General features: G+C 38.7%; 1 protein-coding gene and 1 pseudogene across 1 annotated transcript; one reads left to right on the top strand and one right to left on the bottom strand.

Moving 5' to 3' along the window:
- The first annotated feature begins 15,912 nt into the window (after window positions 1-15,912).
- LOC149220640 (uncharacterized) lies at window positions 15,913-38,593 on the top strand (annotated as a pseudogene).
- A 1,633-nt stretch (window positions 38,594-40,226) lies between these two features.
- Window positions 40,227-41,397, bottom strand: LOC149220639 (uncharacterized). Its single transcript, XM_089384845.1, has 2 exons — window positions 41,157-41,397; window positions 40,227-41,068 (listed from the first exon to the last, which is right to left on the bottom strand). The coding sequence occupies exon 2, from the start codon at window positions 41,050-41,052 to the stop codon at window positions 40,441-40,443; it is 612 nt and encodes a 203-aa protein (XP_089240971.1). The 5' UTR covers window positions 41,053-41,068; window positions 41,157-41,397; the 3' UTR covers window positions 40,227-40,440.
- Window positions 41,398-72,089: the final 30,692 nt, after the last annotated feature.

Below are 72,089 nucleotides of genomic sequence, written 5' to 3'. Positions count from 1 at the left end.
ACTTCTTACAGAATTCTTCAAATTCCTTATTGCAAAACTCCCCACCGTTATCTATCCTCAGCACCTTTATCTTCTTCTCTATCTGGTTTTCCACCGAAGCCTTAAATTCTTTAAACCTGTCAAAGACTTCAGATTTCTTCTTAAGGAAATATATCCATGTATTCCTTGAGAAGTCATCTATAAATGATACATAGTACACAGACTTACCCAGTGATGGAACCTTCACAGGTCCAAACACATCACTGTGCACAAGCTCTAATATATGTTTCTCCCTCTTACCACTAGAGGGGAAACTCACCTGATTCTGCTTCCCGTATACACAATTTTCAAAAAAATCAAATTCCCGAGAGCTATTACTCATACCTTCTACCATACCTTTACCATGAAGTATTCGAAGTCCCTTCTCTCTAATATGTCCAAGCCTTTGATGCCACAGCATGGTCTTCTCTCCATAGACCACTGATTTTCTGCTCCACTTTCAGGAACCACAGAACTGTTGCACCCATCAATAACAGTGCTACCTTGCAGCTTGTACAAAGTTCCAATCCGAACTCCTCGCATCAATACCAATGCTTCCTGAACCATTTTGTAGGTATCCTTCTCAAACTCTGTTTTTACACCTGCATCATCCAGCTTGCTTACAGAAATCAAATTTCTGGCTAATGCAGGAATATGCAGAATATCCGGAAGTGTTCTAACCCTTCCACCTTGCAACTTCAACTTTACTTTTCCGCGACCAATGATTCTAGCCTTCCTGTCATCCCCCAAGAAGACAACACCACCATCATATTTCTCATACTCGCAGAACCACTCTTTATGGGGAATGAAGTGAAAGGATGCACCTGAGTCAATCAACCATGCCTGATGATCTACATGTGTACTTGAAGAAGCCAAGTACACATCTGCACCTTCATCTGAGGTATTTTTCACCTCTGTAGAAGAAGCATCATCAGATCCCTTTCCTTTATCAGGAGCTTTAGATTTACAGTCCCTTTTGTAGTGCCCTTCCTTTCCGCATTTCCAGCACACCACCTTTACAGGTTTTCCTGGAGACTTAGATCTCCCTCTAGATTTAGATCTCCCACTCGATGACTTATTTTTGTTTTTGTTCTGGGACCGTCCTCGTACAGACAAGGCATCACCATTTTGGCTCTCCATATTTTTCCATCTCACCTCCTCCATCAGCAAGGATGAGACTATTTCATCAAACTGCAAGGCAGTTGCATTGCTACCTATTGGAATAACCAGACTATCCTACGAATCTGTTAGAGAACACAACAAACTGATGCACTCATCTTCATCTAAAATTTTAATATCAACAAATTCTAACTGACTTACCACAGTATTAAATGCGTTCAGATGCTCTATCACCGAATCTTCATCTTTCATCCTCAGGTTATACAGCTTTTTCCGCAGGAACAGTTTATTCACCAGAGACTTAGATTGGTACAAAGTCCCTAACTTGTTGGTGAGCCCCAGTATTGTAGCAATAATGCTACAACTCCTGGAACTCCCTTCTTTAATTTTATCAACCCGGTAGTTCGTAACAAACTTGGAAGCGACGGTGCTGTATGCACAAGTACTAGCTCTTGCCGCAGCTGTCACTTGGTCAGCTGGCACCAGTCCACTAGGAGCTTAAGCCAACTTCTATGAGCTCTTAGAAGAATCTTTTTAATTGATGGATGAAAGCTAACTTGAAGGAAGCTAATCTAATTGCAAAAAGAAACTGAAAGCCAAAAAGAAACGCAAACCCTAGCAAACCCTAATTCTACCAGCTAGTCCTACTGACGCAAAGGAGAGCATGCAAACTACTGGAAGAGATGCCATTACTTCTATGAAGGTAAAATACATGTGTCTAGACTACCTATATCTGAAGAAAACATCTTTTTGTATTTTTGTTTAAGTTGTTGGAATTATCATGCATGTGCTTCTAACTATTTTTGACTGTGCAAAGGTGGATCAGGGAGGAGAAATGCTTGGGAAAGGTTGGGAAGGTTCAGAGGGGGTCTAAGGGGTCCCTAACACCCTTCCAGAGAGTCTCACAAAATTTGGCTGCCAAGAAACCGTGTTTATGAGCTTCTGCAGGGGTTCTACAGGATGTTCAGGATTTCTACAGGATGTTCTGTAATTCTTCTACAAGATGTTTCGAAATGGGATTTTGGAGCATGGATGGAGGGAAAAAGATGGAGGAATGAGTATGGAGGTGAAATAGGGGTGTGAAGAGGTCTAGGACTTGGTGGATGAGGCTAAGGAGCGATTGGATTTGTTCAAGGATGGAGGACGCGATGATGCACAAGAATGTAGGAATTAGGGCGAGGTGGGGAAAGTATGGCAAATGAAGGGTACAAATCATGGACTAAGGGGTGGAGCAGATTATCTGATGGATTATGGGTAGATAGAGAAGGATAATAGGTGCTCTTCAAGTTATGTTTCCAACTGAACCAACAAAGACATGCAAGAAAAAAAGATCTAGTTATGCTACCCTAATATGATCTAGCTAACAGTAACAAGAATGGACAACAGCTTTATTTGCAAGGAAACCATGTATATTAACTGTACAATGAAGCATTCAAAGATCTGAACATGTAACCAAGTTTTGCAAATGAAAACCAAACACTAATGATTGCATGGCAAAGCAAATTCAGTGCTTTTGTGGGCAGCAAAGTCATCCTAGTCACAGCTCCTGATCCCACTAAGGGAGAGGTGAAACCACAGATGTTTGTTGGCCCTTTTCTTGAAGCTTTTTCTGTTAACAACCTATCAACTAAATCTGAGCATGAAAAGCTATTTTACACATAAAAAACAAACTAAATAACAAAACAAGAGTTAGATCTAAATAGCAGATTTTATTCTAAGAATGCAGCAAAAACACATAAAGATAATCAAAGGAGGTATTGGGCGCTTGAGATGGGCCCAACCCCAAGAGCTACAGCCTCCTAAGAGAGATTTAGAGTTGGTGCAAAGATGGATTCATCTTTATTGATCAAGAAATGAAGAGTTACATCAAAATTGTCCACAAGGAGAACTTGAAAATGAGGTGACAGCAAAACTAATCTATTGCCTAGAAATCAAACTACAAAATGACTACAACAAGACTATGAAATGACTAACTACCAACTACAAAATGACTAACCACTAGCTAACCAAAATGACTAACTGAAATGAGGCCCTAAGCCCTCTTATTTATACAAATTGAGGACCCCAACAGTCCTCCTAAACTTTAGGGACTCGGCTCCCCAAGACTTGTAGTTAACAGCAGTCCTACTTGACTTGCTTGGCTACCCTTGTGCTGATTGATTTGGTGGCCTTTGAACTCCGAGCTGATGGTGGAGAATTCGAGGTAAGGGCCCATAAATGAAGGGGACACCTTCCTACAAATCCTCTCCCTTGTCTTCCCACGAATTTGGCTGCCAAGTGCTCATTAAGACCTTCAATTTTGTCTCCAAATTGACCAAAAAGGCTACACAAAGCACCCATTAGACTTGTTGGCATAATGACTAACCAAATTCACTCTATTAGCATAAATATAATCAAAAACATGCAATAAACTAATGAGAATGGTGGATTAAGTCAAATTAGGAGGTTGAATGAGCCCAAATAATTGTCCATTTTTGGGGCTCATCATCACCCCCCTACTGAAAGTGTTGCTCATCCTCTGAGCAACCAATCTCTCTCCTCATCTTTGATGGCCCTGGTGGCCTCCTTGTCATGCCAAACTTCTGAAGTGATGTCCTCTTCTCTGTCATGAAACCATGCTCCTTTGCTTTGGTTCTTCCCACTGCCTGCTGCTTTTCCTGTTTTATGAGTTGTCCCATATCTATGTTTGAAAGAATAATCTTTGTCATCTATTGAAGTATATGATACAAAATCTTTGCGTCATCTGACCCTTTTGGAAAATATATTCCTGCTTTATTCATGGGTTATTTCTCGTAAAAGTATAATTACTAGAAAAACTCAGCAGAAATTAATTACTTTCTTCCTCGTCATCTAGCAAAACCTTGACAACAAAATTGGCAGTCAATTGTTTCATTTGTGGCTCTGCATGTGTTTCAAGGAAAATAAGAACTTTATGTCAACAATTTTAGTTATAGACACTGCTGAATTCATTTCTGTTATCAACATTGTACTGCTCTGTTTTGAATTCATGATCATATTGCAGAGATGGCATCTTTCCTCAACAATTAATTCTCCCCATGTTCGACATTGGTCTAGGATAAATTCAAATTATTTTGAAGAAAATATCATACAACTCCTAAGAGATGAAAGAACCTACCAAAGGTATTCTTACTCTTTGATTTCCATATCGTTCAATGAAGCAGGGGGCTTTCTCCAAGAAGGATAAACTTTCATCAATATCCTTCAATGCAAGCCTATCTATAACTAAGAACTTCACTGGTCATTTTTCCCTCTACTGTTTTGGATAACTTTGAATGGTATGTATCAACTGAATCACTTCAAAATATACAGTTCTGTCCCATAATCAATTCCCTGGTGAAGACTCACCAATGAAGAAGCAGAACATTTCAAGTCAGAAAATAATGTTCTATCTGGAAAAACTTCGTAATCTCGAGCTCTTTTCCTTGCTTTCATTCAAGTGCTTCTTGTGCTCAAGACTTCGCGCTCTATCCCTGTTTAGTCTGTCCAAACTCTGCCGCGGAGAAGCAATCCATTTGTTCCTGGGCTGTAGTTGTTTTGCAACAACCTTGACTTCAACTAAACAATAGGCTTTCTTCAAGCTTCAAACTGGATGAAGAAAAACTTGGGCTTCTCTGCTCTGGAAGACTCTGCTGTACTTTCCTGTAAAACGTCTTCCTGTAGAATGCTAGCCGGATTCTATAGGATGTCTCTGCGCCTCTGCACGATCTCGGTATGTGGGAGAATTTGAACAGGCCAAAAAAAATCAGCGAAGGATGATAGGTTAACCGATTGTGGGAGAAGAGGATGCATCTTCAGTTGAACAGGTTGCAAGTGCAAGTTGAATAACAGTCTATGAATTTCAGCTGAGCGCTCATTAATGTCTGCGTGATTTTTGGTGGAGTGAGGTGGCAAAGACGTGTGCTGGCCCATGCAAACTGTTGTGCTATCATGAACTGCAGTGGTTAACTATTTGTTCTCTGCTTGTATTCACTTCCATTAGTTGCACTGGAGTTTAGAATATCCATAACTATCTGTGTTTTTTAAATTTCACGTGAATGACTGATCCATGCATGTTGCGTGATTTTTGCCTTGATGAGTGCAATCGAATCTGGCTAGCTTCCTGGATGAATCCACCCATCTCATTCATTCATGCAGTGCTTAGATTAGATTCATGCAATAGAGGAACAAGGTTTAGTCACATACCTGAAGTCAAATGGCTGCTGTGAAGCTTTTTGCTGCTGCATGCTCGTATTCTGCTGCTGCATGCTTGGATCCTTTGGTTGCATGAGGGCTTGGCTGATGATCTTTGATTGTTTTTCCTTGTGCAGGTGTCCTCTGGCCAGATCTAAGCTCCAGGCAATTGTTTCCACGTCCAAATCTGCACGTTCAAGCTGTTGCTGCTGCATTGTCACAGAACCAGAACTTGTTTTCGCCATTGCTCCCAAACGGTGAACCGGATTGATCTGAAACTTGCTAAGCATGTTTCTATCATCATGATGCACCTCCCATAGCAAAATCGTGATCAATGGATGCACGGATTTTGAGAAAAATGGAAAATGGCTGAAGATTTCAGAGATCGATTTCTCGGAAACCGTGCATCGGAATCGGCTGAAACTGCTTGGGTAGGTTACTATCACCCATGTGCATCTCCCCATGAAACAGGTTTTAAAATGGATGCACGGATATGGAGAAAACGCAAAAATGGCTGATGGTGATGGAGGCTGATTTCTTGGGAACCGTGCACCGGAATTGGCTGAAACTGCTCAAGCGTGTTGCCATCACCCTTGTACAATTCCCCATAAACTGGTTTTTCAAATGGATGCATGGTTTTCATGTTATGGCAAAAACAAATTTTGTTCTATGTATTTTTTCTTTAAGGCATTTTGCAAGTTTTTGCATGGTGAAAAAGAATGAGCTTGGGTTGTGATGCAGGCATGGAGATGATGGAGGAGGAGTTTTAAAAGTGCAGGAGGCTTCTGAACCCTTGAGGAAGCTACCATGTTTGCCAAACCGCCTTTTTGAAATCCATGTCTAGTTTCCCATAATTTCTACAGGAACTTCCTGTAGAAGCACAATGAGAAGCACAATGAGGTGGACAAATGATCGAGAAAGGCAAGGGATGGACACACAAGTGCTTGTAGGCCTAATCAACAGATTCCCACCATCAGATTCCACTTTAAACTTGAATTTGGTTCGTCCAAAGGTTCTACAGGATGTTTCCTGTAGAAATACAGGACTTCCTGTAGAAGGCACAAAACTCCCTTGGACTTGGTTGTGAGTGATCCTCCTGACCTGCAATGTCATTGCTGCAACATGAAATTATTCAATGGAAATTAGATTTATTTTTCTTTTTCTTTTTCTCTTTTTTTGAAAAACAACTAGGGCGCCTCATGGAGGTTTTCACCCTAATTGCCTGCCCTGGGCGCCTCCAAGGGAGGTTTTCACCCAGAGATTTTATTCTCTTTTCTCTTTTTTTTCCAACCCATTGACCGCCTCATGGAGGTTTTCAATCAATGAGCCAATCTAAGGCGCCTCCGAGGAGGTTTTCACCTTAGATTTCTATTTTCCTCTTTTTTCATTTTTTCTTTTTCTTTTTTTCTTTTTTTCTACCCTACCCTACTTGAAAAACAAAATCATTTTCAAGTATAAGAATACTTCCAATGGATCCATGTGCACATCGAGATTAGAGACAAGATGATGTGAAGGCTCGGAATGCATGCTTTGACAACTATCCAAATTTCAGAGACAAAATGATCTGACTTTGAAAGTACAAAACATAGCTGAGGAGGAGAGTACTGCTGCAACTTAGTGACTGTCTGGAACCATGTCTCAATATAGCTTTGATATCCTTGGTCCTTTTGCTGATCTGGATCATTCTTCATGTCACCTTCTATCATGACTTTCTCATCTTCCTCCTTTTGCTGATCTGGATCATTCTTCATGTCACTTTCTATCATGACTTTCTCATCTTCCTCCTTTTGCTGATCTTTCTCTTGAATACATGGAAGATTTGATGGTAACCATGAGGAAACTCTCTCGATCTTTGATTCTGATCTATTCTCTTCATCAAGTGCAACCCATGGTTCTTTGATCTCCTCTTTTGAATCTTCTTTTGATGGATGTGATCCTTCAATGCTTTCAAGATGATTTCTTTTTTGCAACACTCTTCCTGAGCTTTGGTGAACATCATTGAGCTCAAAAGGAGTCATTTGCACATGTTGTGCCTCAGCTTTGCAATTGGGTTGAGCTACTCCATTGTATGGCTTTGGAAATGGTACGGGTAGTTGAGTGGAGGTGTGAAATTGAGATGGAGATGGATGGCATTGTGGTTGGGTAGGCATTTGGGGTTGCCTTGGTGGAGGAGGAGGTGATGGTTGTGGATGAGCAAGTGGTGGAGGAAAAGAAGTGGGAGGAGTGTTGTACTGGGGCCTCCACTCTTGATAAGGTGCATTCCACTGAGGCTGTGGCTGAGCATAAGAGTGAAATGAATGAGCAACTGGTTGGGCATAATATGGATCTGTGAAGGAACAAGGAGGAGGTGTGAACCAGGAAGGATGAGCAGGGGGGCCCAAGAAGGCATGAAAGTGGCTTGGTAGGGGTCATAATAGGTCTTAGGTGTCCCTTGCAGTTCCTGCTGGTAAGATTTAGGTCCAGGCGGCTTCCTTTGGTTCATATGATAGAGCGGTTCAGTGGCTCCTTTAACTCTTTGATATGCAACTTTAAGTTCAGGCAAGGAAGGGCACTGATTCGTAGGATGGTATTCTTCACAGACAAAACACACTTCTAGGGAGTGCATTGGACATTAGTTCCTAGGATGCTTTCTAGTGCACCTAGGACAAAAGATGACCAAAGCCCTCTTGGCTTCCTCTTGCTTCTTTTGGATCCACAGGGTATCCAATTGCATGGCAAGAAATTGCCTCATATCACTCTTGAAATCTTCTATCTGATCTTCAAATTCGTCTTTGGACAAGGGACTGCTCCCAACATTTCTGCTTGTAGCCATTTGCTCCAAAGGAATGGTTTCTTCTTCTTCTCCCCTTGAGGTTCTTCAAATATGTCTTGCTGTCCACCTAAGGGTTTTTTAATCACAGCCATCGAAGAAGAGAGAGAAGGTTGGCTGTGTGAAGCAGTGGGGGTGTTGTGCAATCATTTTTCTAACTTATCTCTACTCCTACAAGGCATGAAATGGAAAGACTTTTGATTGCTTTTGTTTTTTTTTCTCTGGTACCTGCAAAACTAAAATAGATTGAACTACAACTAACTATCTTGCTGAAATGAAAATGCGGAATTGAAATGAAAGCAGGAGGGGACTAATCTATTTTGCTCAAATGAAATTGCCGGAATGAAATGCTAGGCTACGCTTGCGAAATTGAAATGCTAATCTACGCTTGCAGAAATGAAATTACGGAATTGAAATGCTAATCTATGAAAGCAGGAAAGGCTAATCTACTTTTGCATAAATGAAATTGCATAATGGAAATGAAATAAACTACTTAGCAGAAGATTGTAGTGGAAAATAGAAGAAAAGCAACAATCACCAATACTCTGACGCTTCCCCGGCAACGGCGCCAAAAAGATGGTGAGCCCCAGTATTGTAGCAATAATGCTACAACTCCTGGAACTCCCTTCTTTAATTTTATCAACCTGGTAGTTCGTAACAAACTTGGAAGCGACGGTGCTGTATGCACAAGTACTAGCTCTTGCCGCAGCTGTCACTTGGTCAGCTGGCACAAGTCCACTAGGAGCTTAAGCCAACTTCTATGAGCTCTTAGAAGAAGCTTTTTAATTGATGGATGAAAGCTAACTCAAAGGAAGCTAATCTAATTGCAAAAAGAAACTGAAAGCCAAAAAGAAACGCAAACCCTAGCAAACCCTAATTCTACCAGCTAGTCCTACTGACGCAAAGGAGAGCATGCAAACTACTGGAAGAGATGCCATTACTTCTATGAAGGTAAAATACATGTGTCTAGACTACCTATATCTGAAGAAAACATCTTTTTGTATTTTTGTTTAAGTTGTTGGAATTATCATGCATGTGCTTCTAACTATTTTTGACTGTGCAAAGGTGGATCAGGGAGGAGAAATGCTTGGGAAAGGTTGGGAAGGTTCAGAGAGGGTCTAAGGGGTCCCTAACACCCTTCTAGAGAGTCTCACAAAGTTTGGCTTCCAAGAAACCGTGTTTATGAGCTTCTACAGGAAGTCTGCAGGGGTTCTACAGGATGTTCTGTAATTCTTCTACAAGATGTTTCGAAATGGGATTTTGGAGCATGGATGGAGGGAAAAAGATGGAGGAATGAGTATGGAGGTGAAATAGGGGTGTGAAGAGGTCTAGGACTTGGTGGATGAAGCTAAGGTGCGATTGGATTTGTTCAAGGATGGAGGACGCGATGATGCACAAGAATGTAGGAATTAGGGCGAGGTGGGGAAAGTATGGCAAATGAAGGGTACAAACCATGGACTAAGGGGTGGACCAGATTATCTGATGGATTATGGGTAGATAGAGAAGGATAATAGGTGCTCTGCAAGTTATGTTTCCAACTGAACCAACAAAGACATGCAAGAAAACAAAGATCTAGTTATGCTACCCTAATATGATCTAGCTAACAGTAACAAGAATGGACAGCAGCTTTATTTGCAAGGAAACCATGTATATTAACTGTGCAATGAAGCATTCAAAGATCTGAACATGTAACCAACTTCTGCAAATGAAAACCAAACACTAATGATTGCATGGCAAAGCAAAGTCAGTGCTTTTGTGGGCAGCAAAGTCATCCTAGTCACAGCTCCTGATCCCACTAAGGGAGAGGTGAAACCACAGATGTTTGTTGGCCCTTTTCTTGAAGCTTTTTCTGTTAACAACCTATCAACTAAATCTGAGCATGAAAATCTATTTTACACATAAAAAACAAACTAAATAACAAAACAAGAGTTAGATCTAAATAGCAGATTTTATTCTAAGAATGCAGCAAAAACACATAAAGATAATCAAAGGAGGTATTGGGCGCTTGAGATGGGCCCAACCCCAAGAGCTACAGCCTCCTAAGAGAGATTTAGAGCTGATGCAAATCTGGATTCATCTTTATTGATCAAGAAATGAAGAGTTACATCAAAATTGTCCACAAGGAGAACTTGAAAATGAGCTGACAGCAAAACTAATCTATTGCCTAGAAATCGAACTACAAAATGACTACAACAAGACTATGAAATGACTAACTACCAGCTACAAAATGACTAACCACTAGCTAACCAAAATGACTAACTGAAATGAGGCCTTAAGCCCTCTTATTTATACAAATTGAGGACCCCAACAGTCCTCCTAAACTTTAGGGACTCGGCTGCCCAAGACTTGTAGTTAACAGCAGTCCTACTTGACTTGCTTGGCTGCCCTTGTGCTGATTGATTTGGTGGCCTTTGAACTCCGAGCTGATGGTGGAGAATTCGAGGTAAGGGCCCATAAATGAAGGGGACACCTTCCTACAAATCCTCTCCCTTGTCTTCCCACGAATTTGGCTGCCAAGTGCTCATTAAGACCTTCAATTTTGTCTCCAAATTGACCAAAAAGGCTACACAAAGCACCCATTAGACTTGTTGGCATAATGACTAACCAAATTCACTCTATTAGCATAAATATAATCAAAAACATGCAATAAACTAATGAGAATGGTGGATTAAGTCAAATTAGGAGGTTGAATGAGCCCAAATAATTGTCCATTTTTGGGGCTCATCACTTGTCCCACAAAGCCTTCGCCGTAGCTTCCCCTAATATATTGAACAATACTGAATCTGAGACACAAAATCGTATTGTGCTCTTTGCCTTCCGATCCAACTTCTTCCATTCTTCATCGAACACTCCCTTTGGTTTAGTACCCAGATCTACCGCAACCCACTGATCTTTATCCACCAACAGATCCTCCATCTTGAGTTTCCACAACTCAAAACTTTGACCATTAAATTTCTCGATCTCTATCTTTCCACTGCTCGCCATCTTCTTTTACCACTAGAATCGATCTCACAGATCTCCCACTGAATAGGGTCTACCACAGGCCCGAGCGAAACCCTTCAGCAAAAAAGGCATCCCCTTGAAGCCAAAACTGCTTTGATACCAAATGTAGGTTTTAACCCCGTACAAAAATTACCTGCATATGAATTCTAAAACACAGAAAATAAAAAATGCGAGAACATAACACATAAAACACATATACACAAAGATTTCCCCTGGATCCCAAATCTGGGACTACCAGCTTGATTTTTCATTATGTTCCTTTCAATGTTATAATACATATTTATACATGCCGAAGCATCCAATACCATGGACCGAAAACCATCACGTCCAAAAAAAATGTGCAAAAATCATGCACAAAACCATAGGTGGGTCCGCCCAACCTAACATAGGGTCCAAAACCAAAATTTTCCAGGGCGCTGCCCCAAACCCCATAAACTGGGGTTATGGGTACACCTCAAACCCCCTGTGACCCCCCCGCCCCTCTAACCCCCGGTTAACTACGTGGGCTAGTCGTGGAAAAAATATAACACAACCCAACAAAGGAATACAATATATTTGTAGTAGCATGGGTTGTTAAAGAAGTGGAAAAGAATACATAGAAGGCAAAGAACGCAGACGAACCGAAGAAAGCTCTCTCAGTAGAGCAGAATGAAAAGAATCAATATGGTTTTCATTTTTATTTCTCATGTAAACTTAACCATGTTTTTGAATATGCAGGGGTTCAAAATAGCATGGGATCTTAAGTTGAAAACAAATTTATTGATAAGTCTGATGCAGATTTAGAGTTCATTGAAGAATAAATTGAGAAGCCAATTGAAATATTTGATAATAGTCTTAAAGCAGCAGTTGGAATACAAGAATTAAATGATGGTGAACGAGAAAAAGGAGAGTGATTATGATTTTACATGTAAGCCTAATGATGATCTTCAGTGTGCATACTACAGGAAAAAAGCAGCAATACATGATGATGAAAGTAAAGTGAAAGACATGGAAATTTGTGGAGAAGAAGAAGAAAATGTTGAAGAAATCTTTCAATTTTGGAGTTTTGAAGAAATTAAATTTTACTATGAGCTAATGTTATGGCAACAATCGAGTTATCAAGTGTATGATAATGATAAATTGAATTTTGGTTATAATCTTGATGATAGTGAGAATAAATGGTAGTAGTCCACAAGTAAGCAGATTATTGAAGAAGAAAGTGGTTAGAATAGGCTCAAGAAGCCTGAGGTAATTTTCAAAATGTTAACAAGCAAATTCAAGAAGAAATTGCAGCAATAGAAGGTGAACAAGCATGAAGTTTTCAACAAGAAAGAAAAGTTGAAAATAAAGGTGAAGCTGAAACAATTTCAAGGGTATAGAATTTGGAAGAAACGAAAAAGAAAATCCAACATTGTAAAAGTTTTGAGTCATTGTAAGCCTAGCTGAGACTTAGACCAGCAGACATGTTTAAGTGATGATTGAGTCAATTTTTATTGTAAGCCTAGTAGACATAATTGAGTCATGTTTGAGTTATGTTGAGTCATACAGTCATAATTAAGGAGGGGTATTGGAAATAGTAAATTACTTCTATATGCATGTAATGCATGGAGAGATGATTTGAGTTAAGACGAGTCCAATATTAGAAGTTGAGTGTGAATTTTTCAAGGGTGAGTTAGCTAGAGAAAAAGATGATTCAAGTTAGAGTTTGGATGATTTCATATTTAGTAAGTGTGGTCCTTATATATCTGTGATTGGGTCATTGTAATGTGTGTGAAAACCAAGAGGCAAGAAGAGAGATGAGTCGCATCGTGGTAGCCATGTATGTGAGAAAAACATATGAAGTATTCTTTTGTGTTTTATGTGTTTTCCTCCTCTACCTTTCCATCAATGACAACTAAAACTAGCACACAAGGCCAAACGGATTTGTGACTTCAAATTTTGATGGCTAGATTGCAAAGCTCTTGAAAGATATCAACTGCAACTAGGTTGTTAGCAGAAAATAATTCGACTCAGTGACTCATACGAAGGAAGCTATGTGTATCTATGGTTTTACTAATTTCAAACTGCGATTTATGGGTTTTCGAACAACCATGTAGCTGAAAAGATTGCCTGAAATGGAGTGATTTGACTGGGATATTGAATCCAACATGTGTCTCGTGCCGCAAGTGTCATGGATTTTCAATACCTGTTAAACCCCATTGTAATAGGTGGGTGGCCACCGTTGCAATTTTGAATATATCCTACCCAACAAGTGTACAGTACAAGGTCAATATGATTGATTTTCAACACTATTTAAACCTTGTTGGCAATAGACACGCGGCCACATATGCAATTTGGAAATATCTGGTGGCACTGCACTTGACAGATTCCTCTCCTTGTGTATTCAGAATGAAGTTTATCTCAATCTTCAATGGGGAGAGTCATTCAAATGTGAGCATGAAAAGTCTCTATCAGGGAACCCGTGAGTTTGAAATTTCTTCTCATATCAGAAGACAAATTAATATCCTCCCCTTGTCCCAAGATCCAAAGAAATATTTTCCTTCTTTGATTCTAGATATGATTAATCGACACCATATTCCCACGATATTACTAATTCACCATGTTCAATGGAATCCATCTCCCCATCTTTGAGGAAGTACCAAAAAAACCATTCATGATTCGATAGCTTAACTTGAATATCTATAGCTAGTTTACTCCCCAAAATATTTGGTATCAACTTAATTAATAATACAGTTATAATCTATCCTAGCAGACTGGCACTATTATCAATCAATCTTATCAAATGAAGTTACATATCTATAGTTAGCTTACTCCGATAAATATTTGTTATAAACAACTAGCACAGTTACAGGCAGTCATATCAGTTAAAGGGTTGATGAATGTGGATAGCTTAGGATATTGATGCAAGAAAGAGAAGTGTGGAATGATTGATGAATGTTAATAATTTAGAATACTAAAAAATGGGATAATAGGATTGGTAAATATTTAGATATTAAAATTGGAAATGGAATCCAATTATATAATTAAAAAGTACTTTAATAACACAAATTATCATAAATCTTTATTTATAAAATCCAAGTAACTTAATAAATTTAATTATATCTTTTCATTAAACAGTGATGATGATGAAAAATAATTTTTTTATTAATCTTAAATTTGAGGGTTAGAAATCAACTACATAGCTAAAAAGCATTTTAATAACATAAATTATCATAAATCTCCATTTATAAAATTCAATTGACTCAATAAATTCAATCACAACCTCTCTAAACAATGATGATGAAGAATATTATTTTTTATTATTTTATTTTTTTGAAGTCAACTACATAACTTAAAAACATTTTGATAACACAAATTATTATGAATTCTTATTTATAAAATGCAAGTAACTTAATAAATTTAATCACAACCCTTCATTCAAGTGCGATTATGAAGAATATCATTTTTTTATTAAATCTTAAATATACATGTGATATTGGCAAAATAAAAACTCTAAAATATGATACCCTCTTTCCAACATAAATTACTTTTGTAATTAATAGTAATAATAATGCAATAGGTATTGTGTGGACCACCAATTAGTTACGTTAAATATATGAAATTTGTTTTAATTTAACAAAGTTTAACTATATAAATTATTCTTTTATTTTCTACAAAAAATAAAAATAAATAAATAAATAAATTATTAGTATTTATCTGTGGCATATTTTATATCACAATACATCTTTGTAATCATTACTTTTTATTAATGGAATGTACTTATTCTTGTTATATCAATACTTTTTCTAAACTAATAATTATATTGAAAAAAAAAATGAATATTTTAATTTAAATTTTAATAAATAGAAAATTATATATATATATATATATATATATATATATATATATATATATATATATATATATATATATATATATATATATAGGTTAAAATCTAAATTAAAATTTTAATAAAATTAAACATAAGAACCTTTATAAGGAGAAAACGGCGGAAGAAAACGTTGCACCCTTAATTGGGGAAAACCTAGCCAGGCCCCTCGGCTCCTGCGACGATCGCCACTTGCATGCCTAGCCCCGTCTAACTACACCCCTCGCCTCCCTCACCCATGGCAGAGCAAACTCGAGCCATGGCGCTCTCTCCTTTAAGGATACTATAATCAGCCGCCCACCCGACCAAGACTCCTTCTTCTTTAACTTGGCCTCCAGCTCAAGCTTCCGCTCTTCTGGAGAGAAACTCATAAGCAGAGAAATGAGACAGGAGAAAGGGAAAAAGACTGAGATTCACTTAGCAAAGGGCACCACCTTCGTCATCCCCTCATCAACAGGGACAATCACAGTTAAGGATCAGGCGCAACAAGAAAAACCAGAAAAAACAAGGAGCAACTGCAACCCCATAGCCAAGAAAATTCTGAAGTTGGAAATCCAGGACTCAGGAGTAGCGGTTTACATAGAATACATGCAGATATCTGCAAATTCATGGGCATTTGGCCGACAGAGAAAGCCCTGAACTAGTGGATACAAAAAAAATGGAAACCTAGGGGGAAATCAAACTCTAGTTGGGGTCTAAAGAAATCTTCGATCTCTTAGAAGATAGAGACAAGGTTTTTGAAGGAGGTCCTTACTTCTTCAACTCAGCAGGCCTATACATAAGATTTTGGAAGGAAAACTCTACTCCGGAGAAGGAGGACTTCACTAGAGTATCGGTTTGGTTGTGTCTCTGTTCCTTGCCAACGGATTATTGGGCTCCCTCGGTCCTAAAAGGCATAGGAGACCAACTGGGGGAGTACATAAAAATGTCTAAAGGCACCAGAAATGGACACTACGTATCCTATGCCAAAATATGTGTGTATATAGATGTCTCTGGAGCCCTCCCAAAAGCAATAAAATTAATCTTTAGGGATGAAGTTTGGCTACAAAGTATAGATTATGAACACATCCCCTTCAGGTGCAGGAAGTGCCATGAACATGGCCATCTCTTTAGGGACTGTCCTCTAAACAAAACCCCTCAAAATGTTGAACATGAAAGCAAGAAAAAGGACAGTAAGGGCTTCACCAGAGTCAATACTAGGAACAAGAATAGCAGGAAAAATAATCTTAAGAAGGAACAACAAACAACGGTAAATCAGAACCAATTCAATGCCTTAGTCAATCTACAAGAACAGTCAGCTCTGAACTACCCGACAGGTGATGAAGCAGGAGAATATGAGCAGATCAAAGCAAACAGGGAACAAGAGGATAGAGAAGAAGATCATAGCAATAGGGAAAACGAGCACTCACAAGAGGATATTGAAATGGAACAAATAGTGATCGATGAAACCCCAGAGGAGAGTGCTATAGAAGAAGCATTGGAAGGGGTAGACCTGGCATCCATAGCAGAAGAATGGAAGATAAATGGAATAGAAGCAATCCCAGAACATCAACTTCAAAAAATAGAAGGAGCTTACCTCCTCCAAGAGGAACTAAATCATAGTGCAGTCCACTCCTCAGTGGAAAGAAACGCATCTAAAGGCATCATGGCAATCATTTCAACAGGAGGGTACGACCCAAAAGTACCAAGCCAAAAAAGAGGAAGAAAGACCACTACCCAGCTTCTCCAATAATTAGGCGCTAAGCTCATCAACGAAGGAAAGGTAAAATCCCTAGCCCTAACCCCCTCTCCTCACCAATGAATTGCATTTCTTGGAATATAAGAGGACTAAATGGTCCTAGAAAGAAAAGAATCTTGAAGAATAGAATCCTGACTAATAAACCTAATATCCTCATTATTCAAGAAACTAAACTTGAGTCTGCTCACTCTCCTCTCCTTCAAAAAATCTACTTCAAGCAATATAGCTACGTAGCCAACTCGGCCATAGGATCCGCGGGAGGAATCATGACCTTATGGAAAATCTTGAAGTTCGACCTCATCTCCTCTATGGAAACCCATCACTCCATAACATCGATCTTGAGAATTATAGGCTCTAATGACAACATCTGCATTACTAATATCTATGCCCCCCATAAGGTGAGTGATCGAATCAAGATGCTTCAATGTATCTCTAATTTTTTGGATTCCATTCACATGCCTTACAAAATCATTGCTAGGGACTTCAATATGATAACAAATCTGGGGGAAAAAGGGGGAGGAATCTGGAAACTATACAAGGACTCAGAAGCCTTTCTATCCACTATTGAAAGCCTCAATCTCATCGACATCCCTACAAGCAATGGTACTTTCACCTAGAATAACAGAAGAGGAGGTGAACGAAAAATAGCTTCCACGCTAGATCATTTCCTCCTCTCAGAGGAAGCCTACCTTACCTCTTGGGAAACGGAAGCTCGTATTCTTCCTCAAGATGGCTCCTATCAATGGCCAATATCACTTAAGTTTCATTTCTCTCCTGGTCCCAAAAACAAGCCTTTTAGATTCGAGGCCTTCTGGTTGGATCACCCGGATTTCCTGGAAAAAATGAGGCAATGGTGGAATAACTCAACAATTAGATCTAGAAACAAGATGTATACCTTTCAACAAAAACTAAAATACATCAAAGAGGAAACAAAAAAAATGGAACAGAGAAACATTTGGCAATATCATCAAAAAAAAACAATTGGAGCACAAAATGGCGCTCCTATAGCAACACATCATTGAAGAAGGTATCATAGACCATAAAAAATAAGAAGAGAAAAAATTACAACAAAGCTGGGAGGAAAGAGCCACTCAGGAAGAGAAGCTATGGTAGCAAAAATCCAGAATAAACTGGCTAAAATGTAGGGAAAGGAACACTGCCTTTTTCCACAAATCGATGATCCAGCATAGAAGGAATAACATAATTTTGGCTCTAAAGAACCAAGAGGGACACCTCATTCATTCATAAGAGGAAATGGAAGAAGAGCTAACTCAATACTTCAGCTCTCTCCTTAAGGAGCCAAGGAATGATCAGGCAGAGGACATAAAAAAAATTACCAATCACATTCCCAAGATCCTCACCGAGGATCATAACAAAATTCTTCTGAGAAAGGTTTCACTTTAGGAAGTGGAGGAAGTAGTCATGAGTATGCCCAATGGGAAAGCTCCTGGACCGGATGGGTTTACCATCGATTTCTACAAAGTCTGTTGGCCTATCTTAAAAAATGATGTCCATGCCCTAGTGGAAGAATCCAGAATCCAAAAGTCTGTCCTGAAAGTCGTCAATGCCACCTTTCTCACTCTTATTCCCAAGGGAAATTCATCTGACTCCCCGGAAAAGTTTCGTCCCATAGCCCTCTACAATGTCATTTACCAAATCATCTCCAAAGTCTTGGCGAATCATTTGAAAACTATATTGCCTCTTCTCATCTCACATCATCAATCAAGCTATGTGGAAGGTAGGCAAATAATGGATAGTATCATCCTCTCCCATGAACTAATCCACTCTCTCAATATGCAAAAGAAACCTGGTATGATGATCCAATTAGATATGTCCAAGGCCTTCAACAACATAAGTTAGTCCTACATGAGAGAAGTTCCAGCTGCTTACAGGTTCCACAAAGAGAGTAGCAAATGGATAATGGCGATGGTGTCTGGAGTGTTCTTCTTCATCCTCCTAAATGGCTCCCCCTCTCAGCCTTTCCACCCCTCAAGAGGCATCAGGCAGGGGGGCCCGATTTCTCCCTTTCTCTTTGTAATAATGGTTGAAGGGCTCAGCCACTCCATTATTGTTTCCTTATCTTCCAATGATCTATCCAGTCTCAAGCTATATGATTCTGCTCCTCCTTCCACGCACCAACTATTTGTGGATAACACCTACTCATGGGTTTCCCTACTGCTAAAGAAGCTTCCTCCTTCAAGACCATTATGTTTGACTTCTCTGCGGCCTCTGGCACCTCCATCAATCAAGAAAAATCTAAATTGTTCTTCTTCAACACTCCTCTGCCCATTCAAAGAAACATTGCTAGAATCCTTGATTTTCCCATAAGTACTCTCCCCTCCAAATATCTAGGGGTTCCCCTCACAGACAGGCCACTGGCCTGTTCCACTTGGGAAGCATTGATAAATAAACTAGAAAATAGGCTGGCAAACTGGACCTTCCAATCACTAAATCTGGCAAGCCATCTAGTTCTTGTAAAATCAGTATTACAGGCGATCTCACACTACTTATATTCGTCTTTGGCTGCCCCAAAAGCAATCTCCAACGCAATCAGGAATCTGCAAAGGAACTTCTTATGGAGAGGAGCAAAGAAAAAGCAGAAATGGGCTCTAGTAGCATGGGAAAAAATGTGTAGGCCAAAAAATATGGTGGCCTTGGACTCAGGGACACTGAGCTCCTAGGAAAGGCCTTGGGAGCAAAAACTTTGTGGAGATGGATAGCAAATCCCAATTCCCCCTGGGGAATTCTATGGAAGGAAAAATATGCTCCCACCCACTTGCAGGAGCAAATAATAAGGCTCAATGGAAGCATCAAAGGTTCGGTTATTTGGAATCAAGCGTGGGAGAACCAGGCCATCATCCAAAAAAATAGTTTTTGGGAGGTTGGGAATGGAGACAAAGCACTCTTCTGGGAAGATTCCTGGCAGCAAAGGCTAGAACTCGACAAGGATCAATATCAACTAATCAAGTCCGAGATGGAAAATAGGGGTAGGAGCAGGGTCTAACACTATTAGAAACCTAACACAAAGGGGACATGTGGAGAGAATGGATTGATCAGAAAGAGTGGATTCCCCTTATCAACCCTCAGGTTTGGTATGAGCTACCAAATGAACACCAAAAGAGACAAATCCTCCTCGACACCTCTGTGGACAAGATCCGTTGGGGACAAAACCCAGCAGGGAATTTCAATATAAAGGAAGCATACATATACATAGCTCAACATGATCAAATCCAACTAGACCCCAAATGGAAATCAATGTGGAACGAAAGGCACTAGCCAAAAATCTCCATCTTCCTCTGGCTTGTTTTTCACAGGATCCCTCTTCCTCTGGATCCCTCCTCCATCCTTAACAACATCTATAACCGGTGTTCATCCTTCTCCCCCTATCCTCATGTTAACAGGGTTGGAATCTAGTCCCGAGCATTGTTTGTTGGGCGCTCTGGAAGGAACGCAATGCTAGAATCTTTCGAGGAACTTCATCACAGGAGGAACTCACCCTTTATAAGTTCAAGAATTCTATTCGAGGGTTGGTGTCCTCCTCACTTCTTAAGGATTCCAATGGCACTCCCAACAACGAAAACTTGAGAATACTTACCATGTTGGATCTCCATCTAGCTCGTGCCCCTGAGGCCCCCCTATTTCCAAAAACAGAAGACAGAATGAAAATTGGTTGCCCCCGGAGCAAGGAACTATTAAGCTCAATTATGATGGTGCGACCAAAGGTAACCCGAGCTTGGCAGGATTTGGAGGTGTCTTCAGGAACGCTCAAGGGGAAATACTATGGATATACGAGGGAAACATTGGTTCATCAACCAATAATGCAGTAGAATTACATGCATTGGAACATAGAATCACCATCGTGAAAAGCCGCAAGCTAACCCCTTTGATCATTGAAGGGTATTCAACTCTAGCTACACAGGTCAGCAAGAAACTCCAACAAGGGATGGAAGCAGCCAAGGTTTCAGATAATTGGCACCTAAATAAAATCCTGCAGAGAATTAAAAATAACATTGAAAGAATGGAAGGGTTACATTTCCAGGCAATCAGAAGAGAAGGGAACAAGTTGGCAGACAGGTTGGCCAACGAGGGAACAACAGGGAGCCGACGGCTGAGATCCAAGTCATGGCACGATATGGAAGAAGGAAATCTACGTCAGCATTGTGAAGATATCAATGCCAAGAAAAAACATAAAAACGAACAATAACTATTCGAGAATCCCAAGTCACATAAATTATGGCTCAAGGTATTGGGAGGACTGTGGTTCTAATGTTTATTTTCCCATATCCATCCTCTTCTTGACATCCATGCTTGATAACCCACCCACGGTCCCTCTCACCGTCAAGGACGTCACTCGCTTTTCCAATCAGCATAGTGACATACCCTCTCCACCACCTATCTCCCATACCTCCCATGCACCATCTTCACTCCCCTCTCCTCAGCTCCTCGCCCCCCGAGGTCACCCGCCCCTATGAATATCACCCCTCACACTCTTCTTCCCGTCATTCCCTCTGTTCTTGTTCTCTGGTCTTTCCTTATTTCCCCTGCTCTCAATCTATTGTCTTCCCCCCCATCTGCCATGTCCCCTAAGCGCAGCTCCAGACCGGCTCCCAGTCAATGGTGTGGGAGAGGTAGAGCGATTTCTCGATGGAATTCCTTAGGTTCACCTCCCATCACCCACGTTGAGTCCTCTGCGAGAGGAGCTGCTCTAAATTATGTTGTGGCGATGAACCCTAAAACCCAAGAGAGAATTGTTAGCCTAGAGGCTCAAGTCAGAGCTCTTTGCAGAGGCGTTCCCTCAAAGGGAGTGGATGCCAACTTTGCTTGGATACTCGACCCCACTCTCACTAGAGCTATAGAAAATCTCTATGCTCACACCATTAATACCTAGCGGCAGATGAAGACCATTATGGGCATGGCTCTGCAGGAGCAGGTTGAATGCTCCAAGGTGGTTGAGAATAAAATTGACAACCTTACTAAAAAATTTGTGATTTTCATTGAAGTGGTTCACCACTGTCGCTTCATAACCGGAGAATCTCCTCAATACACAGTATTAAAGAAGAAGTCCACGGCCAAGGTTCATTCACCTGTTAACTGTTCTCCAAGTATCAGGAAAGAAATGGAGGGTGCCTCCTCCAACCACCCGTCTGCCACAGCGCCGCAGGAGGGGAGCACTCAGGAACACCTGATTAGTCTAGACGACAACCAAGTCACTCCAAATCCAGAATGACTGTTGCGAGCACCTTTTTGTTCAATATCCCCCGAGGATGCAAGGTCGCAGTAGAAAAGGTGGTTACGAAACCGACGTAGAGAATAAAGGCCCTCAGCACTGTCTGTCTAAGCGCAACTCAGTCCTCTGGTCTCTTTTTGGAGTCTATTGCAAATCGGGTTTTTGTTGGTTTTTCGTGTACTGATCTCTATAATTCTCAATGTAAACAGAACCCAATTTGTAAAGTCGCAATGTATCTTGGTCAAGTTGATGGTTATAACAAATAAAGTAGATGGCTCTTGTGCTGGAGACTGTCTCGCACAATCCTACCATTGTAAATACTTCCTTTTTACAGTAATATATCTTATCTTATTTACAAAAAAAAAAAAAAAAAGCATTTTTATAAACTAAATAATAAATTAGTATTATTATTATTATTATTTTCAAATATAAATTCAAATTTTAAAAATAAAATATATGTACTTTTATAAACTAATAATTATATTAAATGATTTTTTTATTGAATATTTTAGTTATTTTAAGAAATAAAATATATAATTCTTGATTTAGACTTATTTGGACGATTAATGTAGTTCAAATGTAAATGCAAGTAGAACATATTCTGGTTTTTTAAAGCTATGTTTGCCTTGCTCTTTAATTGGACAGATCACAACTTTATGAATCAGTAAAACTCAAATTGATGGAATCCTAAACCTTAACACTAGTTTGAATTTAGTATTTTTACTTTAATTTAGTTATATTTAAACTAAGCCGCAAAACTAGCTATTATGTAGCGCTTGTTAATTATCCAAATAAATATGGTTTATCATTAATTTGTAATACTTTTTAATCTATTTTTTTAATTCAACTATATTTTTTTGTCAAAAATCAAAATAATTAATCATAATATTTTGATATAAACGAGGTTGAATTGGTGAATTTTCCAATCACTAGCTAAGATGTTTTTGACATTTAAAACTAATTTTTCTCTTTATAAACTCAAATCGGGCTCTATTTTCAATATATTTTCGCTTTCCCTCTATCGAGGTGTGAGCTTGACAGCACTCCCACCATGGCAGTTTAATGCAAATGGCCTTGGGGTACAAACCCACCACCCTCCACATGTTTGAGGCGATAACTACAGTGGCTCCATGCATGCAAGTGGTAAATACTCCATAGGAGGTGGCAGCGGCATTGATTCTTGGGCTTGGCATCGTGTTAATAGCTCTGAGAGAGTAGTCGATAAGTGTTTTGTCCATGGTAAAGAAGTGAGAAAGGGTGACGTCGATCGCAGTGGAACGACGTGGATCCGGGCGAGGTGGTCGGCTAATCTTCTCCAGACGAGGGTAAACTGGTATGTGACCTGTCATCTCTTTCTCTCCTCCATGCAAAAGCTTATCTCGTTAAGGGATTTTGGACTGCATGGTGTCGATTTGTCAGGGGTTGTGATAAAGTGAGGTTCCATGAAGCTACGTGAGCATGTCTCCCTGTTGCAACAAGTCCTTTTTCCCCGCATGGTCTCTGTGTCTGTTCGATTCAAAATTCTCCTTTCTAGGATGGGGATATACAGGGTTTATGTTGCTACGGTTGGCCCCTAGGACTTTCCTCTTCTAGCTCGACTTGATAGTACTAGGGTTTGGGGATGGGTTTCCAACAGTGTCGCCTCTAGGTTTTGTTTTACTGTATTTTTCGGGGAAGGGTCGTGGTTTTTTCTTTGTCTGTCCTAGAGGCGTATTGTTTATGTTAAAGCCAATTCCCATGACCTTCACGTCTGTGGAAGTCTTTATGGGTCTAGAACTGTGGTTTTGCGATGGTCTGGGTATGGGGTCAGTACTTATGGTGTAAGCCTCACTATTTTCTTAAATCCTTCTTCTGACTGTAATGTAAACGGGCTCTAGGTTGTGGAAGTTGTTTCTTTGTTTGAGTCGGATGGCAAGGATGGCATGCATTGGAAGAGAAGGGAGGGAGTCCCTTGAATTTTGTACTGGAAATCATCATTTTGTGCTTCTCCCTTGGCAGGTGTGTGGGGCGAGAGGGTCTCCTAGAAGCAAAAAGATTCTAGGCTCGAGCTACCACCTGTGCAAGCAATTCCCCTACCCTTCTCTCCATTGCACACTGTAAGTTCGCGACAATGGCTCGGACAACAACTGCTAGAGGTCGTGGTAGGAAAAATAGGGTGACAGCGAAGGCAGTGTAGCCCAGATCCTCTAGGGGCAAAACTCAGGGTCGTAAACTAGTCGCCAGCATCATAAACGATGCGGCCACAACATACTGTGAAGGAACGAGCGAGGAAATCTGGTAATTAATTGAGGAATGGGAAGTTGTTTTGCACCAGCTAGTTGGTTCGATGGACATTGAGGTGGAGAATTGGTGGGTTATGGTGTCAGACATAGGGCACACCCATGGTTGTGTTACTCAGTTTAAGCAGACCGTGTACCTGTACTGGTCCATGAAGAGTATCTTGGGACATGGTCAGATCTCAGTGAGCATGGCAACAGCGATGCAGGACTTCCCTAACTATAAACAGGACTTCCAGAAGCTCCAATTTCATATGCAAAAATAATATGGCTGCCTTTGTCGAATTGAAGATCACCTCCCTTGCATTCTCTCACAGACAAAGCTTTCAGGTTCCAATGCTAAGGACCCAGCTCTGGTGGAGTTTGCGTCTACCGAGAGAGAAGAGTAGGCTGCTAGCTGGTTTCTAAGTTTTTTGTTTTATTATGTATGCGGGAAGCTTTTAATTTTCAGAGTTTTGCTTCTTATGTTTATAGGAAAATAGTATTTAGGCAAGGCAAAGACATACAAAATTATATGGCTTGGTTAGAAAGACTAATTATTTTTTGCTACTGGATGGCATATCACGATGTTAGATGGCCAACAAACTTGGTTTCCCTTGGGGCAAGTTGAGGCCACCTAACTATTCATATGTGGATGTAACTTGCTTTCATATTAATGAAAATGTAAGGATCTACCAAGCTTAAAAAAAATAAAACTAAAAATATTAATCGCTTTATATCACTAAAGATAAGTGAAACATTCACCTGAAACTTTTTCATCATTTGTTTATGCAATTTCATCTAGAAAATATTTCCAACATCTATAACTATGATTTTTTGAAAAAAAAAAATAGCTTTTAAAAATAAGTTGAATACGCTATTATAGTTGAATAAGCTATTTAAATCTTGATATTTTTAATATAATAAATTATTTAAGTGCAATTATAATTAATTATATTCATTTATGTTTATTTACAATCAAACATGTTTTATCATAATTTATTTTTATTTATTATATTTATTGATGACATATAGAAATCAACCAAATTTAATTAAACATAATTTTTGATATATTAAAAACTATAGTAATTTTTGATATATTAAAAGCTATAGTTGATTTGTAATAAGTTTTGGAGATTTTTCTACATATTTTCTTATCAAATTTACTTAAATTTGATAGAAATTTGTTGGAATCATTAATTTCACAATCTAAGTATATTACTGATTTTTCAAAGCATTGAATTAATTTATGTATTAAAACAAATTTTAAATAATAAAATAATACAATCTTATATAAGGAAAAAAGATTCTCTCAATTCTATCCAAAAATTTGAAAACATATAATAATTCAATAACTATTATGTCATAATATCATATTGTTATATAACAATCTATAATATCATAATGTTATATAACAATCTTTAATTCAAATTTGAAGGACCTATTTTGATTAAGTTTTGCATTTATTAATCCATTTTTTTAAGGAAAAAAACTCAAAATTTTATTGTTTTTATTGACTTTGTCACATATATAATAAAAATAGGAAGGGAGTTTTGTGAAAAAAAAAAATCCCGACAAAGTGTTGAATATAAATAATATATTTATAAATTAAAAATTTGAACTTACAATACATGCATACTTCCAACAACGGATTTCAGTTAATTTGGTACGAAGACTTACAAAACTATTTTATTTGGATGCCAATTTGAAATGTTTTAACTTTTTCTTGTGATAGGGTTGAATTGAAATGTCTTAACTTTTTCTTGTGATAGGGTTTTAATGTTTTAACTTTTTGTATTTTTTTTGTCCCTGTAGACATGCGTGAAGGTGAGGTGGAAAAAAAAAACTAATGGTTGAAGGTTGTGAAAAAGGTGGTAAAGTAAATATTTTTGCAGCCTCGAAGAGCTTGTCATCCAGGTTATAATAAGTCGAGAATCATTATAAATGTGGACATGGGTAATATTATGTTCTTTCAGATAGGCTTTAAATCCATTAGCTCCATTAAGTTAATGGTGAAGGCCCTAGGTCTATTTAAAAGTAAATAAAATGAGTTGTTGTGAAATAAATTATTGCTCTCACCCCCTAGGGGTTCCCTATGCTACTCAATTAAAGAAGTCTCACATATAATTAGTTTCTATGTGTTTCCAGTCGAGAAAGTTGTTACTAATACCTCTCTTGAGTTTAAAGGGCTTCCATTATGGCTGAGTTTTAAGTAACCATTGTTAATGGTAATGGCTCCTTATTTTAAAAATAACCTGATTGTGATCTAGCTAGACCCCCCATTTTATCATGAGAGGAAGTGCTTTAAGCAATTTTTAGTAATGAGAGGTAAACTAATTTGAAAGCCCTTCCTCTATGGTAGCTCCTTCCCAGATATATCTTATTCTTTTGGCGAGATAGACCTTATCACATACTTATTCATAAAAGGGAAGTGACAAAAGAGGTGGAAGATATATTCCAAATCTTGATGACATAGATAACATAGGTTAGGTCATTGGAATGTTCCTATTTGGAGGCTACCACAAGTGGGGACCTTTTTTTATAAGGAGACACATGAATAGGTTCACTTTCATTGGGCATTTTAATTTTCATAACCTTTTCCCTGCCGTAGATTGAGAGGGTATTTGCAAGGGCACTTTTCTAACATATATGTAATTAGTTTAATTCAAAGTGTTATCTTTAGAAAGATTGTGTTCCTAGATCAGTTGATCAGGCTGATCAATAAAGAAATAAAGGAATTAAGAAGGGAGCATGTATATATACCCCAAGCTTTGGCTAGGTTACATTTAATCCATAGCTCTAAGTTGAGTCCCAACATTACAGTTCATGTGGTAGATCCTTGTGTGAAACTCGGCTAAGAGAAAAGAATCCCTCCCTGTTAGAGTTGAAGGATGAGTTGATTAGAAAGGATGTGATTATTTTGGCTTCCTATCCAAGGATCATTTCGCATCACAACTTGAGATCCATCACCAGTTTTCCACCAAAGGTCGTGATCAATGAGGTAAGGATTGCATTATATATTTTCATATGATGGAGCCATTATGATGTGATTTTATTGGATCTTTAATCCATTCCATAATAGATGATAGATTGAGATATTTTGAGTGGTTGACTCATTCCCATAATCCTTCACCTTGAATGAGACACCAAAAGCTTTTGGTAACCAAAGCTTTGTGAAATTTAAAGATATTTTTAGTCCCCATCCACCATGGCATTTTGGAACAAGAAGCCATGCTTCACCAATTATAACTTCCAAAAGATATAAAGAATAGATTAAAAGCTAGTCATGATGCACTTGGCAAAGAGGAACAACAAATATTTTTAGATATAGCTTGCTTTTTCATAGGAAAAAACAAAAATAGTACCATAACAATATGGGATGGATCATGCTGGAAAGATTTGTTAGGATTTAAAAATTTGCAACGCAAATACCTGGTAAAAGTGGACGATATAGATGGTATACATATGCATGATCACTTACAGATTTGGGAAGAGAAATTGTAGAAAATGAATTAGTGCGTCGTCTTTGGCGTGCTAAGGCCGAGAACATTAATCATTGGTTGCTCCAACAATCATCTATAAGTTCTCAGTCGTTCAAACTTTTAAACTAGTTATATTTTTTTCCATAGAAATCTATATACAGTTTTCAACTTCTCCATCATTTTTCATCTTCAAAATAATTTAATTTAGCCATAGAAAGTTGTGTATGTTTTCTTAATTCCCCATCCAAATTGTACATGTCTCTATCTCCCTTCCTCACTCTCTCCCCCTCACTCCCTCACTATCTATATCCCTCTCTCATTCATCACTTTTCTTCTCTATCTCTCTATGCCTCCCCTTATCTCTCTCTATATATCTCTTCCCCCTCTAGCTCCATATTTGTATCTCTCTCTCTCTCTCCCTTCCACCTTGACCCACATACTCTCCCTCTCTCTTTCTATCCTTATCTCTCTCCTTCCCTCTCTCCTCACTCCCTAACTCCCTTACTCTCTTTCTCTATATCTCTCCATGATCATTGTCTTTGTGTCTATACACCCCTCTCTCTCTCTTATTCTCTCAATCCCCCTTTGTCTCCCTCTCCAACTACATTACTCTCTCTCTCTCTCTCTCCCCTCCCCCCCATATCTATTTATCTCTCTCTCTCTCTCCTCCCCCCCATATCTATCTCTCTCTCTCTCTCCCCCCCATATCTATCTATCTCTCTCTCTCCATCATTCTTCCTCCCTCTTCCTCTCACTCTCCATTCTCCATCTCTCCCCCTATCTCTCTCCCTCCTCCCCTCTATCACTCTATCTCTCCCCCCACCAATACTATATTTGTCTCCCTCCCTCCCTAAATACCACGCCCACTCTCCCTTCCACTTCCTCTCTTTCCTTATCCCTCCCTGAGTATCTCGATCCCTCCTTCACAACGAACCCCTTTCAAATTTGTATCGCTCTTTCTCCTACTCTCCCTTTCTCCCTCACACCACCTCCCCTCCCTCTCGCTCTCTCCCCTTCTCTCTCCACTCTCCCTCACTCTATCTCTCTCTTTTACCTTTTCTCCCATAACTCTCTCTCTCTCCACCACTCTCTCTATACATTTGTTATTCCCTCTCTATCTCTCTCTCTCTCTTCTCCCATCTCTCTCTCTCTCTCTCTCTCTCTCTCTCTCTCTCTCTCTCTCTCCCCCCCTTTGTCTCCTTCACTAACTCTATCTCTATCTTCCTCCCTCTCTCTCTCCCCTCCTATGTGTTTGTGTGTGCATATATTCCCCTCTATCTCCCACCTCCATCTTTGTCTCCATCTCCCTTCCTCTCTCCTTCTTTCTCTCCCTCGGTCTCTCTTTCTTCCAGATCACTCTCTCTTATTTTCTTCTTCCCTTTATCTTTCTATCTCTCTCTCTCTCCCTCTCAACCTTTCTCCAATGAGTCTTTTGTAGACTTGTTTAGCAGGCCAAACAAATCTAAAAAAAGTTCTATTGTTTGTATTGCCTTGGTGGTTGATTTTCCCTTGGTTGGAAATTGGACTATATGGCGAGCTAGAAACAGCCAAAAGATAAAATTGGGGTAATATGCTTTTCTACATATGGGAGATGGTTTTATTTTATCTGATTCTCTTTTGAATAGTCTCCATATATCCAGTCTTTACTACTTTGCTGATGCAAAATCTTAAACCCACAAGTTAGCAGCAAGGCGGGCTGGAAATCATTATCTAATCGAGCTTTGGAGGGGCTAAAAGCCAAAGAATGGGATCAATACACAAATTTAATCATTCAAAATTTTATAAGGTTGAAGGAAGAAATCAAGGATGGGATTTATTGGTCAAAGAACCCATCTACGGGTCACTTTACAACTAAATTGGGCTATTCAGTTTTTCTCAAAACCCAATTTTCAAGTGAACCACTTTGGTAGCAGAGCATAATATGGAAACTCAACACTCCTTTAAAAAGTAGGATCATATTACAACTTGTTTTCAATAATAAGCTTCTCACCTAGGACAATTGTTTGAAGCAGGGGTGGACAAGTCAAATCCTTGTACGCTTTGCAAAAATTTAGATGAAAACATTTCTCACTTGTGCCTCTATTATGCTTACACAATATAGGTGATTTGGCTAGTCCTCGAAAATCTCTGTCTACAAGCTCATTAAGTGGACTCGAGTTGGAAGATAGTTTGAATATTTGGTTGGGGGACAGATCAGTTATCTAGTTTGATACCTTTCCCTACATCCTCATATATGGGATCTGTTGGCCTTATATTCCAATCCTTCAATATTCCTCCAAAGACAATATCAAATCAATATAAAATTGTGTAAGGAATATATGGTTCCCTCTAAATGACAGAAAAATAGAATCCTTGTCATGTTCAAGATCAACTATGAGGTCCCTTTGGGACTTTTTTTTATGGAGCCTCGCAAGGGAATCCACCATGATATTGTGGTGTTGGAATCATCCTTCATATTTATCATTCTCATTACTTACAAATTTGGTATGCTCTTGGCTGAGGCACAAACAACAAAGTTGAATTTATAACTCTCTTATCAATAGCACCAGAAAATCACAAGTCTTTGGGGATTCACAATTGGTAATCATCTAAGCCCAAAATAAGATTTCAATTCACAACATTTGTCTCCATCTTTGGTCCTATATATTAAAGAGGCTATGCAATCATTTGATTGGTTATATTTCACACATGCTTAGGGAACTAAACATAATGGCCAACGAACTATCAAAATAAGCTCTGCTACTTCCCTCTGATACTCTTGACATCACATAACTAGTAAATGTAATGAAATAGAAAGCAATGACTTTTCACTTCTAGTTTTCGTATCACAAACTACAATCTGATTGATGATTTTTTATGTTGATTTAGGTAGTGTAAATTTTAATCTTATATAGAGATAAAAATACATTATTTTTAAATAGATTAAACCTTATTTCGAAGGAAATTTTCCTACTTTTAATCATGATATGAAATGAGCAATTTTTTTCCGACTTAATAGAAAAGAAATGAAGATTTGTCCTGGAAAAGGCCTAAAGATCAATTCAGTCCCACTCAAGATAGCATCATATAAAGGGTTTTTTTCCTTGAAAACAAATTATATAAATAATTAAGTAAAAAATCCAAATCTATTTAATGGAATGGAATTATGGAAAAAGTAAAAAAAAAGTTAAGATATCACAAAAAGTATCGAATAAGGTGGAAGGATCTTTAGGGCTTCGAGAAATGGGGAGAGGGAAATTAATTAGAAAATGTGTCCGCCTTAATGTAATGCATTTTGGTTATGGAAAGCTCCTATCCTCTTAATAGTTTGAGGATATGGTTGGCTCATGAGAAGAATAGTGCGTTTGAAGATGGCCTGCATGCTTTAACGGAGTGACATTTTGGTTTTGTAAACCTTTTTAATGCATTTGTCTGCCTTAATGTAATGACATTTTGGTTGTGGAAAGCTCTTATCCTCTTCATAGTTTGAGGATATGGTTGGCTCATGAGAATAGTGCGTTTGAAGATGGGCTGCATGCTTTAAAGCAACAAATATGGTGTCTAGGTTTTATTTTAATGGTATTTGTTATGAGAATCCATCTATTTGTTGTAATATAGATTATATATTTGTTTTAAACTTAAAGCTAATTTGGGGTGTTCTAAAATTTATGTTTGTGGGTGAATTTCTTTTCATGATTAAAGATTTTTTTTAATTTTAATTTGAGATATTTTTATGTTAGTTTAATATTTTAAATTTGCGTTTAATTATATATTTTTTAGTTTAAAATTCTTAATTTTAAAATTATAGTTTAATATTAAAGCAAAGGTGGTGTGATTTTTCACTTTAAAGAATAATACAAGTAGACTTATTTTTGGGGAGTGGGATATGCTTTTAATAATCAAATGGAAAGGCATAAGTAACTTGATTATCATAGAATATTCCATGATCATTTTTCAACATTTCATTACAAGATCTTATTCCAACGATCTCAAACACAAAACAATTCTCAAAAAAATCTATCCTCTAATAAAAAAGGTTTATAATCATTCAATGTTCCATGTTTTGAGATCCAACATAAGAAAGTCAACAAACTAGCCAAACAACACACAAATCCAGCTAATGAAATCTAATAGTAAATGGGATTATTCGTGAATCCCCTATCCCATAGTTTAATGTCTCTTTTTATTTTAGAACACTATCCTCCCTCAAATTTAGTAAGAAGAGAACATGCACCCCAAGCATGTAATAGCATAGTTCAAATGAATATTCTGTGCATGCTCCTCGAGTTCTTCACACATTACATTCTAAGTGAAAGGTTGGTTCAAAAGGTTGGATTTGTGAAAATATAACATCCCCTCGTGTCTACACAATTTGTTTGTACCATCACTCAAGGTGAATCCATCAACATGCTCCCATTCCAACTATTTTGCTATGGAATGACATGATTCTATTCTTTGTGCTTACCCTAATGATGGCAACTTGTTATGACTTTTACAACCTCCCCTCCCCAAAATTCTCAACACTTATGGTATGCTCCCATTCCAACTATTTTGCTATGGAATGACATGATTCTATTCTTTGTGCTTACCCTAATGATGGCAACTTGTTATGACTTTTACAAGCTCCCCTCCCCAAAATTCTCAACACTTATGGTATGCTCCCATTCCAACTATTTTGCTATGGAATGGCATGATTCTATTCTTTGTGCTTACCCTAATGATGGCAACTTGTTATGTCTTTTACAAACTCCCCTCCCCCAAATTCTAAACACTTATAGTATAGTCTAGGTTCACTCTCTAAGAACCCTTAGCACTATATGTGCTTGCATTTGGGTGACTTGAATTCTTTGGTCTCCAAGGTCCCTAACCTATTTTGGGAGGAGCTATTTTGGGAGGAAAAATATTAGATGCTAGTCTAAAGAACATGTTCAACTAAATAATCTTACTAAAAGAACATGTTCAACACAATAACAAAAACATGTTCAACACAATAATGCCAAGTGGGGTATGTTCAACTAATCAAATTATCATATGTATTTTTTTTTAAAATTGACCCAAATCAATATTTTAATACAATAAAAATAATATTTTTTATATTCTTAACCATTTTAATATAATATAAATTCATGTTTTCGATTAGAAAAATATATAATTCAATATTACAAATTTAAGATTTTTTAACTTCCATTAAGATTTTGAATATAAAACCTACAAAGTAAAACATTATATTTTCACATCTATTTATTTATTTTAGTCTATTTTAATATAAATCTTATGGTCACTTAATAACCACGGCTCATATCATAAGCATTTAAATAAATCTTGCTCAGGTATGCTTGTAATATCTGTTAAATAACCATTTTAACAGAAATGAAAAACTATGAAAATAGAATTTCAATAAATTATAATCCCACATAACATACATTAAATTTCAATATATTTAGGTCGATAGGCTTTCCTATTGAAACAGAGTTTCGTCGTTACTTTTTTTCTCATGCTGACACGTGGCATCGGGAACAGAGTGGGCATAACTGCAGAGTTCTGCAATCTCACGCCGACACGTGGCATCGGGAACAGAGCGGGGATAACCGTAGAGTTCTGCAAGCGAGCTGCGTCGTGTATTCATGGATATTGATGAAGATGGTTCTGCTACTAATGGATATTGATGAAGACGGTTCTGCTGCTAAATTCGTGCCGTTTTCTTCGGAAGCTTATTCATGTAAGAGTTGTAATTCTAAAGCATGGTTTTTAACATTTCAGGTTGGTAAATGCGTGGAAATTGGTTTGCCAATGCTCATTATATTTGTTGGATTTGCACAGGTATTAATGATGTTTTTCAGTAAATTACTTAATTAAGCAGCTTTGGATGCATTACGATTTATGGTCATTGCTTGACTGGTTTTGATCCTCCCGTGTGATGCAGTATTTGAAGCATATCCAGGCACGAGATCTACCTGTTTTTGAGCGCTTTCCGGTGCTTATTTGCATTACTCTTGTGTGTGTTAGAAATCTGCTATTGGAAACAGCAAATGCTTTTAACGTTAAAGCAGTTTCTAATCTTAATGTGACCCGATCTACTCTTAAAGCATTTAGATCTTATCTTAAAGCAGTTTCTAATCTAAAGCATTAGATCTTAAGCGTTGAATGGGTATATGATGGACGTACCAGATTAGAGTTAAATAATATATAAAGGATTGGGTCCTCTCTCTCCCACACAAGAGTTGTATTCTTCTCCATCAAGAAACACATAAAGGAAGTGAGGGCAAGAGGAGAGAAACCGAATTCTGAGAAGAAGACAGAAGACAGAAGACAGAAGATGGCAGCCATTACATCTTCCGCTGTTAGTCAAGGTATGTCATCTTAAACAACATATTAAGTTCTGAATGTGAAATATTTGGTATTGATGATCTTTGGGCTGTTAGTAGCTATATTTTACATTTGGTATCAGAGCTACAATCAATAACTGAATATTTCCTATGATTGCAATTGATCTGTTCTGTGCTTTACTCATGTGATTGAGCCTTCGGGAAACTGTGGGGTTTCATGAAATGATCACGCATTCATGAGTCCTTTGACTATGCGCCTATTGACCCCTGTTTGCATCCTTTCGTTGTTAACCAAGTCCTGTGCATGCTTCACAAAAGGGGTTAAGAGCTTACCTCTAGGTTTTCGAATGAACCCATTTCACTTCTCGAAGATATTAGGCCGCTATTTAGTGGCTGTAACGTGTTGAATTTTTCTTTTGACCAAGAGACTTACGACTGGCACTTATACAAAACAAGGTCATCGCTATAATTATTATAAGAACAATAGGGGCACGTATTAAAATACGACTCCAAATCCCACAAAATTATGAATCCCGATGGCTAGCCGTTTCTGTGGTTCACTTCGCTGTATAGCCTGTCCGGTTCCATTAAAGCTGCATGCACATAAAACCCCATACTCCATTTCCTTCATTATTGTTTGGTGAATGCTCGAAAGCCACAATGACTGATCAGTATATGCTTGTTTCGAAAGTTATGTCATAAGCTTCTAGGATCTTCCCTCCTAAATAAAATAATTTTGGGTTTCTTTACATGTTACTCTTCACGCATGTCATGGATGTTATTCTTGGTTTATGATTAATATTATTGTGATGGCTTTGAAACAAACCGTGTCGATTCCAATTTTAAAATGTAACGCCCATTTGAAATTGAATCGCTGAATCTTTGCGTGGACAAAGGGCGAAAATCCCAAATACGAAACGTCTGAATCGTATACGATGCCTATACGGTAAAGCTTCAAAATTGACACTCGCTTGCACGCTTTTTAGAAGCTTTCCAATATGGGATTAGACCTGAGATATGGGATTGGTCAGAAACATTTTGATAAAGGGGATCACAGGGCAACTGTGTACGTCGTATGACTGGGAGGCGTGGCCTGTTCATTACTAAAATTTTCTCGCTTGCAAAAGTTGAGTAGAACTCCTGTAGGAAAGTTATTGTTTCGATTGACGTTTGAAATTTGGGCATAAAAGTAATTGCTCTATGACTGATTGTTTTGCATAAGGTATGTGTTATAAATTATTTATGCACATGAGATTTATGATTTTGTTAATCACCAAAGTGGTCAAAATCAGAATGTTGTTTTGCATAAGGTATGTGTTATAAATTATTTATGCACATGAGATTTATGATTTTGTTAATCACCAAAGTGGTCAAAATCAGAATAATCATTTAATGCATAAGTGACATAATGATTATTGATAGAAATTGCCAGTTATAATAATACCAATTAAAAACTGGCGTCACTAATGATAGAACCTGAGAACTTACCCAAAGGAAAGTCTTGTTCTATAACTAGTTGACATGATGAGGTTTGATAGATATTTTGATTAAATAAATATTGATCATCCAAAGATGTCAGTTCTATTTAATTGAATATATTTATTACCTACTTATGTTTTGGTATTTAATTATGTTAAGTATAAGATAGTATGTACCCAAAGGAGTGCTATATTATACTATTATGTCTACATCTGAATCGCGTTAGTTATGAGCTTATAGTTATTTCATTTTTTGATTTGCAGGTTATCTATCTTTCGTATGTTTTGAATCAAATTTAGTTGAAGTTCTTATTAATACATGGTGGCTTGATACTGGTGCTACAACTCATGTTTCCAACATGAGTTGTAGCACGTAGTAGTACGTATTTTATGTAATTTTAAACAAGAAAGAGTCTTATAAAGATATTATGTTTAATCATTATGATATAAGACATTATGTGGACCATTATGCTGTTTTATATAAATTATGAGTATGAATTGATAGATTGCTGGTATTGTAGTATATGGAAGGGAATGCATTGAATTAATAGTGCACAACCGCCATAACTCTCAGCAATTTATCATAGTATGATGTTCAACACTTAATATTATGAATAGTCGGGTCAAGTGGGAGAATGTTAGAAATCTGCTATTGGAAACAGCAAATGCTTTTAACGTTAAAGCAGTTTCTAATCTTAATGTGACCCGATCTAATCTTAAAGCATTTAGATCTTATCTTAAAGCAGTTTCTAATCTAAAGCATTAGATCTTAAGCGTTGAATTGGTATATGATGGACGTACCAGATTAGAGTTAAATAATATATAAAGGATTGGGTCCTCTCTCTCCCACACAAGAGTTGTATTCTTCTCCATCAAGAAACACATAAAGGAAGTGAGGACAAGAGGAGAGAAACCGAATTCTGAGAAGAAGACAGAAGACAGAAGATGGCAGTCATTACATCTTCCGCTGTTAGTCAAGGTATGTCATCTTAAACAACATATTAAGTTCTGAATGTGAAATATTTGGTATTGATGATCTTTGGGCTGTTAGTAGCTATATTTTACAGTGTGGGCTTATGCTCATCTGCTTACTGCAAGTGGAGCTTACAAGCATGTGCCCGAGAGGACAAAATCAACTGCCGCACTGATAGAGCTCACCTTATATCATCTACTCCTTGGTATGTGGTTTTATGACCAATGTAAATGAAAAAGGAGTCCCTGCAAGTTACTGATTGCTAAAAGAATAGTTGATTCATTGATAACTATGATTTGATTAATTTGTTGAATATAATTGAATGCAATGATTTGAATCATCATTTAAAAATGGATGTGGTATATCCGGAAGATTCTATAAACATTGAACGCAATAATTTGGATCATTGTTTACATACAGATATATCGGATGAAGTTTTCCATGTAATAAGATCATGTTTCAAAATTTTCTATGCAGGATAAAGTTACCCTATCCTCTGCAATGGGGTGCCCCGACTTTTGATGCTGGCCATACGTTTGGAATGATGTCTGCAGTTCTTGTTTCTCTTATTGAGGTTATATACTGCTGCCACATTTTTACCTTGTGTTTTCAAATAAGTGATCGATGTTATGGGATTTGGCATTTGAAGTTGTTAGATCTTTAAATATTATGAGGCAGACATGGTTCTTCCAGTAAATGCAGTTGTAATTTGACAATAACTTATCATGAAAATTTAACAATGAACTGCAGTCAACTGGAGCATATAAGGCAGCTTCACGACTTGCGAGTGCCACACCTCCTCCTGCATATGTTCTTAGCCGGGGTATTGGATGGCAGGTGAACTGGCTGGGCTGATTGGATTAGATTGAATTTCATTTTATTTGAATTGACATAATTCACGTAGATGCGTTTATTTGGAAAACTGGATGGAACTTACTAGCGTTGTTATGCTCCAGGGTATTGGCATACTATTAGATGGCCTTTTTGGGACAGGAACCGGCTCCACTGTTTCAATGTGAGTATTCTCTGCTCATTGCAGTTTTTATGAAAATATTACTATTAAGAGTACTGCATTTTTAGAAATTCTGTTTTAACTTTTAATTCAGGCGATGTTGTTATTTCAGAGAGAATGTTGGGCTTCTTGGTATTACTAGAGTAGGCAGCAGGCGTGTTGTGCAAATATCAGCTGGCTTTATGATCTTCTTTTCAATATTAGGTTGGAGACTTCTCTTTTCTTGTGATATATATACTTAGTTGTTTGAGAGAAATGTTTAGAATCTTTTCAGAGTCTTTGATATTAATGTATTCCTGTATTTACTTACATTTAGGGAAATTTGGAGCTCTTTTTGCATCAATACCATTTCCCATATTTGCTGCATTATACTGTGTGCTCTTCGCGCTGGTTGGTAAGTGATTTCAATCAATCTGAATGAAATAAAACATATTTGGAATTTTAGGCCTGTGGGTTTCCGAGTGTTTCTATTTACTGCCATTTTTCCCAGGGGCTGTTGGTGTTTCATTTATCCAATTCACTAACATGAACTCAATGAGAAACCTGTTCATCTTGGGAGTTTCCTTATTTCTGGGCCTGTCTATCCCACAATACTTCAATGAGTTTTATGCTACTTCCAGAGTGGGCCCTGTCCATACAAATGCAGGATGGGTAAGTTCAAAAGGAATTCTGAAGCATGCATTGTTTTGATTTTCAATGTAGGATGTAATAACTTGATACAAGGTTTTGTGCCTAATTTAATGTGTCATCTGTTGCAGTTTAATGACTTCCTAAACACCATATTCTCGTCACCGCCGACGGTTGCACTAATTATTGCATTATTTCTAGATAACACTCTAGAAGTTGAGAATATTCTCGTCACCGCCGACGGTTGCACTAATTATTGCATTATTTCTAGATAACACTCTAGAAGTTGAGAATTCCAAGAAGGATAGAGGGATAACATGGTGGGTAAAATTTAGAACATTCAGAGGGGACAGTCGGAATGAGGAGTTCTACACTCTACCATTCAATCTCAATAAGTTTTCCCCCCCGACATGATTTTGAGGATCTGTTGTAAGATTGGATAATGCCCACCAGCAAATTGTCAACTGAATGTATCATTATGATATTTCCAATTGGTTCATGAATTGGGATACTCAATCCTAAGGAGATGGTAACAGGCATGCATCTCCCAATGATTGAGTCATCAACCTTGCAGTTTTTTTTTTTTTTTTGAAGGAATACAAAGCCAGATGATGTGAGGGGTAGAGCGGCAATATGCATATGTTTCTCTTACAATATGATTGTAATATCTTTTGTTTCTCTTTTGTGGGAAATTTTGTACAGGAGTTTAAACAATATATATAAATAGAAAGATGCAGAAAATGACAGTCAAATTTTGTACTCAGAATTATGACAAGAAAGCCCCTACTGGGTTTGTGAGGAAAGAGAGCTTCAACACCAGTTCTGTCTCCAACCGCCAAGATGATCAGTACGCTACTAATATGTTTAGTGAAGAATTTCTGCTATTCTCTTGTAATCTATAAGCCCCCAAAGCTCCTCATAGATGAGAATATTTGCAGGATGTTAATATTGTTGTAAGTTTGTAGTAGTTGTAGAATGACTTACTTTTGTGCTGCTTCTCATCTTCAACAACAAGAGTTTCTGTGGTGAATAAGCAGAATCCATGTCCTGCCTTGTGAAGCAGCTCTCCACTGTGATAGCGTTCTTTGTAATGTCTCTAATAAATCCTTTAGGCTTCTATTTCATTCTGTAATATGATGGGATTCACTCTACAAGATTAGGGGATGCAGCTCTCCACTGTGATAGCGTTCTTTGTAATGTCTCTAATAAATCCTTTAGACTTCTATTTCATTCTGTAATATGATGGGATTCACTCTACAAGATTAGGGGATGCAGCTCTCCACTGTTATAGCATTCTTTGTAATGTCTCTAATAAATCCTTTAGACTTCTATTTCATTCTGTAATATGATGGGATTCACTCTACAAGATTAGGGGATTCACTCTACAGAGTCCATGTCATACCTTCTGAATCAGCTCTCCACTTATGTTAATTTTCTCTGTAATGACCCTAATAAATCCTATATAATGAGATTTCATTTTGTAATATGGTGGGATTTCACTCTACAAGATTGGTTTCAGTTTTACTTGTATTGTGGTATATGAAATTTCTCAGTTTTACTTGTAATAGGATGAGATTTCATTCTGTAATATCATGGGATTTCCCTCTGCAATATTTGCTACTAAATTTTACAATTCCAAATTAATAATCCTATTGGCCTCTCTTTGTACCTTTTGGGACAATTGCTAGTATAATCCCACATGACATACACTGAGTTGTCAACACTATAAATGCATTCTAATTCTTAGAAATAATCAGAAACCTTTATCAATCCTGTGATGTATTTAACCTACGCATCCTTGAATTGAGGCCCTGTCATTATACTTGTAATTAAATAAGCAACACCCTAGAATTGAGGCACTGTCATTATAATTATAATTAAATATGCTAAAATTCAGTGAAAAAAGCCCCTGACATTATAATTATAATTAAATAAGTAAAATTTAGTAAATAAAGCACATCATTTTACTTATAATTAAACAAGCAAAATTCAGTAAACAAAGCCACTGTAATTATTCATAAATAGGCAAAAAGACCCTGTCATTAAAATTATAATTAAATAAGCAAAAATCAGTAAATAAGACAACCAGTAATTTCCAGAAGAATAATCAAATAGGCAAAATGCAGTAAATAAGAAGCAAGATCATCACAAAATGGAAAAATCTTCATCATTAGCCCTGAAATCCGTCCTTACAGAAAAATGAAGACATGCGTATATTGAGGCAAACATATATGCTCTACTATTGCAAACTTCTGTGCACAGTAAATCTCAGGGGTTTCCTTCCGAACCCTTTACAAGAGGCAAAACCCTAGATATAACTGTAAAACCCTAGCAAAAATGGCTTGGAATGCAATGTTCAGGCCTGGACGGCTTCTTCTTCTTCTTTCTCCTTGGTGCCAGACCCCTCAACACCTTCGAACACATCCCTCTCATCCACGAGTTCCATGTCCTCGTCCTCGTCCACTTCTTCATCTTCAGAATCTGAAGAAGAAGAAGGGGCATAGTCCTCTTCATCGTCGTCAGAGTCCCAGAGGGTGCAGGGAAGGAGGGGCCCCTCGAGAAGAGCCTCCATGTCGACACCGTCCTTCTCACCCTCAGGAAAAATATTCGACCGGCGCACGAGAAACTCGACACGCTCGGCGGCCTCAGGGTCCTGGCAGGACTGGATGCTCTTCAGCCGGTCCTTCGCTGGCAACGTCTTGGTCTTGGCAATGGCGCGCACCTTAGGCAGAGTGTTGCCCTCACTTTCCTCGAGGCTGTACATGAGGTCAAGCATCGCGGCCGCATAGGCCTGCTCTTCCGTCGGATGGATACCCCGAACGGAGACCGCCGGTGCCTCTGCGCCGACCTCGTCGCCGCCCTCCGGCTTTGTCGTCGTCAATTTTACCACTGTGAACACCGACTTGGGCTCCGCGAGCACGGCCATTGGCTTCCTGTTAGCCCGGGGGCGGATGTTATGAATAACCATGGCTAACTCCTGCACCCTGTCACAAAACAGTCAATTCGTTAGAGATAAAATACACACACAGCCTGCCAACAAAATGGAAGAGGGAACCACGCTTAGGGTTTTACCTTTAATTCGACCTGGAATCGGGCTTACAGACGTTCTTCGTGAGATTCGATCTGACGACCTGCACACACTGATGTCAGAAACCCTTGAGAAGATAGAAAGATTGGGGCAGAAGGAAAAGAGGAGTCGGTGTGTTGTGATCGAGAATGAGGGGATGGAGAGGCGCAATATATATCCAAACAATGAGCATTCCCGCCATAGGTGCAGCTATTTGATTTGCTGATTTCCCGCCATTCTGCAATACGCCATGTCGGATCTCCCACCATGGATATATCCGGTTTGTTTGAGGTTAAAGCGGGGAGCGTTTTGGGGCGCTGACCGACTCGACTCTAGTTTATGCTAACCTGAGTGATTAATGGTTATTGCCTTAACACAAGACTTTGGTGTTTCTTAAACTTAGGTTTTTAATATTTTTTTACATGATTAAGTTTTAATATTAATTGCCTGGGTAGGTATAACTATTTTGGAATAATACTTTTAAAATTTTAATTTGGATCTTAATTTGTATTTTAGATATTTACTTTTTATTTAATATTAATAATATTTTTAGTAATAATTACAAATAGAAAAAATATTTTTAGTAATAATTACAAATAGAAGGTTCAGATTTATCTTAAAGATAGTTATGTCATTTTTTTTAATTTTTAATTTTTAAAAATGCTATAAAATTAAAATATATATATAGGCATTGGTTGGATGGCAAATTTTTTTGTGAGAATCTGGTAAAAATTCATAATGTTGTTGGAGCGTTTGAATCATTTTTTGAGGACGTAAATGGATTCAACACCATCAAGAACCCTTAGGGCACCCAAAATTTGACACTTGCAACCAAGATTTTTAGAAATTTCTCGCGGATTTTGTCATAATCTTGCTTGAATTTCCATTAATAAGTCATGGTATTGGCCCATGGTATTGTAATAAAGTCTATTTACAAGTTAAGAATCTCCATGATAAAATGGGGGTGAATTTCATAGATAATAATCATGTTATGTTTTTTTTTAATGTATATATATGTTTAATTCATATATTTACGTTGTAAGGCGTTTCCCTCTTTAAGGACTCTCCTCTCAGATTACATGTATATTCACATGCCCTTGATTTTAGATCTTAGATGATTAAAATAATTTTAAGTTATCCAATTCATTCAATCGGTATTAAATTCGTTATAAATTTAGTTATAAGAGTCGCAACCCAACACGGTTAGATGGGTAGACAGAACTCACTTCTTCTTTCTCAGAAGCGATATTGGGTTATCGTCTTCACCTAAAGATTCGAGTGAGCACAAAACAAACAAAATGTGAACAGAGTGACGACAAAGTGAGCAAATCAAATAGGCACACAGCAGACACAGAGGAAGGAGCACATCCAGACAATGATGAAATGCTTCCAGGTAAGGTTATTATGGCGTTGTGAGGCTTTATTCATTAAAAGTTATTGATTCAAACTTGACGGTGGACATTTGGTTCCAACAATGACCACTCTCGTTCTGAGCAGTTCTCTTTCTGTGGGTGGTAATTGGAGCGCGGCGCCTGTGGAAAGGCCCGACAAAGGAGGAACAAACGGACTTGTGATTGTATGCCTGTGTGCGAATAGCTTTTTGGTTGAATTTCAACCATTGAAGCAAATATTATGCTACACCTTTCACATCCCCGGGCCTCGGGTTTCAAATGCACCTTTCACATCCCCGGGTGTCACGCCCCCAAGCCGGCGGTAGTCTTTCAACCGCTCTTAGCGAGGTGCGGCACCACCAAACACTTTCTTTTCACCAATACTTATGTTCGTGGACTACGCCTAACCACTTACTCCTACTTAGTTTTTGTTTCGCAACTAAGTATTATTATGTTATCCTTTATACCAATGAACACCCATACACATTCATTATCATCAGCAATTATAAATGAAGAACATAATTGCACAGTATAAAGGGAGGAGCAACTCCCTGAACAATGAGTCTGCCCGATAATATATTATACAATCTTTTACAACAGTTACAAAACTTTACAAGTATACTTGGAAACCCCAAGTTTCATACTTAGCCAAATTTACAATCTTTGGCAAACTTGGTTGCCCAGCTCGCCGGCGCCTCTGCACGGTCGCCGCACGACTCACCAACCCTTTGTTCACCTCGTCGCACGATCATGTTGTTTTCCCAACTTGGGCGTGACTCCAAGTCGCCACACACGGGCGCCTCTGCCCGAGACACACCTCCGTTCACAATCTCAACACTTCACCAAGTCACCGTGCACACTTGCACGACGGGTGGGCGCTCACCCGAGCCACCCAAGAACCTGTGCCAAGTCGTTACACAAACCGAGCGCTCACCCTTCGTCTCACCATTGGGCGCACCTTCGCACAATCCGGGCGCCACTCACCCATGCACGCATTTCTCCAACCGACGGGCAACCCTGCCCGCGCCCTTCACCCAAATCTAAGATGTGCGTTCACTCCTCGTGTAGCCTCGCCCAAGAACGGGCGCATCACCAAGTCATGCGCCTTAACTCCTTGTTGCATGATCCGGACTTAAACAGGAACGCAACAAATTACAGAGATAACCATATACACAAAGGTGCAGCGGAAATAATGCTTCATTTCATTAATGGAAAATATTGAAATATGCTTACAACCAAAAATGGAAATAAACCAGCTAGGGCGATGGTAGCTTATCTCTGAAAAGAGATGTGGCGGCTACATGCCTCTGAACTGTGTTACAATGAGGCTCGAAGGCCTATTTATTGTCTAGAAACAATGGAAAACCCTTAACATTCCAAAACCTAACCCTAGAAGATGAAACGCCAAACTGTGGGCCCCGTTCGGGTAAATTGGTACACCAACTTCCCGGGGTCGTAACTTTGGCATACGATCTTCGTTTGACGCGTACAATAGCTCGTTAGAAAGATCTATCCGAGCACTACCACTTTGGGAGGCAACATGGGTCCATGGGTCAATGGACCCATGTTTCCCAAAAAAACGTCGTTTAGGGCCTCAAAACGGCTCCGGAAGTTCAGGACCCGAAAAACTGCTTAAAATAGTAAGTTGTGCTACAATTAAGGAAACTGAAAAAACTGAAAGAGACAGTTGTGGGGGTCCAAATGGGCTAGGTGGGTGGCCACCAACATCCACCTAGATCATTCCCCCCCCCTTAGGAAGCAATGGTCCCCATTACATTGAGTTCCTCCTTGAGATGAGGAAGCTTCTGCTGAGCTGGGTCTCTAGTGAGTTTTTCTGCAATCTTTGATGTGTCCAGAAATGGTGGGAAGCATGGTCGACGACGATCCACATTGAACACTCGGTGCAATACAAGGAATGGAGGAATGTTGTGCTTCAAAGCATTGTTGCCCGTAGCCTTGGTACTGGTGTAAGGACCATGTCGGAGTCACCTGAGTTTCTGATGGGTTCTGGTAAGGCGTTCTCTCTACAGATGTAACCGAACTTTGTCGCCCACCTGAAACTTGTGTGGTACCCCTGTGGGTGAGGAGAAGTTGTTCCTGTGTCTTGTCATGACTGTATCCCTTTGCTGCTGCTGCGTGGAGGAACCCTTTGCAGGGGTCATGGATGTAGCAACGATCTTCCCCTTACTTTGGGAGCGAACCAGACAGAAAATAAATTTCCTAGTCTATGATATGAGCTTGCTGCCTTTCTTAGTAGTGATCAAAGAGGTGGCAGTAGGTGGGGCTACCTCCGGTATCCTGTATAATGAATTATCCAAAGAAATAATGACAGCACGAGGCCTTGACTCATACATAGCATGTCGCCTCCACAAGTATGGCTAGCCTAATAATACATCACAAACATCCAAAGGTGTAACATCACACAATACCTCATCTGTGAAGGGCTTGATGCTGTAGGGAAGGCGGCACTGCTGGCGAACTTTGAGATCTTGTCCTTCGTGAAGCCACCCGATACTGTACGACTGCGGGTGTGGTGTAGTCGGTAGGCCCAACCGCTTCACAACCTCTACTGAAACGAGGTTCTTTTGGCTGCCACTGTCGACAATGAATTGCAGCGGCGAACCCTTCACCCACATCTGTGAGTGGAAAAGACGCTCCCCCTCCTCTGGGTCTTCGGGCTCATTCTTCTGGATCTTAGCGGTGGCAACAGTGGCGCTAGGATCCACATCAATGATTTGCTTCCCTTTTCCATTCCCCTTGTCGGGTTCTGGCTCAGGGTTGAAACATGCATCTGATTCAGAAGCCTTCAACTCGGCCACCGGCGACTGCTTGGTCCGACAGTTACTTGTGTTATGAGTGGGACTCTTGTGGAACTCACACCACTTTCCTGTGTCCTTCTTTGGCTTCGTGGTGTTGTTCTTTTCTTGCGGCTTCGACGGGTTGTCTTGGGTCACCCCGCCTTGGCTTTGTCCTTTGGGCTTCGGATTTGCAAATCCAAAGTCTCGCTTCTTCTGTTTGAACTTTTGCTCGATTTTGACAGCGTATCGGTATGTTGTGTGGAGTGAAGAGATGTTCAAGAACTCCATCTCTTCTTGGATGTATCTGTGTAGGCAGCCACGGTATTTGAGTACCAGATGTAGCTCAGAATCTTTGATACCCAACTGTGTACGAAGGGTATGAAAAATGTTTGTGAACTTCGGCACATCTTGGTCTCGTCCCTGCCGCAGTGTGGTCCATCTGATGTATTTGTCCTCATAGCTTTTGACAGGGTAGTACTACTCCTTGACGGCATCCCGGAATGAATCCCAAGTGGGTGCGACTGAAAATAGTGAACCCGTACTTTCATCCTTCAGCTCGCAGTAGGTTTCCCACCAGTCCTTGACATGGGGGGTTGCTTTGAGAAGAGCAAAAATAATCTTTTCCCGACTCGAAAATTCATGAACAGAAAAATAACCCTCTGGCAGATTTAACCATTTATCTACGGCATCTGCGTCTATCAGACCCTCGAATATGGGGATTTCAAAATTAACTTGTACCTTAAAGGGCGTGGCGTTTCCAGAGTAGCTGCTGGAAGCCGATGCGTCACTTTTGGGTAGCCGTTGAAGGATCTGGGCAAAGTTATCCATCATTGCGTTCCGTTGTCGCTCGAGGGCTTCTTCGAGCAAGATATTGATAGGATCTCCTGCTCCCTTGTCTTTCTTCTCATCTGCCATGGGAGGCCGTCGGGATTTGTGAGGCTGGTCTTGCAAAGGTTCGACTAGTTCAAGCCCTAACTCCTTATATCCCGACCTCATTGGGGACATACAAAGAAAAACAGAGAAAAAGCAGACCGCTTTGATACCACTGATTCAGACTTAAACATGAACGCAACAAATTACAGAGATAACCATATACACAAACGTGCAGCGGAAATAATGCTTCATTTCATTAATGGAAAATACTGAAATATGCTTACAACCGGAAATGGAAATAAACCAGCTAGGGCGATGGTAGCTTATCTCTGAGAAGAGATGTGGCGGCTACATGCCTCTGAACTGTGTTACAATGAGGCTCAAAGACCTATTTATTGTTGAGAAACAATGGAAAACCCTTAACATTCCAAAACCTAACCTTAGAAGATGAAACGCCAAACTGTGGGCCCCGTTTGGGTAAATTGGTACACCAACTTCCCGAGGTCGTAACTTTGGCATACGATCTCCGTTTGACGCGTACAATAGCTCGTTAGAAAGATCTATCCGAGCACTACCACTTTGGGAGGACCCATGTTGCCCCAGATTTCCCAAAAAATGTCGTTTAGGGCCTCAAAACGGCTCCGGAAATTCAGGACCCGAAAAACTGCTAAAAATAGTAAGTTGTGCTACAATTAAGGAAACTGAAATAAATGAAAGAGACAGTTGTGGGGGTCCAAATGGGCTAGGTGGGTGGCCACCAACATCCACCTGGATCATTGTGTCTACCTCCAAATCTGCACACTTCTTCTTATGAGCGAAGATGTTGAGCGAATGATCGATGATGAAATGAGATCCACGCTCCTTCAATATATACGCAAGCCAGGGCGAAGTCTTGGCTGCCCAGCCGACTTGCCCAACGCCCTTGCTTCATCGCAAAAGCCCTTAACTTCATGTCAGCGTTTATTTCCTTGTGGGTCGGCCATGGGTTGAGCGTTCATGCTCCCCACGCCTCTATAAACAGCTCGCCCTCCTTTTGTTATTCGCACAACACTTCACATACCCAAGTCTGAGCTCACACTCTTCTAAACCGCACGCTTGTTCAAGCCTCCATCCGCGGTTGCACTTCGGCGGAACGTGTTAAGGACCGCAGGTCCTTACATCCTCCTCCACTTGAAGTCGTTGTTGTCTCGACAACATTCCATCCTGGTAGCCATCCACCAAGATCATCATCAATATCCAAACAGTCTTATCCATGATATCAACTTCTCCACATACTGCAAACATCCCTGCAACATATGTAGAACCACCATCTCCATCATGTCTCGTCCCTTCGTAGGCTGCCTGTCAAGATACTCCACCTGATATGAACACATCTCTGCACATTGGTACCCCTCATGACTCGAACTAGTCGGGTGATCAGTCCAACTATCATGCTCAAATCATAAGAATGCACATCCTTATGTCCCCATCAGTCTTTCCCTGACTTCTGCTACATCTCAGACTCATCAAGAATCTGTCCAATTCCCATGCTCAGGTCCATGGAAACTCCATCCCATCTGCAACATGTTCAACCCATGGCCTTGTTGCACAAGAGTGTACAACCTCTCCACCAGCTCATATGTCTCCATGTCACAATAGCATCTATACAACACCTTTGCTTCAGCATTCCCCATAGAATTTCCATGAATGACACCTCTACACATGCTCCTGCATAATGTCCCTGCATAACTGTCATGCTCCATGTCTCCAACCTGATGTCCATGACTCTAGTTGTCCATGATGTCCAACCCATGTAGACTCCATCCCAACATCTGGCCATCTGCATCCAAGTCTGCAATCTGTCATAAAGAAGCCTCCTCCCAAGGCCCCTTGTTAAGTTGGTGTAGCCCCTTCCGAACAAGGTCCCTACACCAACCTTTCTCCAAGGTTGTCTATAGAGAAAGGAGGGCCAGGAAGTTTCCTCCCTGACTCTCATCCACCCATGTATCAGATTGATGTTGTGTCCTCAAGTATCTATGCACAACCTCAATCTCCTCACATGTACACCCAAGCTCACCTAGCTTGTCCTTCATCAACTGAAAGTCATATATGCCCATAGCATACCTGCAAAAATCCACTATACCAGCCGGATCTCTACCTTCATAATCCTCATCAACCACTGCCTCTGAAGTAGTACTCGGACTCCCTTCATTTGCAACTCCATTGTGAAGATCATCAGTAGAAGATGTCTCTGTCAAGTGCTTCAAGGTTCGTGAGACTGCCCTCTCACTTACTTCATTCTTCCTCGCTCTTGCAACGAAGTCAATCAACTTCCCTTCCTTCGTTGTTTGAGTCATACTCCCAAGTCCTCTTTGCTCCACATCCTCATGCTTCACATTCGGATCTTTGGGATACAAAGTCATAGAATTCATCCTTGGTCTATACCCCAAGCAACTCCTTCTATTCATCGGAACCATCATGGTTCTTCCTTCAACTGTGATCAAGAGAATGTCCCGGTCCACCATTGGTATGGCTTGTGCAAGCCTCATGAAATCTTTCCCCAGCACCATAGAATGATCATCCATGTCCACGATCCTCAAGTCCAACTTTCCAAACCACAATCCCACTCTCACCTGAGTGTTCTCCATCACACCAATAATAGCCTTCATGGTAGAGTTGATTGCTTTGAAAGCACTCCATTCCCTCTCCATTTCAGCTTTCTTCCCAAAATACTTTGCTGCTTTCCTGCTTAAGAAGCTATGAGTAGCCCCCGTATCCACCAAAGCTGCAAATCTCTTGCCCTTCACGGTCACCTGCACAAAACTCAACTTCAAGGCATCACCTCCTTCTGTTCGCTTTATCTTGTGTCTCACATCAGCAACCTTCTTCAAGAATTCAGCCTCAGAAGTGTCAATTGGCTTGTGTTCCAACTTGACATTCCTCCTAAGGTACTTCACTTCCTTGCTTGGCTCTTCTAAGCAACTCGATCCTAGTCTAGCTTGTCTTCCATCAAGCTTGTCCTCCATCGACTTCTGCTCAAGTGCACCAACCAAGTGTCCATTGACTACTTCCATAGAACTAAGCTTCCGAACATCCTCTAGATTGTCTCAGTAGTGAGTTCCCAGCTTGTCAATGTAGTCGAGCTCTTCCTGCTCAATTACAACGATCTTCTTACCAAGAAGCTTCTTCTTTATCTCTTCCTCAACTTGCTTGATTTCGGCTTCCACCATGGCACTTTTCTTCCTTAACCGGGCTCTTTCATCCAAGAGCTCTTGAAGACCAAGACCACTTCGTCGGATCTCCTCATCAAGTTCCTTGAGTTCAACATCTATCGTACTTCCGCATTGGCTCTTGAGTTCTTCAAGTTCCCTCCTTAGTTCCGAACAACTTTCCTGAATCTTCATGTTCTCAGCCTTCATCGAAACCCAGTTAGAACTCCATCGACCCATCTGTTCCAACACTTTGTACCGGAAGACTTCACCTGCATCATGGCTAGATTCACTTGCCATAGGTTCATCCACCATCTTTGCCTTTCAGTCTTCTCCAAGTTCCCTGCAAACATGAACCAACTCTTGTTCCACTTGTATGTGAAATCAACTTCCTTCACCTGCAAGTACCTGTCACCAACTTCCAAGTGTTTGCACACTTGCTTCACCCAGCTTCCTGCAAGACTCCTCCAAGTCTTCAGACTAGCTCTGATACCAACTATCACGATAGTGCAGTGGGATCAGCACTTCATCATCAACCCGAACACGAGCTCTGATACCAACTTCACTTCAGTGGAGGTGTGTAGCAGCTTCAACCTTCAATGCCCGAATCAGCTGCTCTGATACCACCTGTCACGCCCCCAAGCCGGCGGTAGTCTTTCAACCGCTCTTAGTGAGGTGCAGCACCACCAAACACTTTCTTTTCACCAATACTTATGTTCGTGGACTACGCCTAACCACTTACTCCTACTTAGTTTGTGTTTCGCAACCAAGTATTATTATGTTATCCTTTATACCAATGAACACCCATACACATTCATTATCATCAGCAATTATAAATGAAGAACACAATTGCACAGTATAAAGGGAGGGGCAACTCCCTGAACAATGAGTCTACCCGATAATATATTATACAATCTTTTACAACAGTTACAAAGCTTTACAAGTATACTTGGAAACCCCAAGTTTCATACTTAGCCAAATTTACAATCTTCGACAAACTTGGTTGCCCAGCTCGTTGGCGCCTCTGCACGGTCGCCGCATGACTCACCAACCCTTTGTTCACCTCGTCGCACGATCGTGTTGTTTGCCCAACTTGGGCGCGCCTCCAAGTCACCACACACGGGCACCTCTGCCCGAGACACACCTCCATTCACAATCTCAACACTTCACCAAGTCACCATGCACACTTGCACGACGGGCGGGCGCTCACCCGAGCCACCCAAGAACCCGTGCCAAGTCGTTGCACAAACCAGGCGCTCACCCTTCGTCTCATCGTCGGGCGCACCTTCGCACGATCCGGGCGCCACTCACCCGTGCACGCCTTTCTCCAACCGGTGGGCAACCCTGCCCGCGCCCTTCACCCAAATCTAAGATGTGCGTTCACTCCTTGTGTAGCCTCGCCCAAGAACAGGCACATCACCAAGTCATGCGCCTTAACTCCTTGTTGCGTCTACCTCCAAATCTACGCACTTATTCTTATGAGCGAATGATCGATGATGAAATGAGCTCCACGCTCCTTCAATATATACGCAAGGCAAGGCGAAGTCTTGGCTGCCTATCCGACTTGCCCAACGCCCTTGCTTCATCGCAAAAGCCCTTAACTTCATGTCGGCGTTTGTTTCCTTGTGGGTCGACTGTGGGTTGAGCGTTCATGCTCCCCACGCCTCTATAAACAACTCGCCCTCCTTTTGTTATGCGTACAACACTTCGCATACCCAAGTCTGAGCTCGCACTCTTCTAAACCGCACGCTCGTTCAAGCCTCCATCCGCAGTTGCATTTCGGCGGAACGTGTTAAGGACCTCAGGTCCTTACACCGGGCCTCGGGTTTCAAATGCAAAGACAGGGGAGATAATTGACAAACTAATTCAAGAAAATTATGCAGATGCCATGTCGGTACATGATGCCCACAAGTACATTTACAGTTCTATGTTGTTACCCCAAGGGCAGTTTACGGTCGACCTATTACAAAAACCCAAGAGGAAATCAAAGATGGACTACGTAGTGGTTATCGAACTGGACTGCCAGTTGGATGGAAGGTGCCTTGGAGAGAAAGAGAATAACCAAACATTTCTGCAAGTTGTGGCTGTAGTCCTAAGAGAGAATCCACGTAGCCAACGGTTTTATAGGGCTGGCAAAGGCTTTTTATTGAAGCAGGCAGAGATGAATGAGTGAACATTGGCGGTTGAAAAACTTCAGGACACATGTGGGTTGGTGGACGTGATGTATGTTGTCCTATGTGTTGGGTTGTAAGAGGATCTCGTCTACGTCTCCTCTCATGTTTTTCTTCTAACTCCACCATCATGCCACTTCCTCGATTTCATGATCTGTGCAGAACAACTATTGAGCTATTTTGGTAAGTCATGCCTCTTTGCTCATCCAATGCTGCTTCTTGTTTTGTTCAGGTTCAATTCCCTTACAGTTCAGAAGCCCTGTTTTGCAGTTTTATTATTCAAGATTTTATCTACCGTTTGCTTTTTTATAAGCTCTAGCAACTTACGTTCAGTCGGCGGTCCACATCGTGTGGATGACAATTTTAAATGTGATGTGTTGTTTATATGGTTTTTTGTTATAAATCTACTACACAGTGAAATTCAAAAACCATACAAACAATATGATTAGCTGCAAAATCTAGAGTATAGAATTTTAAATGTAGCTTAGTACTTCAGTCACCTTAGCTTTGGCATTGGGTTTTTCAAACTTTCAGATATAGAAAATGAAGAGCAACTCTTAATAGATTTGCAAAAAATTGCCCTAAATCTCTGTGAGAAGTGACCCCAAGCTTCCACTATTCCTTCCTGTGTTTAAGTGAGGGTCCTATCGTAAGGTTAACTTGTTTTCTTTGTTATGATACCCTCATTGCTCAAACGAAGGATCTTAGGAGTTACTTGTGTCTTTATAATTGGCTTTGCCAGTTCCATGGACAATTAATTGAGCTCGAGTAGACTGAAAAATCAATGTTGTCATTCAGATAAAGCATGGGCATGTAAAATATAAACAAAGGTGGATTTTCACTATATACAACTTAAAAGATGTAACATTTCCAATGCATCTTTGTTTATATCAACACTTCAAATTTGGGCTTTGCTCCCACAAAGATATTCAATGCCATAAATATAATGGCATAAGGATGCGGGTGCTTTTAACTCTTGCATACTACAAGAAATCATGGACACTGGATTATAATGATTGCTCCATAATGTGACAAAAGAAACTAGTTTTTTAGATGGTAGAATGCTTTGAAATCCATATTGTCTAACTAATTATTCTGCACTGTTACCAAACGTTCATGCAAACTTTCTTTTTTCCCTAATACCAACTAAAAGAAGCAAAAGCAAGAAAAATGTTGCAACGCTTTCCACAAAAAAACCATCTTTGTTCACATTTGTACTAGGAATAGTCATAGTTCTTATTATTATTCAACTCTTGAAGCATGTGAAACATGAAATCGTTTCTAAATTTTTAAGTCTCAACTTGTAAATACTTTTCATTTTACGTATTTGATTTGAGTCTAATGCTCAACTATCCAAATTTTATACAGTTCAATGATCTGAAACTTAAACGTTCACATCCCCTCCAATATTTAGAAGATCTTCTAGATATTGGAGCGGATGTGAATTTTTAATTTTCAGATCATTGAATTGTATACAATTCTCTTATGAAGTCTTAAAATTCCCTTGGTCAATAATTATTCACCTTTGATTTCTTTTTAAATGTATGCATTTGCAGTTAGGAACTAGCCTTCAGAGATATCGATAGTTTCATGATTGCACATGATACGAGTTTATATGCTTAATCTCGGTTTTATTCCATAATGCAGAATGTGGATATTAAACATTTGGGGTATAATAAATAGAAAAGCAGAATGGGAATTTCTATGTTGGGCAAGCATTTTTATATGCTCTGCAGTGGGCATGGTACTAAATGACAACTAGATGGTTATCAGATAGCAGGCTGGTGATTTTTACATCGTCGGTATATAACATACTGGTAAAATTGTTCCACAAGAATTTGACAACATGGAGTGCCCAGGCTCTTTACGATTAGTTACAAAATTGTTTTCTAGGAAAAGAGATACCATTCCAATTTATGTTTACATTGTTGCTTATATATTGTTGATTATTGTCCTGCAGTTTTGGGCATATGAAAATAAACCTTAATTGTTTTCATTGAAATGGGAATGGACGTCCAATGGAAATTATACAACATCCCAACATTTGAAAATGCAGATGTAAAATACAGGGCAGTGAATAGTGAATCTCAAACTTTGGAGCATTATATTGTAGCGACGTGTTTGTTGAAGAACTTTGACAAGGATGCTAAAGTGGAGTTAACTAATGCTGAATGTCATTGCTTGATAAAAGCATTACTTGATCCAACTTTCAAAAAAACAAGCGAGCCTTGGCATAAATACACACAATGCAACAATAAGTAATAGTTTTAGAAATTTACTTGCTTCTTCCCTACACAGAAATGGAAAAAGTGACAGTGAAGTGTGACAGCATGAAATCAAAGAGTTGAAATTCAAACTGAAGACTATGGGACATAAAATTCGAGAATATGTGACCTTTTTACCTTTAAAAGATACAAGGTTTACTGGATTTTCAGATCAAGGTCACACTTGGTTCATAAGCACTTTGAGAGGGAAAAAAGAAAATGGCAATTCTGAGCACGTTTACTTTCCGTCTAAAATATCTAATGGTAGGATTCTTTGTGTGTAGGGGAGGCATCCCAATGATGGTTCCCAGAATTCTTATGGGTTTGCCTGGCCACGGCAATTGCCACCCACTTCAATTCTGCTTCCTGGTCTAACATTTGTATCTGACAAATGTAAATCCCTGGCACAACTTGACAACATTGACAGGTTTTGTAAATTGGAATAAGGAAAATGAATGTACAGTGCCGGAAAGATTTGTACTTTATCATTGGGGAGAGCTTGTAAAGACAATGGGTTCCTGGATTTCACACATCGTGCATGTTTCTCTGGGTCGTAGTGTAGAAGTAGATTCCTTGGAATATGGTGATGGGCCTGTCTGCTTTGAAAAGGCAGTAGTATACCATGACGGGTTAGGGCCTATCTCTAGTGAAAAGAGGACCATGTTGTTTGATATGATCCGCTGCAAGGCATGGAAATTATGCAATGTTTCTGCACAGAAGCACTTTATCACTGGGATTCATGTTTTTAATTTAACACTTCTTTCATGGACTCTGGTGAGCCCCAGTATTGCAGCAATAATGCTGCAACTCCTGAGACTCCCTTCTTTAATTTTATCAACCCGGTTGTTCGTAACAAACTTGGAAGCGACGGTGTTGTATGCACAAGTACTAGCTCTTGCCGCAGTTGTCACTTGGTTAGCTGGCACAAGTCCGCTAGGAGCTTAAGCCAACTTCTATGAGCTCTTAGAAGAAGCTTTTTAACTAATGGATGAAAGCTAACTCAAAGGAAGCTAATCTACTTGCGGAAAGAAACTGAAAGCCAAAAAGAAACGCAAACCCTAGCAAACCCTAATTCTACCAGCTAGTCCTACTGATGCAAGAAGGAAGATGCAAGCTACTGAATGAGATGCCATTGACTTCTAAGAAGACGAAATGCATGTATCTAAGCTATGTCTACAGCAGAATCTGAAAGAACCATCTTTTTGTATTTTTGAATAAGTTGTCACAATTATCATGCATGCAATTTAACTGTTTTTGACTGTGCAGAGGTGGATTGGTGAGAGGAAATGCTTGGAAGAGGTCAGGAAGGTTCAGAGAGGGCCTAAGGGGTCCCTAACACCCTTCCAGAGAGTTTCACAGAGTTTGGCTATCAAGAAACCTCATTCGTGAGCTTCTACAGGAAGTCTGCAGGGGTTCTACAGGATGTTTTGGAATTTCTACAGGATGTTCTGTGATTTTCTACAGGATGTTCAGAAATGGAATTTTGGAGCATGGATGGAGGGAAAAAGGTGGAGGAATGAGTATGGAGGTGAAATAGGGGTGTAGGGGAGTTCAAGACTTGGAGGATGGAGTTGAGGAGTGGCGCAGATGGTGAGATTTGTTCAAGGAGGGATGAAACGATGTTGCACAAGAAGATGAGAATCATGGCAAAGTAAGCGAATGAGGCAAATGTAAGGTAAGGGTTCTAAGTGAAGGATGAAGCAGGTAGGTTGGATGGAGTATGGGCAGATAAAGAAGGGTAACAGGTACTCTGCAAGTGGTTTTTCAAACTGAACAAACAAACACTTATAAAACCTATGACCTAGTTACTTTACTCTATTCTGACCTAAGTAACAGCAAAAGGAAATGAACAGCAGTTTATTCGAAATGAAATGCGTGAAATAACTTATGCAACTAAGAAATCATCAACTGAAGCATTTAAACACTACTAATATCAGCATCTGCAAATGAGGATTCCAACACTAAGAATTGCATGACAAAGCAAAACAACGTTTTTGTTGGCAGCAATGTCACCTTTGTCCCAGCTCACGATCCCACTGAGGGAGAGGTGAGATCAGAGGTGCTTGATGGCCTTTTTCTGGAGATATTCCCTATTACTAATCTGTCAACTAAATCTGAACATGAAAAGCTACTTTAACCATAAAAAGCAACCTAAATAACAAACCAAAATTTAAATCTAAATAGCAGATTTTATTCTAAGAATGCAGCAAAGACACATAAAAGTAAACAAAGGAGGTATTGGGCACTTGAGATGGGCCCAACCCCAAGAGCTACAGCCTCCTAAGAGAGATCTAGAGCTGGTGCAAAGATGGATTCATCTTTATTGAGCAATAAAAGAAGAGTTATATCAAAAACTGTCCACAAGGGAAAGCTTGAAAATGTGCTAAAATGCAAAGCTAATCTACTGACTAAAATCGAACTACAAACTAGCTAACTTCTGCCTACAAAGTGACTAACTGAAATGAGGCCCTAAGCCCTCTTATTTATACAAATTGAGGACCCCAACAGCCCTCCTAAACTTTAGGAACTCGGCTGCCAAGACTTGTAGTTAACAGCACTTTTACTAGCACTTGCTCGGCTGCCCTTGTGATAATCGATTTGGTGGCCCTTGAACTCCGAGCTGATGGTGGAGAATTCGAGGTAAGGGCCCATAAATGAAGGGGACACCTTCCTACAAATCCTCTCCCTTGTTCTTCCACGAATTTGGCTGCCAAGTGCTCATTAAAACCTTTGATTTTGTCTCAAAATTGACTAAAAATCTGCACAAAGCACCCATTAGACTTGTTGGCATAATGACTAACCCAATTCACTCTATTAGCATAAATATAATAAAAAACATGCAATAAACTAATGAGAATGGTGGATTAAGTCGAATTAGGAGGTTGAATGAGCCCATATAATTATCCATTTTTGGGGCTCATCAAACTCGCAGTAGGTCATTCAAAAAGGAATCAATTGTTGCAATGTCTTAGAGAAAGAGTGAAGGTTGAATGTTATACCTTTTTTCTTTTCTTTTTTTACATTTTAGGAATATTCCATTAAAGTTAAATCCTATACCATACACTTAATAATGATCAATAATTAAATAAAAAATATGAAAACCATATTCATCAAAACACTATATTACAATGTTGAAAAATAAAAATAAAAAAAACTTGTCCTTATAGCATGTAATTAATAACAATAATTTTTTTTTTAAAAAGGGGGTCCAATCCTACCAACCAACGAACCCACATGTAGAGTCGACCAAGAGATTGGAATGGATGGATTTTTTAATTCTTAGTTTTTGTTATATTGGACATGCCTACAACGTTTGAATGGGAAATATAAACCTCCTAATAGAAGGATGGGTTGTTTTGAATATCTTTGGAATTTTTTTTTTTGAGAAATTAACAAGTTCATGGAAAGATTGGGTTAATAATTTTACCATATTTAACACTAAGATTAATTTGTAATAGCTATTTTGACCATAAAATTTTACCAAGTAATACACAGTGGAAAGTTCTAAATGTTTTTTTTTTTCAATTACATTCGAGTTTTAATGTAGGAGGGAAAAAATATGTGTCCATCTGGGGATCTTATTAATTAATATTGCGTAAAGTTTCGTTATGTCTTGTGGGACAGTTTTTATTCCCACCATGACTCTTACTCTCAACTCCTTTTTAATCAAATTAAACCAATAATCTAATAAGAACTAAACCCTACACAACCAACATATAAGACTATACATACTGTTAGCAAACCATCAAAAAATGCTTGGACTTAGTTGCAAATAAACTGAACCACCCTACTGTTGAAGCCTCATAATTCTGCTCCTCCAACATGGGGGATAACCACCCAGTCCGGACCTTGAAAGCAACTCCTTTTTCGTTTGGTGTGGTGGCTCCGACTAGGGATGATGGGACTAGTTTCCTAGTGTGGGTTTGAAAATGATGATGGCTGGTTTTCAAGCGATTGCAATAAGAATAATGATAACTGAATGACCTATTCTAATGTGCAAATCTATAATTAACTTAATCTAATATAAACCCGGGGTATTCTGTGTGATATGCGATTTGGAAAAGATATATGTTTGGTACGTGGTAATAAATATCATTCATGTGTTAAAGAGATATGATAACATGTAAAGATAATTTCTTTGACTAAATAGTTAGTCAACGAAATGTGTAAATAATATCGCACATATTTAATGATCATATATGAAAATAAACGCTTTCGGCTAAGTATTATACAACAGTGCAATTAACACATAACAGAAAGAACATACTCCATATATAATTCATGAAACGAAATGTTATCACTAATTTAATAAAACAGAACTGATCACACAAGATAAAAGTGTCATATGTGTGAGGTTCAGCTCATTTGACTAGTGACATAGATCAACTCATTTCTTCAACCAAATTATTCTCAAAGCATACAGAAGTGCACCAACAAAGGAAAGTAGTTTGATATTCAAAAGTAATGACCATGTTCCATAATTTCATCAAGGCATCTACAAACTTACAAAAGTGCATTCTTTGCAAATGTTTTTTGATAAAATTGTGGACCCTTCTCTAAATGCATGAGAAGGGTATAAATACTATCTAACTAAAGTTTAAAAATAGATTATACAAAATATCTGAGGAGGTTTCAAACAACCTTCCTCTTAACTAGTAACTGAATCTAAAAATAAAATTCATTTGATGACTCGAGGCTATGAAAATGTCTTGTTGTCTGCCAGCTTTTCCTTTAGGTCGCATATGTCGGACATTGGTTTTACTTGAGGAGGTGCACTAAATTGCGTTCTGACTTGTCCTGCAACATGGAATCTCTAAGAGGTGGCAACATCCTTTGCGTTGAATTGAGTGCACAATTCAGTGTCATAAATTGGCTCTGAGGTTTGACAAGAAATTGCCAATATGCCTCTCGGTCGGTCTTTGACAATTCGTGATTGCCTCTCTTTGGATTTCTATCTTTTCTTTCCAATTTTTATCCAAGTCTTTCAAATGTGGAAGTGACTTTGGATTACCTTTTTTTATCAAGTTGGTGGTGTGCAAAGTGTGATTGTCTACTTTTATTATATTCTTTGCCACTCCTGTTGTTCTTGCTACTGTCAATTTTGCTTGCCTGATCAATGCATCCTAATCTGTGAATAATATGTCTTTATGTGTCTCTTCAATATCTGGCATATTGGCACTTCTTCCTTCTTTAGTTTCTTGCCATTCAATATAGTCAGAGATCTTAGTATTTAAGCCATTAAACTAAGTTCTTTGATCAATTGCCTTATTTGTTAATTGATCACTAATATTCAAATAAGGGGTGATATGGGACATTTTCTGGCAGAATAGATCTTGTTGTTTTGACAGAATGGAGTTTAGCTCCAATGCCTTTTTGATGAACTAATCAACAGTGGGGATATCTTCAGTTTTAAATGATCCCATCACCTCCATCTTTGAATTCTTGAATTGTCTGCCTTCAATATTGACATTCTCCACCACCCATCTAACCATATCCGTGTGGTAGTATCTTGGCTCTTGGTCCTATTCTGTGAAGAAAAGAGAAAGCAACGTATTTGAATTGAACTCCTGAGGGTTTTATTGAATTTGTTGCTGCCTTGGTAACAGTAAATTGAGGTCGCTCATCTTCAAGTCTATTATAGATAACTTCCCACACTGTTGCTCCTCCGTCAACGCTGTAAATCGTATCATCAAATATGGGCGACATCTCTGTAACCTCAAATTCTGAAACACTTTGTTGTTTTTGTTTTTGCATTACTTTCTGTAAGGACATCTCTTTTGAAGCTTCCCTGAAATGAAAGAGAGATATATCAGCGTAAATAGTAGAGGGAAATTAAGGCTGAATATCTCTTTGAAATGACTTGAATTGTGGGAAGATTTGAACGCAATCTCTATGTTAACTAGCCATGACTTGAAAACATTAACTTCTCTCCTCGAGCTGCTAAACAATAATTTCTCTGTCAACCGACTTGATATTTCATTAAACTTCAATAACTTCCCATACTTCACACCTAATTTGTCGTATCATGACTTTCAAACGTTGCAATATAGCACTGCTCGAAGATAATGCAAAATGCGATTGCGAAACATCGCAATATCACATTTCACAATTTTTTAGGGATAACACAATGCCATGCTTTATTAATTGCGACTTGTGAAGTGCAATCACATATCCTTAAAGTGTTGTGATCGGAAATCGCAATGGAGACTTTATCACATATCACATTTCAAGATTTTCTTTAGGATATTTATAATTGTCACATGGAAAACTGCAAGATGCGATTTACGATGATAGTTTCAAGTATGGGTTGCATTCTAAAGGTTTAAGGCAAATTTTTAGAGTTAGTGCTTATTTTCAAAAGCTAAAAATTTAAAAGGGTCCCCATTTATATGTCAAATATTAACTATTCATCCCTATAAATTGGGGGGGGGGGGGTTGTTACATAGTACAATAATTGACGATTCACTTGGGAGAACCAGCTATCTCTAATTGGTCTTTTGAAATCTCTAAAACTTTCAAAATTAGAAGAGTTATAGGAATAATAATTACATGAGTTACAAACTAAACAACATTTCTCTAAAATCATAATTACTCACTTAATTTAATTATTCAACTATTTTACTCTTGTAGTGATAAAAATACAAATGTTTGCATCAGTCAATACTAGGATTTAAAGAGATATAGTAGGTGTCTTCTACATATTAGTTTTTATTGTTTACTCATTTATCATAGATAGAGCCTTTGCTACTAGCAGGCATTCATAGCCTCGACAGGGTTATCTTTTAACCAACAATGATTCATTGTCCCATCTGAAGCAATTTTCAGAATTCAAAATGATATTCATTTGCTTTCTTTCTCATTTGGATCTTGTTTTTTCCTTATATGTAATTTTCTTTTTAAGTTTCTTAAAAGACATTGTCTAGGCTTGGTAACCCAATAATGACAACGCCATTCACTGGTTGTAACTAAACTGAACAAGCTGGCTCTTGATGAGACCCCTTGTCCTTTGATTGATTAGATCATTGGCTATTACCCTGTTTTGATATGCAGTATTGGTAATATCAGTTTAATTATTCCCCTATGATCATGGTAAACAAGCTCGTAATGAGACTTATTATCTTTTAAGTTTTGCATATTTTAGAATTACAAATTACACTCTAAAAAAAAATATATTAGATGGGGTGAATCATTGGCCCTTTTTAAGAGTTTTGGATGATAATAATAGAGTTTTGAGATACTCATCTGTAGAAAGTCCTTACTAGGTTAAAGATTCTTTTCTTGACTGATAACAAAACATCTATACTTTATAAAGATAAGAGTTTTTTCATAGAATAAGTGTTTTTAGCAAGGTCAAGTTTTTCCAAAGAAATAGGGTTCATTTTGATACTCAAATGCTCTAATTATTTCTTTAACTTTTCCTATTTATAGAAGCGAAAAATCGAAATATTGTTAGAGACTTTATTTTGAGAAGCCAAAAGTAAATACTACTTAACTTTTATTTTCCTAAGAATCTTAAAGACAATATGATACAAAATTAGAAGAGGTTGTCTTCTAGGAAAAGTATTTTTTCAAAATTTTCCCATTAACGGGCAAAGAATCTACTCTACCTAACAAGTCTTGTAAAAGAAATGTTGATGGACCAATTTTCTCAATGATTTGGAATGGTCCAAGCCACAGTCTTTGGAATTTGGTGTGTTTGCCCTTTTCCTCATGTGCTTTGTCCCATTTCAAAACCAGATCACCTACTTCAAAGGTTTTATGACTGGCAGAGGTTGTATCAAAAGAGGCTTTGACTAACTGTTGATGATGGGAATGGGTGGCTTTAGCCTTTTCTCTTTCTTCTTCAAGCTTAAGGATCTGAAATTTTCATGCTTGAAGAGAAGAGGAAGGATTTTCATTAATAAATTTCACTAGGGTGAGAGATGGGATTGCTATGTTTGTTGGGAGAATTGCTTCTTTTCCATAAACTAAAGGAAAAGGAGAAGAACCAATTGAGGCCTTCTGTGTTATTTTGTCTGCCTAAAGAGCAAATGTCAATGCTTTGTGCCAATTCCTATTATTTTGTTCTATAGTCCGCTTGATGATTCCGATAAGATTTTTGTTTGTTGATTCGGCTAATCCATTACCTTGCGGATAATAGTTGGCTGAATACTTTAATTTGGAACCTCTTTTTTAAGGCAAATTCTACCATAGTATTTCCAGAAAAATAATATGCATTATCAAACATTAAAGCTGTAGGTAAGCCAAACCTAGTGATTATGTACTGATCAATAAAGTTTGTAATAATTTCTGTGTTAGCTACCTTTAGTGGGATAGCTTCTACCCATTTCGTGAAATAATCAGTAGTTGTAAGGATGTACTTGTGTTGCTTGGAAGAGTTAGGAACAATCTCACCAATTATATCTAATCCCCATTGTTCAAATGGTTGTTGGATATTCACTGGTTGTAAAGGGAATGCTGGTTTCTTTTCTCTTCTAGTTGCAGTTTGACAAGTTTTGCATTTTCTTGCATAGTCATGTGCATCCTTGAATAGTGTTGGCCAATAATAACTTGCATGTAGGATTTTGTGAGTTGTGGTGTTTCCTCCGAAATGACCTCCAGTTGGTCCATCATGTAACTCTTACATAACCTTTTCAGCTTCAGGTTTTTCTAGGCATCTTAATAATATTGAATCATATTTTTTTCTAAATAATACATCATCAATTAATTCATACTGATTTGATTTCAACCTTAAAGCACACTTTGTTTTGTAATTGAGATGCATAGGAGCATATCCATTCTTTAAATAAAACTTCAAATCAGCATACTATGATTGTGCATCATTGAGGCTTACCTCTGATATTTGCACTTCATTACCTTGGTCTTCTTCTGTTGATAAATGGGAAGCTCCAGTTAGCATTCTGCAAAAACCTTGGCCCCTAACAATTTTAGTTGGTCAGATTTCTACATCGTACTCTTGAAGTGCAGTGACCCAATTTTCTCTTTTCTCCCCCACTTCTCTTTGAATCAATAATTGCCTTACTGCAGGGTAAGGTACTACTATTTTTGTATGAGTTTTGAGGAGAAAAGGTCTGAAATGTTTTAAGGTTTTAAAGACAACAAAATCTTGTTTCTCAACAGATAAGTAGTTTAGCTCGGTACCCTATAAATTGGAACTGAAAAAAGAGATAGGTGCCTCGATGTTTTGATCATTTAGCTGTGTTAAAATTGTTGCATATGATATATCAGATGAAAATGTCTACAATATAAAAGGTTTGAGAAAGTTTGGAGTTGTTAAAGAAGGAGCATTGATAATGGATTTTTTGATTAACTCAAATGACTCTCTTTCATCTTTACCCCATTTAAAGACTACATTCTTTCTTATCATTGATTGAAGGGGTAGAACAATCTGTGAAAAATCGGGAACAAATCTTTTTACAAAATTAATCTGGCCTAGGAATGATTGCATGGTCTTTTTGTTATGTGGGAGAGGAATCTTTTCAATTTCTTGGATTCTATCAGGATCAATATAAATTCCTTTCTTGGACACTATGAATCTGAGGAGTTTGCCTTCTGCTAAGGCAAAGTATGACTTTTTGGGATTTAGAGAAATGTCATATTTCTTGCATCTTTCAAAAATATGCTTTAGGTCATTCAAATGATTGTTTCTGTTCCTAGAGTAGATTGTGATGTCATCTAGGTAAATAACAATTGATTTATTAATCAAACCTTTAAAATCAATATCCATGGCACGTTGAAATGTAGTACCTACATTGATAAGTCCAAAAGGCATCTTCTGATAAGCGTATGTCCCCCACTTGGTCCTAAATGTTGTCTTTAGTCTGTCATCTGGATGTACAAGAATTTGATTATATCCTGAAAATCCATCTAGAAAAGACATTAACTCAGAGCCTGCAACTGATTGCAATATTTGCTCCATGGTAGGCAAAGGAAATTTATCCTTTTGACAAGCTCTATTTAAGTTCCTAAAATCAATACAAATCCTAATATCTCCATTCTTTTTCCTGACAGGAACCATATTTGATACCCATTTTGAGTGTCTAACAGGAAAGATTATCTTTGCTTTCAGAAGTTTGTTTAATTCAGATTTGATTTGGCTTTCAAGGTTTGGATGAATCTTTCTAAGCTTTTGTTGAACTGGTTTCTCATTAGAGGTCATCGGTATAGTGTGTTGAATTATAGAGGTATCATAGGTCTTGAGATCTGAATAATCCCAAGCAAAGACACATTTATATGTTTTCAACAATTTGATGAATGATATCCTTTCTTCGGATGATAAACCAATACCTAGGTTGACATTTTGAGGCTTTTCAGTTGTGCCTAGGTTTACCACTTCAAATATCAAAGTAGAATTCTGAGTTGGAGTTGGTAATCTTTTTAAATCTGTCTTTCAAATCATAGAGATCTTCCATTTTGACTACAGACTTTGGAATTGGATTTTGATCTTGTTTATGGTTGATTTCCAAGTCATGTTCATGTTCATCTATGATTTGTTTCTCATAAGATCCTTTTGATGTAAGGAAATCAATTATATCAGCATCATTATTAAACACTCTCCAATTTGTTACATTATCAGGGATGGATCGTCTAAAAATGAACTCTATAGAAAATCTATCTGGACTAAATTCCTCCGAATGTATAAGCTTAGATGCTACATTCACAAGTAAATCAGCACTTGCATTTTGTAATTTAGGGACTGTAGAAATGTTAAAAGCAGTGAAGTGAGAAGTAAGATTTTGGGCTAGGGATTGATAATGTTTGAGATGCCCAGACACGTAATGGATTGTGTTTCTTACTTGTTTAATAACTATTTTAGAGTCTCAATATACTTGCAAATACTTGACATCAAGGTCAATGGCTTTGTATAGCCCTTGAATTAATGCTTCATATTTTGCAGTATTGTTAGTGCATTGAAATTCAAGCCTGCAAGCTAACATGGTTTTCTCTCCTTGCGGGTTGATTAAGATACATCTAGCGCCTACACCATCTTCAGACTTGGAACCATCAAATAAAGAGTCCAAAATAATGAATTATCTACAGGTTTATCAACTACATCTATACACTTGGAAGCATCTGTTTGTGGAAATTTTTCTATCTGAGATACTACAACATTATCCGGAGAGGGAGATCTTTGTGCGTTAAAGGATCCCAAGAATGACTTAGTTGAGTAATTTCCAATGATATTATTGGTGAAAGCTACTGGTTCATTGCTTCCCTTGAGATCAGTGACTGTGTACTTCATGAATTTCTCACGGTCTACTTTGATTTGGTTAGGTTTACCATTGTATGGCAACCACATATGAGACCAATCAGTTGCAAAGTATCCGTGTAACTTTTCAGACCAATCCCTACTCAAAATTAAACCATAAAATTCAAGGATATCAACCACTAGAATATCGATTACCTGTGAAACTTTTGGGTTGGAGGAAAGCCTGATTGAAACTAATATCATTTCTCCAAGTACCTCTACTTTTGTCCTGTCCAGTTGAACTATGTGTACAGTAGATTTTTGAGGTGTGATATTTAATTTAGTGCACATAGTTCTTGGCATGATGTTTGAAGAGGCTTCTGAATCAACAAGGCAATTATGGATGTTTTTGTTAAAAATCTCATAAGTAAGAAGAAATGGAGTATGAGAAATAGATCCATCACCTATTAGAACTATATTTGTGGGATTTACTTTGTTTGAAGATGAAGGAGGCTTTCCCATATCTTTAACAACTTGAGTAACTACAACGATTGGTTAAGGAACTATAGGAACTGCTTTTAACTCTCTAAGTAAGATTTTCTATTGTTGTTTGAATTTAGTCAATTCATGTAATGAAATATTTGCTCTCGTTGTTTTCATATCTTCACCTATATTGTATTCCACTGTATCCGAGATTACTAAAGTTCTAGAAGCAGTTGGAGGATCTAATGGAATGGAATCAGTTTGAGTAGTCCTAGATTTCTTACTTATTGTTTTCTCCTTTACAGGAGTAGCAGTTTTTTGTTTCTGATTTGTTGTTGTCGTATCAATAGAGCTTTTACTTCTTGTAGTTACAAGCATAACTTCTGCTTCATCTTCAGTTGGCAGAATAAAATCCCACATCCCATTTAACTCACTTCTTCTTCAGTTTATGCTTCTTCTTCGGTTGTCGAGTCTTCTTTTGGTTCTTGATTGGATTCAGCGTTTGAAATAGTATTTGGTGGTTGGGATGTAGAAGAAGGATTTCTTTTGAATGGGCAAAAAGCTTTATTGGGAGCAGATGATTCTGCAACCTGTTTCTTGATTTCGACCATTTCATTTGACACGGTCTTTAACACTTTTTGAAGGCCCTCAATGTTGAAAGGGTCCTTTGGAGATTTCTTTTTTGAATCTTCCTTGAATGTCACTTTCTTTGATTTCCTTTATTCTATCTGTGACCTCTTTTCTAAGGCAATAATTCTCCTTTCTACAGACAATGCTTCTTTCATGTTTTCTACAACGGTAGCCTTATTAGATCTATCTACAAAAATTGTGATATTAGAGGGAAGGGAGGATATGTACCACTCTATTTGTACATTTATTGTAGGTCTAGAGACAACTGGGATTTTGTTCAGCAATTTGTTAAATCTGGAGTTGAAGTCTTTGATCCTTTCATCTAAACTTGCTTTTAGGTTGGAAAGATCATTGATTAAAGTTGCCACGGTTCTATCATCACCAAATTTTGCAAAGAAACATTTCTTCAAAAGTATTCCAGTTTCTTATTGAGATTTCTGGAAGGGAAAAGTACCAGGATCCAATAGATCCCTAAAAAGTATAAGGAAACAATCTGATAACAACATCTTCATGTGAAGCTCCATTAAGATTCATGGCTAACATAAAGTTATTTAGATGTTCTTCAGCAAGAAGAACATCATTAGGATTATACTTAGGTAACAATTTTTCTGGGTTTGCTAGGAGAGAATTTGGATTAGCAACCAGTACAACACCAGGGTTTGTCCAAGGTTGAGCAGGTTGATTGGCCATAACTTGTGTTGAAGGTTGTGAAGATGAGGAGGTAGATCCAAAAGTAGATAGGGATGGTGAAGAACTTACTACTAGACTAGTACTACTAGTAGCAACACTAATTGTTTGAGTCAAAAAAATGGATTGTTGAGAAGAGGCAGATTAAGTAGAAGTAGATGGGGAATTAAATGGAGGGAAAGGTGATGTGATCTCGTTGGTATTTGATTCATATTTTGATGTGACAACTTTCTTACGTTGTGAATGAATGGGAAACTCAAAAGGGGTTACTCCAAGCTTTTCACTTTGTAGTCGAGTTAATACACCAGTGTCTCGTAATAGGGAAGTGACACTTTTTTTAGAAGCTTCGGGCTTTTCAGGTTTCTCAACAGAAATGGATATCTATTCTAATTTCTGTATTAAGGAGTAAACTTCGGGAGACTCAGGTGTGTAATCTGAAGAAGGTGGTGTTGTGCTGTACAACAACCCCCCCATTTCATAAAATTTTTCTTTAAAATCATAATATGAAATGGGTCCCTTTTTAAACATAGAGGTGTGAATAAATTGGTATTTACTTATTATTAGAAAAACCCTCATAAAAAGTCCAATTGAAATATGATTTCCTTTTTAAAACAATGAGAAAAAGGCCTTTAAAAAAAAACAAATGATAAAGCTTTTATTATTACGATAAAGCAATTACAAGATCGCATATCGCAATAATAAAAGGAACATAAGTAAAGGCACATTAAATAATTCCGATCCGAAAAGGGAAATTGCTATCGGATATCGGGGAAAGACAAAGAGCATCACCTACAAAACATTCCCCATTCCTCCGATGCGATAAAGGCATCGCTATCGACAATCGACATTGGTAAGCGTTGTGTTAATTGTGCCACCCTCAAATCCCTGACGCGATAAGGCGTATCGCCATCGGCGATCGGCGAATCGCAATGGCATAAATAAAGGGACCCAAGCCCTGCCCCGATTGCGACGCATTAAATTAGGGCGTGTGTTTCTAAGCATAATAAAAATTGGCATGCATTGTATCGCCCTCGGTGATTGAACGATATTTTGGATTATTATTTAAATCCTCCCTTTCACGACGCCAATCATCAAATACGATTAAACGCCAAAATATAAGCCACGCTTGAATCAATATACGTTATGATGGATGATTTAAAAGCCTCCTTATCATCACTAACAAATGAAGCGGCCAATTAATGAAGGAGTTATGCCAAGATTTTCCACTTAGATTTTATCTGCGGCAATTTTTATCATGATCTTTTATTATTCATACCTCTTTCATATTGGCTCTTGCTATCTGTTTCTCTGTATCACGTTGGTCTTCCTTCCTTGTGCAGAATTCTGTCGAAGTTTCAAGTTTTAAGCAAATGGGGAAGAAATATAAGAGGTCTGCTGCGGCAGCAGCCCCTGTAGTTACTATTCAGCCCACCAGCGACCCAGGACCAAGCAAGAAGGGATTGATTTCAGACACTACATGTCTCGGCCTGGGAAATACCAGTTGGCAAAGCATTTATAATCTGATTGAGGCGGAAGAACCAGAGGAAACAGAAGAAGAAGCTACTGCAGACTCAACCAGCAAATCAGAAGCCTCACTGAAGGATTTGGCCGACTCGTTTTTACACAGGATAGCAGCTCGGGAGAAAATTCTCCCTTACACTGATGTGGTCAGATGGGTGGTCGAACAAATTCCTGTTTCTAATAGGACCTTTTGCAGAGTTGATGGAAGAGTTTTCGGCTCGTTTCAGCCTGACGACTTGAGAAAAATGTACCATTTGCCCTAGTCGGAGAAGAAATACAACAAAGATTTTCTAAAGAAATTCACAGATGAGAATGAGATGGAATCAGCCCCGATTAGACAGTGGCGACAGAATCCAACAAAGCATAAACATGAGTCATCGGGTAAGTACTCCGTGGATTCCTTAGCATCTCCTTACTGTTACGCTGGGGCAATGATGTGTAGGATATGGGGGATGCATGATTCTGCAAAATTTGATATCGAAATGGTTCCTTTAATGGAAGCGGCAACTAGTAGTTATATCATGGATTGGGCCAATATATTGTCTGATAAGTTAGCCTCTGCAATTCTTGATTTTAGATTCAATTCACGCAAAACTACCCGGACTATCCCTCCCTTCTATTACAGTGCTTATGTTATGGATATGCTTTGTTTTAATTCTGAATACCCGATACTCGGGTGGAGGTGGACGCCACAGGACCCCAAACCAATTCACATCTACCATCAGATGTTATGGAAGGCACATTATAAAGACCACTTATATCAAATCTGTAATGGTTTTATGTTGCCCATCTATTATGCTATCTTTGATAGGCCTGCCCCAAGGATTTCCGAGGAGGCCGAAATTGATTTGACTGCTGTGGGGAATTGGTTCGGGGAAGATAAATTCACGTATATACGGGTGCTTGGCAGTGTCACAAAATCCCATGTTCTCCCATTATATGTGCCCAATAAACTGTTGGCACGTGAATTAGCCTACCAAATCACAACCGCTGGAACGTCCAAAACTCTTAGGACTTCCAAAAAGCAGCTATGGCCCATATTCCCTTTAAGATGTGGTGTTTACACCATACTTGATTGGAAACATGCTGAGAAGGAGGCAGGCAAAATTAATATGCTCAACCTTGCGACCATCCCTAGCAGGCAATTCGATCCCCGGAAGGTTGCCTACAATGTGCTTGAATAGGCCAAACTCACCAAGTTTGACCATGAAAAAGATCAATTTGATGATTTATTTTCTTCAGCAGAATCTTTGTCTCAGGTTAAAACATTGGCCAGAATGAAATATAATGACGAAGCACTGGTGGAATTCAATAGGCTCAGAGAACAGAGGTTGCAAACTCTGCCTCTGGACTTGTTGGCCACTACACCAACAACTAAGTCAAGCGAGCCTGGGCAGAAGAGTACTGACGAGTCTCCCGCTACAGAGGAAATTCCCGAAAAAGAAACAGAGCAGGAGAAAGGAAAGGAGCAGGAAAAAGAGCAGGAAAAAGGGAAGAAGCATGACAGTGAAGTTATTGATTTGGAGACTCAAATTGATCCCAAACTCCTCCAAGAGTGGCAACAATTTGACTCTATTATTAATAATCCTGAGACTCCACTAGGATTCGGCATGCCTCAAGTGATAGTTAGCCAATAAACAACCACAACTATGGTTCCGACAGAAGGAACCAGCGGACTACCCAGTAGTAAGGATGCAGAAATAATCCCTAGAGATCCATCCGATCAAATTGTTTTATAGGTAGAAGACATACCACCACTAGACGTCTTTTACAGTCCTAAACACAACGTGGTGTGGAAGGAGGAGCTGAACCCTTCCGACGACCTTACGAAACTCTCCTAGTATGCCAGAGCATATTCGGCAGCCACCATGGATAAAGCATCGGAAGTAAGCAGTCTCCTCAAGGAAAAAGATCAAATGATTGATTCATTGCAGTCACAGGTGTCCAAAGCACATCGGAAAATAGAACAATTGGAACAACAACTATCAACATAGCGGCAGACAAACAGCCAATTAAATGAGCAATTACACAAAGAAAAACAGAGGATAGATTCAAGTGCAGTGCAGAAACAGAAGGAACTGTCTGAAGTAGTAGCCAAATTAAAGGCGATGAACGAACAAATGAGCAAGACTAGGGATGAGCAAACCGCTTAATTGTCACAAGAAGTGGAAAAGTTCAGGAGCCTTCCTCAAATAGCAGAATTCAAAACAGAAGCTCTACAAATTAATAAGGCATTGATTACACAGCTGAAACTGCTATGTCATAAAATTTCTTTGGCAGAACCTCTTTGTGAAATTACTACATCTATAGTTGATAAATTAGTGGAAGCTAGATAGGAATTGGAACAGGCTGATGAGACCTTAACCAATTTTCTCGCTTGGCAAGACTCCCTTGAAGGATAGGCTTCAGATCTGCCCAAAATTATTGAAGCACACAAAGACATCCTGTTCCTAGAGTGGCAGACCCAATTAATGAAGGTAGAAAGAGAAACCTCGAGATGTCGGTTATCTACTAGCAATTTAATTGAATTTGTCAACGACACTCTTTATCTGTCTAATATGATTTCACAGTGTAATCCAGGAAAATTAACATCGGCCAAAGCCTTGGAACAAACATGCAACCAGGAGCTGGAAAAGAAAGGAAGATTAATCGCTGGCATCCAAAGTCTAACTTGGGATACCTTTTGGTTTTTCCTAATCAAGTCATACAGTCAGAGGGCCACGCTCAAGTGTTTAACTGATGCTATCAGTTGCATGATCCCCAAGATACAAGATGCCACATACTCAGCTCAACTGAATTCTCGCCTAAGCCGCCCCCCAGAGTTGCAACTGATGTTAGAAATCTGCCAGCTCAAGCCGAAGGGAGATCATTCGAAGCAATGAATCATGCTGCCGACTGAAGACAAGCCGATTTTGAGGAGATCTTCATAGCATAGTTGTACCAATTTATTAGCAGTTTTATTTTGTAATTAGTTAGCTTAATTAGTATTTATAGGCCCTTTCATGCATTTGGAAAGGGTCCTCAGTTTTTGTATAAACTCAAATTAGGAAGTCACACTATTGTGCTTCTGATCTATTTTTTATAAAGACTAGGCCAATATTCTGATTTTTGACAAAGAAAGCTTCGATGATTGTGCACTATTACCTTTTGTGGAAGTGTTTCTAAGTTGGAAAAAGGAATGTGAATGCGATTTATATTGGGAGTGACTTGAATAAACATATGGTACTATTATCTATGCTCTTCTGTCATTTTTACGTGAATCTGCATTCGTTTAAATTTTGCTATCATTGAATATATATATGTGCTTTAACAGCAAGCCTTGTACTTTTCACTATTGGATGCCCAAGGACTGTTATTCTTTCACTCATGTCTATGTCTATGATATAAATGAGAAATAGTGTAATAATGTTTGCTTGATTGCTTTGTTCAACTATTTGGGCTTAGTAATTATCATATGAATAAACATCTTTGCTTACCAACAAGAGTCATCTATATGCCTATTTGTGAATGAAGACCATCCAAAGTTACACTAAAAGTAGCAATTTCCCGGGATAGAATAGTTGTTTATATTTTACTTTTAGATTAGATCATTCATCCATTATCGTTATATATTAGAAAATCAATCATTTATCCATCCCATTTACCAATCATTGGGAAACTGGTCCCATTATATCCAGTTGGAGCCACCATACCAAACAGAAAAGGAGCTGCCTTTAAGGTCCGGACCGGGTGGTTATCCCCGAT

Source organism: Pinus tabuliformis, chromosome Q (assembly GCF_031772625.1).
Source record: "Pinus tabuliformis cultivar Carrire ecotype Pingquan chromosome Q, CPIR1, whole genome shotgun sequence".
Classification (NCBI taxonomy): domain Eukaryota; kingdom Viridiplantae; phylum Streptophyta; class Pinopsida; order Pinales; family Pinaceae; genus Pinus; species Pinus tabuliformis.
The sequence above is the reverse complement of the archived record's forward strand: the minus strand, read 5'-3'. Positions and strand labels throughout refer to the sequence as shown.

What these genes read in the sequence shown, in the direction of transcription:
- LOC149220639 (XM_089384845.1), bottom strand. Translation starts at nt 41,052, where the DNA reads ATGGTTATTCATAACATCCGCCCCCGGGCTAACAGGAAGCCAATGGCC.